This window comes from Metopolophium dirhodum, chromosome 6, assembly GCF_019925205.1.
Source record: "Metopolophium dirhodum isolate CAU chromosome 6, ASM1992520v1, whole genome shotgun sequence".
Lineage (NCBI taxonomy): Eukaryota > Metazoa > Arthropoda > Insecta > Hemiptera > Aphididae > Metopolophium > Metopolophium dirhodum.
This window is the reverse complement of record NC_083565.1, coordinates 31,584,749-31,656,837: the sequence shown is the minus strand read 5'-3', so window position 1 is coordinate 31,656,837 and position 72,089 is coordinate 31,584,749. Positions and strand designations below refer to the sequence as shown.

The 72,089-nt window shown below is 29.7% G+C and overlaps 1 protein-coding gene and 4 long non-coding RNA genes across 5 annotated transcripts; 3 read left to right on the top strand and 2 right to left on the bottom strand.

Annotated features, from left to right (window-relative positions):
- Positions 1–3,048: 3,048 nt before the first annotated feature.
- Positions 3,049–6,977, bottom strand: LOC132946909 (uncharacterized). The gene is made up of 7 exons (XR_009664794.1): positions 6,683–6,977; positions 6,380–6,542; positions 6,041–6,226; positions 5,894–5,950; positions 5,710–5,778; positions 3,797–3,889; positions 3,049–3,722 (listed from the first exon to the last, which is right to left on the bottom strand). It is a non-coding gene; the product is annotated as an uncharacterized LOC132946909 (long non-coding RNA).
- A 15,854-nt stretch (positions 6,978–22,831) lies between these two features.
- LOC132946046 (uncharacterized) lies at positions 22,832–23,991 on the bottom strand. Its single transcript, XR_009664642.1, has 2 exons — positions 23,777–23,991; positions 22,832–22,972 (listed from the first exon to the last, which is right to left on the bottom strand). It is a non-coding gene; the product is annotated as an uncharacterized LOC132946046 (long non-coding RNA).
- Positions 23,992–26,792: 2,801 nt separating this feature from the next.
- LOC132947423 (uncharacterized) lies at positions 26,793–28,465 on the top strand. Its single transcript, XR_009664920.1, has 3 exons — positions 26,793–26,929; positions 27,036–27,183; positions 28,329–28,465. It is a non-coding gene; the product is annotated as an uncharacterized LOC132947423 (long non-coding RNA).
- Positions 28,466–37,414: 8,949 nt separating this feature from the next.
- Positions 37,415–39,127, top strand: LOC132947503 (uncharacterized). The gene is made up of 3 exons (XR_009664935.1): positions 37,415–37,522; positions 37,630–37,777; positions 38,990–39,127. It is a non-coding gene; the product is annotated as an uncharacterized LOC132947503 (long non-coding RNA).
- Positions 39,128–44,356: 5,229 nt separating this feature from the next.
- LOC132947178 (tigger transposable element-derived protein 4-like) lies at positions 44,357–46,861 on the top strand. The gene is made up of 2 exons (XM_061017391.1): positions 44,357–45,474; positions 46,307–46,861. Exon 1 carries the CDS (start codon positions 44,635–44,637, stop codon positions 45,277–45,279), a length of 645 nt encoding a protein of 214 aa, XP_060873374.1. The 5' UTR covers positions 44,357–44,634; the 3' UTR covers positions 45,280–45,474; positions 46,307–46,861.
- Positions 46,862–72,089: the final 25,228 nt, after the last annotated feature.

The following is a 72,089-nucleotide window of genomic DNA, read 5'->3' as shown; positions in this document are numbered from 1 at the left end:
ATACAAAGATCTCGGGTGGCAACGGCGAGATGAGAAATTGCCTAAATAATTCCCCTTAAATGTTAAAAACTGTTAGCTCCAATTAACAAGGCTGGGCATTAAGAGTTCATAAGTAATAAGTTAAGTTAATTTGAACTCATTAACTTAACTTATAAGTTTGCTGTTTTAATTACCTAACTCAACTTTATTTTAACTCATTTTTATCTATGTTAACTTAAAATCATTTAAAATTATTTTTAATACTACCAATCAAGTTAATTTTGAACTAACAGAAATTTTTCTGAAAAACATTATTTATTTAATTTATTGTTCGTAGAATATAGAAAATATTATCAGAAAAAAAAGGAATACTTGCGAAGAGTTTTGTATATTGATTTATAAATAAAAACCAATATCAGTAATATGTCGTATTAATTAGGAAATAATTAATAATAATATAGGGGTAATTATTATGTATCTAACACTATAACTGTCCGTATATAAAGACATCAATAGGTACGAGCTCTCGAAGCTATGATTTATAATACCTATTTACGAGGTACTTGTTAGTTATTACTTATTAATTTATTTTGTAATATAATTATTTTATTACAAAAATACCTTCCTACTTATACTGGTGTATTATACATTTATACATTATTATAGTTCATACCACGGTTTTCTAATCTCACGGTTATCAGATTCAAATAATGATTATAAACTATTCTTTTTGACAATACTTTGTCTAACACAAATATTAAATCTCCTTCAGAATAATTACTAAATACACTTAAAGAAATATATACTAAGTATAATACTGCCATCCCTTCATCTGCAAATTTTGAGCGGCTTTTTAGTGCTGGAGGACAGTTACTAAATAAGAGAAGAGGATCAATGGCAGATCAAAATGTTTAGATGGCATTACTATTAAAATTTAATAGATATTTTAAATAAAAATATAGCAGTTTTTTTTTATAATTTTTAAATGATTGAGTAATTTATTTTTTGAATTGTAAATGTTACAATACAGTACCTAAGCACATTCACGCTAAAATTTAAATTTAAATGAACCAAGAGTGAAATATAGATTTCTAAAATGACATGTATCTTTATTAATAGGTATATTTATATCCAAGTGATTAACATGTCGTATTGGTTATTTTAATACGTTTTCAATGCATTTTTTAACTTATTAATTGAAGTTAAGTTAAGTTAACATTATTTGTTAACTTAATTTAAATTTAATTGATGTTTTAAAAATGTCGATTAACTTAACTTTTAACTTAATTGAAAAAAAAATACTTTACTTATAACGAGTTAAAAAATATCATTAACTTGCCCAGCCTTGCCAATTAATAAGTGTAGTTATTTTAATTTAATTTAAAAATGCATTAATAAGGTATTAAAATAAGTTATAATCACTTGTTTAGTATTATACCTATCAAAGTTGAAAGTATCAACCTATGGATATAATATCTTAATTCGTGGTCCCTGCAGTTATCTTATCTACGGTGGAACCTTTTTGTGGCCGTCCTAGGACCATCGCCAACCATATCGTTTCCAGTCCATTATATCGTAAAACAACCACAGCCTTTTTTCTTCTATACTACTACGATGGTGGTGGGAAAATGTGTTGATTGGCTGATAGTGTGAGTTATCACGTTTGTCCACACGACGCCAGCATAGGTAACGCATTAAGAAGAGAAGATTTATAGAACATTATCTTTCAGAAAAGATGCTATACTTGATACTTTTGAGCAAGTTTAGAGGGAGAAAAGGGTTTACAGAATAAAAAAGAAAAAGAAATAAATATCATTGTAAAACCATTACATTCCTCGCTACGCTCAGAATCTAAAAATAATTAATATAAAATTGAATATAAAATTAAATATAAAACAAAATAAAAATTAAATTAATAAATATTAAAATACTTGTGCCATGTCCCTCAGAAACGCGTTAAATGTCAGTTTTATTCATACTTCTCCACCATGTTTCAATAAGATACCTGTAATAGTTATTATATTATTATATATACTTAGGTTTTATTACTATATTATAATATTTATTATTATATTTTGCCACTTTAGAACCCAACCCTGACCAGCCATCGGAATGTAATGTAAACCCAACAATAACCTCTCTTTGTATAATTTCATGCAATGTGTTTTTGTCCTTTTTTTGGACGACAAAATACCTTCATTTATACTACCTATATAATTATATCAATACATTTATATAATTCTTACACTACCAATATAAACATAAAAATAATAAAATATGAAGAAAGAATAGTTGTTAGGTGTTTATGTTTTGCCCCCCCCCCCCTCATGGAAAATAGTTCCTGCGCCACTGCCTATTCTGCATTCTGCCAAAAGTAGGTATTTCATTAAAATATGTTCATTCGCTGACGTCTATTGTAAACACCTACGTAGGTAGGTAACTTAAAACATATTGTTTAAAAATAAATCAACCAGTTCAAATATTAGGCTAGGTAAAACTACTTAGATAAAACATTAAACTAGTTTATAATAATATAATCTATACACACTGCACTGTATTTATATACTAGCCAACTAGCTGTGTAAGAACTAAAGTACCTAATTGCCATCATTCCCTTGGTCGAATTTACTCTTACCTATACTATAACGGGATAAAATATCTTATGGCCGCCAGCCGGACATAACTGAAAAATAAGGTTGTAAACTATTGTCACTTCACTTTTATGTTGATATAAGAATTTTTTTAACAAATTAACATTTATGATGGATATAGTATAAGTAAACAGATACTACCTAATTTCTTTTTATGTTAACCATACATATTATGTAAATTGTTTTTCAATACAATAAATCATAGTGTATTAAGTATACGATATTTTAAATTGTAAAATATACATGCAAACATTTGAAACATGCACTACAAAAGTACAAAATAGGCAAGAAAAGTTTGCCTAACACACACTGATTGGATATTATGATTTTAGACTTGTAATTTATGTTTGGCCAACACAACCCCACAGGCTGCAAATACCCGTGTTAAAAATCTGTACAGTTAACATTTAACAGAGTTTGAAAAAGGTGAAATCTGGGGGCAATGTAGGTCATTTAAATGTAATTATGCTACATATTTATTTTATTTGTATTATCAAAATAAAGTTGATCACATAAATAAAAATGTAATATTTAAAGTAAAAAAAAAAAAAAAAAATAAAATATAAATATATGTGTTTAAATTATGATAGCGGCAAGTTAAATCGTATCTTCTCATTTGATATGCCAATCTTGACTAATGTATATAAGTAATAAAGTAGTGTTAATAGTATTATAGTTATAACCAGGGCTTGGGAATTGTAGTCCTTAACATCATTAAAATAAGCCCTTAAAAACATCATTATAAAAACTCAAATAAGCATGTAAAAAACTTTAAGTAAAATTTAAGTAAAAATATTTAATCTAAAAATAAAAGCTGATTAGGTATCATTAATTGGTATTTATTTTTATTTGTATGTTTATCCAGTTTGAAGCGACAGCGGAGGGGGGTTTGTTTGCACAATACTACTCCTCAGCAGCATCCATTGGTATTGGCAAAGTAGAACGGTCTAATGCTTTTACTATTATAATTGAACCATCTACCAATACTCTTCCATAAATAATATCTTCACTTCTGAAGTGTCGTTGACACACCACACAACTGTTTACGGTCAACTGGCAACCTAATGATAAACTCCAATCATATAATTGTTCCTACAAAATAAGAAAAAAAAACGGATATCAACAATTATTTTAAAACAATAATTATGAATGTTTATAAAACCTACTATTGACGTTGGTCGGAACAAGCTGATATTCTCATTCTCCTTTACATCAGTATTAGTTAGACATCCTGGTACAGCACAATGAGGATCAAAATCCTAAATTAATAAAATAAAATAAATTTAATTTATGTATGTATCATTATATATAAATTACAAATCTTTAATGTAAAAGAACTAATACTAATTATCACGTATATTATATTTTTGAATTCCAACAAAATAACTTACATTGCTACAATGTTGTCAATATTTAAACTTCAAAAAACTATGAGTAAAATATTGTTTATTTATTGATACATTTTTGGGATTTGGCAAGAACTACTTATGAGGAACCTTGTACTTAATGTTTGAGCATTAGCTATAAAAATTTAATATTTTATAAACTGAATTAATATTACTATCTACAAAATAATTTACTAATGTTTTTAATTTAGGAAAATTGTGTCAAAATTTAAACTTAATGGACTTTAAAAAAAAATGCTATGAGAACAACTTCAGCAGGTTCTTGCAATATATTTAACTCAATTTTCTATCTTTAACAAATATGAGAAAAATCATATCATTCCAAAATCAATTTATCTATCACTCAGCTAATGATCTAACAATATCTAATGCAAAACAGGTCATAAACTGTATCGTTCTCGTTGAAGTTTTATTAATTAATTTTAAACAAAAACAAAACATTTCTGATAAGATAAACAATTTTTTGTTTCAAGGTTATAAGACAAAATACATTTAGAGGTAGACTACTTTAATGAAGTAGCTCAAGATATAGTGAAATGGAATGAAGTTTGTTTAGGGCATTTGTTGACTCCGTCTTATAAACATACAACATTGTAAATTTTACGTTCACAACAACACATTTTTCTCTATAATTTCTAAAATTAAAATGAATTTACCTCTTATTCAATTTAAAAGTAAGAATATTAACCACAGCGTTTCCGAGGATTTTATTGATATTGATATTTTTAAGTGAGTTCTAAAAAATGTCATAACTGCCTTATTAGTTCTAAGGAAAAATATCACTGAAAGCCTCGAGACACCCTTCTTACCATTAAATTTTATAAGAGGTAAATTAATTCTAAATTTAGAAACAACAGAGTAAAATATATTATTGTGAACGTCAAATTTCATATGCTGTACGTTTGCAAGACGAAGACAACAAATCCCAGTGTAGTGTCCTCTTAATGTACAAAAAAAAATGCACACATGGTTAACTTAAACGTAGCATTGTGAAACTAAACTATTGATAAAACCAATGACCAAATGCAAAACCATAATGTATGTGTTTTGAAATGGAGACATAATAGGTATAAAATAATATAATATTTATCTAATTATAAAATATCTTAAATAACATTTCTATGATGACTAAATATTACTTTATTAAAATTACTCATCATGCTACTACAATCAATGTATTCATTGTCAACAATATGAATTTAATTGTTTTATTCTGATATACAATATATAGTAAAGTTAATTGACTTTTAACTGAATTTGTGTTTCATAACTAGTCTACAAATTAACTAGGTTATATATTTTTTTGTAACAAAGCAAGTAAATAATTGAATAAAATGTGCACATACAGTTGCCCCCCAAAAATCAAACATACAAACGTTATATAATAATATATTTGTTGTTACTTTAGCTGTGTAAAAATATTTGAAAATAATTATTGATAATACCTCCGATAGTACACAGCATTTAAAACTCATTAATACACAAAATGAAAACTAAGAAATTGATTAATAATTCTTAAAGTTTCAGTGTAACCTTCTTGTTTTATTAAATTAAAGATTGGGAACAAATGATTTATTTTTATAGTTTTCAGTAGGTACACCATTATTATAGCTCAACAAATATAAGTATATAAACAACAGATGATTTATCTGCATAACTAATATTATAATTACCATTATACGTCCGTTCTGTGGTTACAAGTGCAAATTAATCATATAATCAGCAGCCTCGAATGGTAAATACTAAAATCAAATAATACAATACTATCATAGTTATAGGTACATGTAAGGATTTGAGAAGTTTCAAAATGAAATTTGAAATTATTAAAATATAATCTAACATAAAATCATATTTTACCTTTTACACCACTAAATGGTAATGTAGGTAGGTTATTCCCAAAATGAAATTCTGAATCTGAAACATTTTTTAAATATAATATTAATATCTTACACAATAAAAAATAAGTTTCAAACACTTTAATTAATTTAATAAAAAAATTTTTACATTTAACGTAATGTAGATTATCAAAAAATACTTGTTTTCTTTTGAATCGAAATCATGAACATCAGACGCACGCAGTGCTAATGCAAACAGCAAGCTGCACTCTGCTCAGAATTCTGCAACAACCACTTGTTATCACAAGTTAGTAGTTAGTATAGTATAGACGAGATATGCAAATCGTAGTTATCCCTGAAAAATATTATTGCCATGACAAAATAAAGTATAAACCTTGTTTACAAACAAAACACAAACTCATTGAATGTATCATCACAAGTCTCAATCAATTAGATAACTATAAATGATTTAAGAAATGTCGAATAATAAAATGTATTAATTAGGTACCTGCATCGAAATCATGAACATCACAACATTAGACGCTCGCAGTGGAAAAGCAATCAGCGAGTTGCACTCTGCTCGGAATTCTGCAGCAGCCACTAGTTAAGTCAGTCGGTAGTCAGTATATAGCGGAAGAAGCGACGTGCAGATATACAAATCCTAGTTATTCCTGAAAAATATTATAGTCATAAACATTGTTTATAAGCGTAACACGAAATCATTAAAATATGTATCGTCACAAGTCTAACTTCTTTGGATAACAATAAAATATGATTAAAGAAATGTGAAATAATAAAATAAATAAATTACCTTCATGTAAAAAGATGTAACCAATTAAACAGAATAAGACAATGCTAATTATTTGTTTATTATCTAAATGTGTTGGTTATTAAAGGTGATGGTCTCTATCGAATAATGACTATCGAATTATTCGATAGTATTTTAAATATTGGATAGTTCTGAAGTATTCGAATAATCGAATTATTCAATAGTTCTGAATTATTCGAATATTCGATGGTTCTGAAAAAATTCGGTGTATTCGAACAGTTTTTAAATTGAAAACTATTCGGTCATATAAAAAAACATTCGAATGATACATTCGATAGTACAGCGTTACTATTCGATAGTGCCCATCACTAGTTTGTAGTACCTATGGAGCCGTATCGTCGTTATCACGGCTTACACAATCGGCGGTGTCTATGCGAGTCGGACGACGCTTGCCCGGAAATGAAGATAATAATAAATTATAGTATTCAACAACTAGATAGCCGTCTCCTTTTAGTCATCGAAGTCGGCCGCCATTTACAAAGCGGGCAATGTTTACAAAATAATATTATTACAGTATATATTATTATGTATGGATAAATATATAATATGCATATAAATAAATGTAAAACAAATGTACCTAAACATTGCCTGCTTTATAAATGGCGACCGACTTCAAACTTGGTCACAACTGTAGAGTAAAGACGGCTATCTAGTTGTTGTATATACTTGTATATATTATCTATGGGCCTCACTACCACATCTTTTTTTGTCAAAAACTTCTGTTTCTAATTCCAACGATACGTGTCAACAATTATCAGGACTTTCATTCTGAAAAAAATATTCGGATCGTCCGTAATAATATATACAAGGGGACGATCGAGCTGCATTTTTAATTTTTGTAATTTAAATTGCAATAAAAATTGTATAATATTAAAAAAATATCAGAATTTCCAACTTAAATATTTAATTAACTAAACACAATTTTAAAAATGTGCCTCGATCGATCCTCGTACATGTTGGGGAAAAAAAGAACATTTCGTGGACTGCATATCGAGATAATTGTTGCGACGTATTGTTGGAATTAAAATCGTAAGTTTGAGGGAAAAATAAACCTTTTTTTCATGACCAAAATATTACACACTGACATGTGAGTGCGCGTGCGTCCTGTATTGTGCTTCAATGCAACACGTACGAAAAGCGTAAATCTATGGCCAAAACGGGAGTAAGAAAAACATATATGTTATGTAAAATATAATATTATATACAAAATTACATAAACAAAAATGTATTAAATTTGCATAAATGTTTGTACAAATTATCATGATTTCTACAATCAAATTGCTTAAAATTAAACTAATTGACTACATAATTGCATTCTTCGTATTCAAATAAATTCACAAAAATTGTATATTTAAAACACTAAATCTATATACCTACATTTTACAATTTAACTATATCAAATTACATTATTTTGATGTGGACATAAACTCATACATATTGCACATTCACTAGTTTTCGATCACGAAACACAAGCTATTGCACACAATCCAGCACACATTGCTTCACGAGTGCCTGGCTTTCCATCACGGTTAGTCGACACAAGTTTTCTTTTTCTATTATAAGGACAGAAAACTTTTATTGGATTTTCTGATGCAGATGGATCACTGTTTACATTTCCGTCTCCATATCCATTCTGACTTTTTATACAAGAAGAGCAATTATTATTTTCTATATTAGTGTATTGACATTTATTACTATTACAATATAATTTATGTATCAATAATAATAAGTGCAATTATTGGGAGCTTGGATGAGCTAAAGGAAAGAAACAATCATTGCCCCTTTTTATCTAATCCTTCAGGGACATAAAAACGCAATATGTAAACTATGATATCTCCCCTCCCCCAAATTTAAAACTCAAATTACACCTATGGTCTCAATGATAAGACATAAGTCATAATATATTTCATATTCAATTGTTAAATAGTTCTTTTATTGTTTAAATATGACATGGGAAATTTTTATTAGCATAATTTAAGTGCACGAATTAAAAACCAATAAAAAGGTTACGTTACATTGACCCTTTTAACACAAGTAACAATATAAGACAATTTTAATGACATTGGACAAATTATCTCAATTTTGTCAAAATGTGACATTTGCCCTTCTTGCACCAAGCCACAAAGTTATTCACAAATCAGTTGGTGTGTACCGAAGTATTTCTATAACTCGACAGGCTTTAATTATATTGTTAATTCCTGGCTCAATAACCAAGAAACTACAAATTTAAAAAAATATGATGCAAATAAAGATGTAAAAACGATTTGTACGCAATTTGTGGACAATAATTTGATTTCAATTAATAAGTGCATTATATTCATTGAGGTTATTCATAGGTATAATATGACAAAGAACTATAAAACACAGAAAAAAAATAGTTATAAAATAAATAGTAATAAGTAATAAGTAAAACTTCAGTGTATAAATAGGAAAATAAAATTATATAAATGTACGGAAATAAAGCAAATATTTTATAAAAATGTCCTGTATTTTGAAGGAGTAGGTTATACTACTTACTCCTCAAGTTCTTGGTCGCTACTGTGCTTTAAGTCATGATTCATGTCTGCATTGTGCGATTCAATATTTTCCGGTGCACCCAGTGAGTAACTGACAAATTCAATAACCAAAACGATTGACTAGAAAAGAAAAAAATGAATTTAAATCACAAATGTATTAGTCCTTCAATTTAGTCAATATAGTAGTATTTATAAGTTATGAAATTTTAAAACAAATGAACGTATGTACATGAAATTTTCACTGGTCGTTTATATTTGCATTTTCTATACACGATAAAATTTTCAAAATATTTTGACTTGTTTGAACTGTTTAGGAACATTTTCCGTTTTAAATTTTATTAGCCTTTTTTTTCTATGAATGTCAATAAAACATTTTTTTATTTGGTAAAAGGTTGAAAATGTATTATACAAGGCTTCTACTATACTGTTACAATGACATTTCAAAAATATTAAAAATCCTTAGTTACAGTTTTTATTTATAAGTATTTAAAGTTCAATGGACGGAAAAATCAAGAAAATTAGAAAATTATTTTGAGTTGAGAATTCATAAAAATTATTTCTTTTTGAAATCCAAGATTTGAAAATGTAATACAATTCGTCATAAGTTTGTCTACCTTTATTAAAATAAAGTCTAAATGAAAATCAAATTAAATTTTTATGATCATTTGAAATTCATATTTTTACATCAAGTGCCACTAGTGGGTGGCTTCTTATTACGTACTCATGTATTATTGTAACCCTTATCAAATATGCTTATTGTGCATCAATGTACAGATTCTATATATTATTGTGTAAAATAAAAAATTAATATTTTAACAAAATTGGATTTGGATATTCATTTGATTTCCCATGTAGTAGTTTTGTTATTTTATTGTTATGTAAAAATGAATAACTGTTGATACATGAAAATTTTAATGAATGTTTATATTTTCATTTTCTATACACCATAAGACTTTGAAAATATTTTGACTCTTTATGAGCTGTTTACAGACATTGTCAGTTTTCAATTTTTTTTACTTTTTTTTTCTATAAATATCAATAAAATATTATTTGTTGAGTAAAAAAGCATGGAAATGTAATGCAAGGCTCCTGATATATTTGTTACAATAGCAGTTGAAAATTATTAAAAATACATACGCACAATTTTATTTTATAAGCATTTAAAGTACGCATTTTGACAAAATTTATCAATTTTAAAATTTAATAATTATTTTTTAGTTATAAACAGTGGTGTAGTGGGGCGTATACGCGGGTATACGGCGTATAACGACTTCTCCAGTTTTTGGTTGATGCGTATACTTATAATATAATTTGTGATACGCAGGTATACGGGTATACTGTATAGCTATAAATCAATAATATAAATAGTATTAACGAATAATCAATAATACCAAACATATTTCCTTGTTATCATATTCATTAGGAACTGTTATTATTTTTACATTTTACACATCTATTTTTAACTTCATTGCATTGATTTCTATTTATTATATATATATATTATACGTCTAAAATTATAAGCTTATCGATAACGATAGCCGACGCTGAGATTCACGGTCACATGCATTACTGAAAATAATTTTGTCAAAAAATATTATTTTATGTACCTACACTGTGTCACACAATAATTACATAAATATAACAATTGATCTACAAAAAATGATATTTTCATTTATTTTTAGTCATTCAAAGTTGTGATACCTAATTTATATACTACCGAGTATACATTTAAGGCTATAAATATTAATAAATATTTAGGTTTTTTGACTTAAAAAGAAGTGGGGATAGGGTTAAGAAATTAACATAGGTAATCATAAGCAATTTAAATGTATAATCATATATTTTAGGAGTATGATTGTAAACTATAGAGACTCAATTGCGGTAAGGTAGTAGTAAAGTGTATGTAATTATAAATATATCATTAGTAATAGCGTAGTATATATAGTGGTTGGGGGGGGGGGGGGGAGAAGCCCCCACGTTTACATATCAAGCACATTAAAACGTAAACTCAGTAAAAAAATTACGACTACATCACTGGTTATAAATGTATCAAATTTCAACTTTTATAGCTAAGGATTGAAAATTTAAAACGAGGTTCCACGTAAATAGGTAAATATATAAATTACTTTATTTACAGTAATATCATCAAATATACTTAATATATCTTAGGCTAACTGACCGTTTTTCCTCAGAATCGTTTTTCTTATACAATGATATTATATCATTGAATTCAAATTTAAAACCATCCATTACAGTGACCCACTTGTAACCTACTGTACAGCAGAGCGACATCCACTTATACACCTTTTTTTAGTTTATTAAATACCCACGAGCCGCCACTGTAACACAGTTAACACAGCCTCCAGTATAGTATTATTGTAATACGTAATTATTATTGTTTTTATGAAATATTATACCTTTTTACTGTCGTTATTGGGCCAAATGTAAGCTCCTAACCTTTTTACCTGAAAATCAAAGATAATGTAATCTCTTACATAGACATTTTCACCTGAAAAAAAATAGGGTAATATCCTACACTCCAACATTTTGTTTGAAATTTTGAACACACGATTTTTGGTTAATGATTTATTTTAATTTGATTATTGTTTAAGTTTTTATTGATATAGGTAGCTAAATTGATTTTCGTATAATATTAATAAATGTATTGCAAGACAGACATTTTATTTTCAATGTCGAAAATACAGAGACATTCTACTGATTTCAATAAATGTATTGCAAGACAGACATTTTATTTTCAATGTCAAAAATACAGAGACATTCTACTGATTTCTTTTTTAACATAATTTTGATGTTTTTTCTTGTATACATAAGTAATTTGGTTCTTATTATTTAATAATATATGGTAATTAATTAATTAAATGGTTAAATTTGAAGGAAATCATTAAATTTGATGATTTATATAAGTATGCTAGGAGGAGACAACAGCGGTAAAAGCGGTAGTCACTTGTCCGCCTTTAAAAAAATTAATTTGACTTTTTTTAAAAACTTACCACCTATTATTTTTGCCATCGTTTGTAGGAGTCAACACTACGCCCATGTAGGAGATTACCTACATTTGTAGGAGTCAACACTACGCCCATGTAGGAGATTACCTACATTTGTAGGAGTTTACTATTTCCCCTTTATCGACACACCTGAAAGATTTTTAGTTAAATTATTAATTATTTGTTTTTAGTGTCACCCTAACCAGCCACCAGTGGACAACGCGAGTACCGAAGTCTGTAAATTGAGTCCCAGACACAGGTAAACGATTTTTTTCCTACCTTTTCTGTGTTCCGATTGCGTCCTATTGTATAGTAGGTAAGCGTTAATTATACACCTAATATATTTGTCTTATATGGTGTTTATTAAATAAACACGAATTGGTTTTTACTTGATGAGTTAACGAACATTTTATCTTAAGGATAGGTCTTATCGATTTACGATCACGTAGCGATTTAGTACGTCAAGTGACTTAAGAGTCGAGAGATACTTTGAAGTTTATAGTTTATATTGAAAATTCAAAATGATTACCATTTTTAGTGAAAAAATAAAGAAATCCGTATTATTGATAAGTTTAAATATCGTTTCGACAAAATGTTGGACAATGATTTCGAGCATTGGAGTTTTTTTTTCAAAAATTCAAAATTTCCCCTAAAATGTGGGCAGATTGGCTAAAACGAGCAGTAGTATGCAGCGTACTACAAACACTTTTGAAAGCTTTCATTCAAAATTTAACTCTTTTTTTTCTACACATTGCATCCCAATATTCATTGATTTCTAAATATTTTAAAACAATGCCAAACTGATACTTACATAAAGATAACGTCATAATTTAACAACTGTAAAACGCAGAGCAAATAATTCGAAAAAAACAGACATTTATTGATAAAAAAATAAACAAATTAATAATGAAATGATAACAACTTTACAATACCTTAAAACTATTTCAGTTAAAACTTAAAAGCCTTTTTTAAAATGACATATTCACGGACTAAAAATGTATTATTTAAATTATTTAATAATAACAAAATAATTGCTAATTATGACTATTAATTTTCCAATATATCAATCCTAGAACTGGGGGGCAGAGTGGCCGAGCGGACGCACACCGACGCTGGTTCAAAACCTCGACCGCGGGTGGCATTTTTCTTCGGGCAAGTCACGGTGTCCGGAGAGAAGTGCCGCCATCCCTTACCTGGGCATGGCAGATGCCTACGGCCGGTGCCCACTAACCAATCTGCCAAACTGTGTAAACGTGTTTAAAATGTACAGTACCCAAGTAAAAACTACTCAATAGGCTAAGTTGCCGCGGGTTAATTAATAAAAAGTAAAAAAAAATTAAAATTCTAGAACTACGAATATATTAAATAGTCATTACTAAGATCATATTAAAATAGTGTAATTAAATACAATAGGACGGAAGCGAAAGATAAAAACGTAAGAAACAATAATTTACCTATCCAACATGTGGACGCAATCGACATGCTGAAAAGGTATAAAATGTTGAAACGGGACGCAATCGAATGTCGCCCGCGAGTACGAGTCTAGTGCCGGTGATTTTAAGGTATTGCGGGCCCGTGGACATTGGTACCCATTCTAGCTTTATTTTAAATCAGGATTTTTTATAAAATAGTTAAATTAGGTTATTCTTATCCTTTTTTTTATTATAATGTGTTAACACAAAATTATTTACAAATAATAAAATAATACGTGTGTGTTGAATAGATGGGTTAACAAATTCGTGGGGGACTAATTTTTTTTTTATTTTATATTTATTTTAATAATTACAACTAAAATAAACCATCAATTAAAAAAAAAAAATAAATTCATCGAAATGTTTGAATGAAATAATAAATTGTTTAATATCCAAGTACGTGGCGGCGGTAGACAATAAAATACAATAAATTAAAACTTATCCTGATACACTAGATACGCACACAGTAGATACATGTTATTATTTAATACGGCTATACTATAAACTATATAAATTGTAATAATAATTTCATAAAATTGAATGAAAACTTACTTTTATGATAATATTATGCAGAAACTGTTGAAAAAATACTGTAAGGTACAAAGCGGATTGCAGTCAAATACTCAAATGTTATTAATTATCGTAGGCCCTATAGGCACAGTACATTTAGTGCATAAACGCTGCATAGTCACTGCAGTGTCCAGTGTTTAAATAGTTAAGAAACCATCTGTTTGGGAGGGGGAATGTCAAATCTTAGAGTTAATCTTTTAAAAATAAAATATTTACAGCATAAAAATCAAGTCTAAAATTGTATTACTTTTTATATTATGATAACAATTTTAACATACCTTCAAAACAATCCATTTTACTCCTAATATGGACAGTTAAATTGTCAAAACCATAAAAAACAGCTTATTTTATACCATTTTGCATATTTCTTTATTGAGTATAATACAAAAGATAATTGTAACAAAAAAAAAAAAAAAATAGGTGAGCAAGTGGGCAGTGTCGTATAAAGATAATTTTTTAAATATCTAGATAAAGATAAAAAAAAAGACAACATATTTTTTAATATGTACCTACTTACCTATGTATTACAAACCTAAGGTGAATAAAGTATATTAGATAATGTATAATATTATGAAACACATCTTAATTTCATAACAGTTGTGAATTATGTAACTTTATAAGTCAATTAAATGTTATTCCAAAAAATATGTTTTTTAAATTAAGTAAAGGGCAATTTTCAAAACACCATAAAATTTGACGTCAATAAAACAAAACTTTAAAATTATTTCGACTTGAAATTTTCTTTATACCTACATATATTATGTTTTTTTAATAATTCATTATTGTTTTACCTAATGAACACAATTAAAATAAATTAAAAATACAAATCAAATGTATCGTTTCTTTTTTAATAGAAATAAATAATAGTTACGATATTTACATAAATATTTAAATAATTTATAGGAAAGTAGGAACGTAGTGATGTCAGGTGAAATGAGCATACATTCAACACGATGTAATAAGATGATACGTAGTGCACAATAAATACGCGGGGTTGATGACCTGCTTCGACGGGCAAAGGGGCGCGTCTGGTGAGACCTGTTGCCTGCGTCCTTCGGAGAAATGACGGTTCAATAACCCCCGCTACGACGTTGGTGGTTGACAATGTGTTGTAGTAGGTTTATTTTTATTAGTAAGAGGGATTGTGGGCATGTGTAAATGTGTTTGGGTGTGTGTGTACGTATTTGGAAATCGTGTAAAATTATTACGTTATTATATCGCTACGTTATTATAATATATTATGTCAAACCACTTACCTCGTGCGTGGGTTGTGATGATTGCCTTCTGCGATTGGACTGTAAATTATATTAGTTTTTATTTGTAAATCGTAGTGCAGTGTGATTATTATTTAATTATCTTAATATTATGGAAGTTAAGTCTATAGTTTTCTTTTAAATCCGTTACGTCCGACGTCACCGTAATATAGGACCTTTTGCGGACATTGATAACTACTCGAACGTAAATTATCCTATTAACTGCTAACATACTATGATTTTATACCTTAGAAATTTGTTGTATTCGCCGTCACCATATAGGACCTCTTACAGACATTGATAACGACCCGAATACAACCTAACCTATGAACTGTTATAGCACCAATATAATATAGTGTAATTATAATTTTAATATTCTAATCACACTACACCAGCAATCGATCATTTAAATTGGAGATATGATGAAATAATCAACAATATATTTGATCTGGCCATATGAGACAAATAACTCAACGACCATACCTGAATATTCGAATGATACAATATGCATATAAGTTTATAACGCAAAAAGTAATGTATGAGCATATACGGATAATGTGCAGGTGTGTCGCGATGTCGACTGGCGTGGACAATGTGTATTGAGACTTCACTGGAATAACACTGACGACGAGTTGATTCCGTATGGTCCTTATATAATATTATGATTTTGGTGTGATCCCTGTCTCGCTGGAGACTCCTTTCTGTGCGTAAGAAATCACCGTTCAAAAACAGCACACAAATGACGATAGTGAGACTATTATACATTAAGTTTCGTAATTGCGCTCGGACCTCTCACTCGCACGCGTTGGTTGTATGCGGAGTGCGAGAGACAGAGATAAGAACTGCAGTTTTATGATTCTCATTTTTAGTTCCGTGGATCCTGGTACCGTCTTATCTGCGGTTAACGGTCGACGGTCGTCGGCTATTGTTTGCAGGTATATTTGAAAGGTAACAGGTACATACGTGCGGTGTGATCGCATCATTTATTCGAATTATTATTATGATTATTATTAATATTAATATTATTACTATTCTATTATTGTTATCAATATTAATATTATTATTATTATCAAAGAGTCTCGCTAGTATTATTATACGTATACGCGTGGTACTTTCCTATATATTTATTTTAATTTTTAAAATATTGTGAGCTATTTAGAAGTGTTCGCGCCATGCTAAGTATTTTTTATAGTAATATTGTTGCAATATTTTAATGTAATTTAGTAATCAATTAAATATATATGTATGTTATTTACTATGGGGCCGTTGGCCAAATGCGTTGCATACTTGCATGATGGCACGAGATTCGGAATAGATGCAGTCGGTCGGCACTATACCTGGTCAATCGTCGTGAATAAACGCTACAAGCGGGCACCCTTGACGTCGGGAAGCGTACATACGAGCTACTATAACCTCCTGCCGACTGTACCGGCCGGATCTACATATTATTTTGTAGAACACGGGTCAGCATACGCGCAATTTGGGGGTTCATGAAGGTGTTCAGCAACTCCAAAATTCATATTAGCAACCCCAAATTGTTGACATCATCATCGAATTATTGACTATTATATTATGCCTTAGATATTTGGATACATTTATTTCTAAGATCTAATAATTTTCAAAATAATAATAATACATGGTTACTTATCAGAATAATAATTATAGATAAAAGTGTATTATGTTATAGGTAATTGTTTATATTAAGATTAATGCGAAGGTGTATACAATTAAGTTGTTTGAATGGAGGGGGTATGGGTTGACATAAATCTAGCACCCCCATAAATTTAACCCAAATTGCGCCCATGCTGGTCAGACTGGTCATAACACGCACCGGTTGCAGTAAGGTACACGATAGTTACAAATTTGCTCAATCGAACCATTCGAAAAAAAATCCCCAGACTGCAATACTATACTATACGTATACTATGTTTTTAACTATATTATTTGACATATCCATCATTCGAAATATTTTTATATACTCTATTTGTGAAGTTATTAAGTTAATTAAGTCGAATTACACATAATATAGTATCGTAATTCAAAACATAATATTATTTATAATATATAACTTTTTTAATAATATAATATAATATACGTATTTGTAATTAAATATTAATATCGTGGTAAATGGTAATTATAGATACTAATAATTAACGTTTAAAAAAATATTTGTTCGACCATTTGCACGTGGTACTTAATATTGTAGTCTGGGGATTTTTTTTTTTTCCAGGATTCATAATCCGCTTTAAGGAATACGTATTATGTCATAATGTCCGTTACACCGGTAATGACGATGAAGCAATGAGCAATGGCGACGCGTTCCGGCGCTCCATGCCGGGGCCCGGGTCTTCACGCAGGCCGCAGGCGACACTCGACGGCGGTGCCGTGTTCTGTTCCTGACTCAGCTGGCGTTTTCCGTTCTTCCGTCACAGAACACGGGACCGACCGCATCGCCTTCGCAAGTGGCCCCAGAATTCCCAAAACGCTCGGATTTTCATAATATTTGAAGCAAAATACATTGTTCCGAGATGTCACTGTAAAACGTGCTTCGGAAAAATAATTGAAATCCACAAAAAAGTACTTCGGAGAAGTAAAAAAGGCTTTCTGTGCGTAAGTTGAATCGATTGGGAGAAAAAATAGAATTTCGATGTTGAGAAAGAAGTGAAATCATTTTCAAAATTATGTGCCAAAAAGGTCCATGGTTGAAAAAGTAGAATTTGGAGCTTAATAAAGAAATGAAATCAAACCCAAAATTCTGTGCCTTAACTTGAAAAAATATCAATTCACAAAAATGTCAAGATGTTCAACTGCACAAACGTTGAAAAAAAATTAGCTCAGAACAGCGCGAATTATAGATTGTCAACAAAAATTTGAGACAGACAGATTAACTCGTAAACAAGTCGACAACTCCGATTTATGGCTAATTTCATCATTAATATACGCCGTTCTGTGCTAATTTTTTTTCTTCTAGTCGTAAGCTTTTGTAAATCGTTCGTAAATAGTAGTCTGATATCTTACTGATTACTGATAAGTCATAATCGTGGACACTAGACCTAAGACCGTAGAATAATATTCTACTAAATTCTACTAATTCTATTTAACTACCTATACAGGCTACAAGTTACAATTAATTGAAGTTACTAAACCTTAGTTACTGTTTGGGTCGACCTTAAAAGCAAACAGCTATTGTTGGCAAATATTTTACCAAGTATTATGTTGGAAATATTGAAAAACGTAAATGCTCGTTTGGCAAATAATTTATTAATATGTCTAAAAACTGATTAAAAAAAGTAAACACTTACTAATTAAATAATTACATAGGTACTAATTAAAATTACTGCAAATATTAAAACCTAATACTCAAAACTTAGAACCAATACATTTTCATATAATATTTTCTATTAGGTAGTTATTAATTTATTACCAGACTGCCATTACATAATTTAATAATCAAAATGATTTATTATTCATCAATAAACTGAAATATTATTGATATTACATTATTATTACACTCTGGTAGCTATATATTTAACAATTATCTAAACTTCATACGATTAACTTATAATAATAATGAAAATAAAAATAAAAACATAAAATATTACAAAAAAATCGTAGTCACACATTTTACTTTCGTAGGCCCATATAGTGCATATGCGCTATTACGGTTCACGGTATTACGATGATAATTAAAAATTTAAAAATCTCGAGGCCCTTAACAAGCGTGGGGCCTTGGACATATGTCCCATTTGTCCCCTCCTAGTGCCTGAGGTACTATGTACGACGCATACACTATTATAAAAATAATTCGACGCGTGTGCCCATATGTTACACAAACTCAGTAATTTTATCGTAGTAACAAACGCGTGCCTCGAAGTGGATCGAATGATTTTTATCGTTTTTAAGTCTGTGGCTGAGTCAGTAAATTGTATTAATAAAAATTGTATAATATAATAGTTTATTAATTGTTAAACTCATAGACAAACAAAAAAAATAATCATCGGACAAGACTTCGTGTCAATAATACAACGAACACGGCGGCACAGTTGGCCCAGAAATATATTATTTTCACCGGGCAAACGAATGTAGCGATGAAGAGCTGCCTCGATGACGCGGCCACAGGAGTGACGCGATGTTCGGCGAGCGGCTAGTGCACGTGTTATGTGACGACAGCAGTGCAATTGACGTAAAACAAAAAATAACGACATGGGATTGAAAAAGTGATGTTGCGTGGAATCGACGGTGACCGGATGGTTACCTGCGCGCCATCGATAAACTCTCATCTATATTATATGGTCATCGCTCCTGCATACCGTCCGGTGGGCCGGCCGTGGAGAAAGCGAGTGGGCCACTTACCACTTACCTGCAGTTACCACCGTACGTAATCTATCGCGTATAATATATTACTCTACGTTGCGTAATTTTGTCTGGATGCCTAACGCTATGTCCTAGCTGGTTTGCAAGCATGTGGGGTAAAATAAATGGCTTGTATTTCGCCGCATGTGCAGGGCAACGCATTGCGTGCAGAACAGTGTGGTCAGTATATAAGACTCACTAGCTAGGACGCATTACGTTAGACTGCAGGAGCATAATATTATGGTCAACAAAGAACAGCGCGTCCCTCGCCCGTCCGGCGGCTTGCGCGTTTCGCGCAGTTGGTGTGTTGCTATTCCGGATCGGCCGTCCGATCAGGTTCTCGACGCATTGCTATCGCTTCCGCGGTATTGCGCCTTCTGATATACAACTATTATCGCACATTTCGGTCCGTCCGCGATCGTCATCGACTGCCGTTGCACAGTTGTAGTCTGCACCTCAAGACGACGTCGGCCCTTACATATTTTGTGTCACCACGAACCTAACTTTTTGGGTTATCTACTTCACTTAGATTGTTATTTTTAAATGTTAACACATTAGTTACATAATATTATATTTAATTTGTACCAAGGACTTATAAGTTATAAGCCATAGCTAGGTTGCGCCAGGAGATCAATAAATCCGAGATTGGCTATAATAATAATGACTAATGATAGTAGCTTTATTTTTTTATACGTGTAAATGTGTAATCAATTACTAGCAGAAAGAAACTATTATGTGGTTATGATTTAACACTATCACAAGATCACTCACACTTACACGAAACGTATGCTTATATGGAATTATTATTATATACCTGTTCATAATTAAAACATAATTTAGCCGCCAATAAATTGAAAGTGCGTTCATTATTACGTGTGCTTCTATATATCTAGAGTGAATCCTTTTTTAAAAAGTATACGTATGTGAGGCGGGCTGTCGCTGCCATGCTCCGCGACAGTCCGGTCGTGGTTTGGGTTGGGTGTTTATGGACAATAACTATAAAGAACAACACGTCTTGGTGACTGTAACCGAAGTCCACGTGGGACGTTTATTTGAAACATTTCTGTGGTTGAACAATATGTAAAACAAAACTGTGTGACGGCGTGGCAAAGGCCGTGGTTACAACAATCGAGGTAAGTAGTTCGTTTTCACAGTGGTCGAACTAGGAAAGACAAAGACTGTCGGCGTCAGTTTGTTGTCCGTCGGACGGTTGGAGAACGAGAGCGCGAGCGCGGGTGGCCTGTACTCGCCCGACGCGACTTATCTTCCCGTCCCGACTTAGTGGTGGGAGAGTCGACTGTGTCGCGTCATCGTAACCAGTGTTCGGACTTATCTAGATAGTTATTTGTTCATCTTTTATCTTTTCTAGACATATAGTTACAAGTTAACTAAACGTTCGTCTTAGATAATTTTTTTACTAATCTAAATAAATTCATCTAGAATATATTATTGATAAAAATCGAGAAATTGTACAAACGCGTTTTTAAATATTTATATAGATTCTCAAACAAAGATTATAAGTAATGTAATTATTTTTATTTACATCATTATTATTATTATTATTATGTTCCTAGTGCCCAACTAAAATATACCTAAATTTAAAACCATTTAAAAAATAATTGTATCTCTTTTTTTATCTAGATAAAAAAAATACGTATATAATCCGAACACTGGTCGTAACCCATTTGGTATTATGGTTGCAGAGAATATGTAGCTTCGGTGCCTGTACTATTGTAGTGGACGCCGTCGCGTACTGTATACAATTTTTATTTTTTTATTATTAACGTGTTTGTTTAGTTTTTTATAATATTATTATTATTTTTTTTTTTTTTTTATTGAGTAACCTGCGGCAACATAGGCCATTGGGTGTGGGGGAGGGCACTGTAGGTTTTTAAATTGGGTAAGTTGGTACACGTGTGTGTTGTGTTTTGGCAGAATTTCTAATGGGGCACTCGTAGGTTTCTGCCATGCCCCGGGGGGGGGGGGGGGGATGGCGGCACTTGTTCTCCGGACACCGTGACTTGCCCGAAGAAAAATGCCGCCCATGGCCGAGGTATCGAACGTGGGTCGGCTGCATCGCAGCCGACGCCTTAGTCCGCTCGGCCACTCCGTCCCCCCATAATATTATTTGCACTAGCGAAAAACGTTATAATTGTTATTATACAAGTGTACGAATAGCATTCTCTTATCGTAGTATTTATATTGCTCGTGTATTATGATTATCACTTATTCACTTATCAGTATTAAAAATAAATTATTATTTTAATAGTTGTAATATTGCATCGCAAAACACGTAAAATTGAAAAATCATGTTGTTTGTGGATAACAATAATGACTAACAATATCTAACTTTATGTTGCTCACAATATTTAAAATATTTTAATTAATTGCAAAATAAAGCTTAATACTCATCAATCATTTGTATTTGGATATAATTATTATTACGTTCACGGACAAAATAAACAAATAAAATAAATCTCGATTATTAATCCGATATAATTATATTATTATTGTTATAAATAAAAGTACTCATCAAGTGTTCAGCAAGGTCAATAACCGATTATTATAAAAAAAAATAGTAGTTCATGTTGATTACTCTGATATCGAACAACCGATAGTTTATACCTACCTAGTTGCACTATTAAATGTTAATGTTTTGGTTGATCTCACCTTAGTCACATTTAAAATATTTTCATTAATCTATTAAACTTTTTAGAAAGACTATTTGTATCTTTATAATAATCTACTTCTGATAATATTATTAAGTATGTTATGACTGATGTCTGATACTCGTTACACAATACGTATTCATGATATTAATAACATGATATATAACGATAAAATCAATTTAAAATAAATTATATTATTATTCATTACATTGCCACGTGATTAAAAAATCGTGAATCTGTACTATGGACAGAAAATTAGGTAAAGATAAAAAATTACACCAAACACTAAACAGTTACGTTTATCGGAAAAGGCTGATTTATTTTGCGGTTTCAATACTGAAATTAATTACATATATTTACATATTATTTTTGGTACTGTTTGGGTTATGGCATTTTTGAGTTTTGCAATAGATGGACTGAATGCATTAACAGTTCTGAAACAAAACAAAAATAAAATGTAAATCAAAACGACGTATAGTTTAACGATAAAAGTAATTTTCAATATAAATTACATCAATTATAAAGTAAACAATACTATGAGAACATAATACTATAATATTGCTACCTGCCTATCTATGAAGAAGAATTCGTAATCATAAATTTCAAACAACTATTAGTATATTTCAAAGTACAAAAAAAAATGCTAAACAATTCACTAATCTATATGTTTTTTTATGAGAAACTGCATTAAGCATTAACCACGTTAACTTATATTAATTAATAGAATATAAATTATAATAATATTATAGCAAAGTATATACGTTTATAATCGTATAATTATACTAAATACAATAATTTATATCAAATTTACCATTATAAATATTTATTATGCCAAGTTAACATGAAAAAAATTTAAAATTAATATCGTTTATTATTGTTGGTTTAATATTTTGTGAACGTTGCACGTTCAAAATCTTATTAACAATGCCTGATCACGTAATTCATACTAAATGTATTAGTGTAACCATTAAATATCAATACTTAATATTATAGTCTTACGTTATCTTAAGTTAAATTGTTAGATATTGCAAAAATATTTCTATGAGAAAAATGTTTTTAAAAAGTTGATTTTAATGTTGTATTTGTAAATTGAATCAATAAAAATAATATTAATCGTAAAAGCAACTAAAAATTTTTTTTCTATTTTTATAGTTGGTATAGGTAGTTGTGATTTTGTTTTCAAACAAATTTTGATTTTAAAATTGAAAAAAAAATCTTAATTCTCGTTTCTAACTCACCATCAGTTGGCTGGTCGCTGGTGTGGCTTTGGCGACGGTCTTGACGACCTTGGCAGATTGCACTTGTCCGACGACGACAATGTTCATGGATACTTTTTCTGCGCCCATTTTTGGTTTTTTTGGTTGGTCTTTGAGGATGAAAGTAAAAAACTGTAAATGGAAAAAAAATTATTATTAATTTGAAATAAAAAAAAAACAATTAATGTCGTTTCATACTTACCAAAGAATAGATCTCCACAAAGAATGCGTTATGCCGGAATCGATATCTCGGGAGCCTTTATATACAAACCCACCGACCGATTTAAGGCGGGGCGGCGTCGTGGCGTGATTATTGTATTATTACGATAATTGTTTTTTTAAAAAACATTGATGAACACGGGCTGTGGCACGTTATATATAGCTTACGAAAATCACATACGGTTAAATTTAAATTTTTTAATTTAGTCCCCTTCAGACACATCGAATTATTGAATATTAACGGGAGTACCTAGTATAGGTACTACGACCTACCACATACAATAATTAATCATAATATGTAAACAATACACGTCGAACAAAATATAATTAATATAAGACTTGTAAAAATAAAAGATTTTTCATTATTGTATAATGTTCGTTACATCGTTAGACATTCATTTTGTGCTAATATTCATATTATTATAAATATTTGTATCGTTTGTAGACAATTATAGCTACGAGTTTTTATTGTTCATTAAGAGGACGTCGCACCAGCACATGTTGTCTCCGTCTTACACGTGTACGACATACCAAATTTTACGCTCAGCAGATCACATTTAGCCCCGTTAATTTTAAAATTAGAGTGAATTGACCTCTTATAAAATTTAAAGTTAACAATGTTATCTAGGGCATCTCATCGGCTTTTTGTTAAATTTTAATTTGAAATCGAGTTGTGAGCATTAAAAGATGTATAAACAATTTACAATTTTAAAATACTCATAATTCACTTTAAAACTGAAATATAACAAAAAGCCGATGAGATGCTCTAGATAACATTTTTAACTTTACATTTTATAAGAGGTCAATTCACTCTAATTTTAAAATTAACGGGGCTAAACGTGATCTTCTGAGCGTAAAAATTGGTATGTCGTACACGTGTAAGACGGAGACAACATATTATGCGGGTACGACGTCCTTTTAATCTTTATATCTTCAAAAAGTTGTTTATAAAAATACATCATATACATCGATATCACCGGCTAGTGGTAGAAAAATTCCCATCAAAATCATTAGACATAATAATATTATTATAATGTTTGTTATCTGAAAATAATCGTATTATATCGTTAGTAACCAGACAAACATTTATTTGAACTTACGATCTTTTGTATACAGCCCATATTGCTGGACGACAATATTATGTTTGATAATGATAATTAATAAGTACCTATAGGTAAAACCTGATACCTACATATAGTTATGTGATCTTCAAGTGGAAATACGTCGTCGTGAAAACAATTGATTATATTTTGTACATTTATTCATATGACATAATTGATAATTAATATAAACGCGATAATTCATTAATTAATTTATTAATTTTACATGTTTATCTTATTAATTCATTTTTTATAAATCATTGTTCATTTTACATTTTGAAAATACAAATTCCTGGTTCTTAAAGGACTCACAACACAATTTTTTTTTAAATTTTATTTTATGGGTGAATTAAGTCCAAATAATGAAAAACGTTTGGTAAAAAACCGAAATTAAAAAAATTATTATTCAACGAGATAATGAAAGTCGATTAAAAGCCATGTGACATCATATAAAGCATCATAAATCATCTAAGCAAACTCGTATTTCGTGTTGTGATGTCCTTTAAGTAAAGGGGGTTTATTTCAGAACAGTTTACGACTGACATCGGATAAATATCAAACTTTTGAAAATATAGGGAGGTACCTACTTAAAATTTAAAAATCATAGAACGCGGTTGTTTATTAACCCTGTATAAAAATCACAAAAAGACAATTTTATAATAATATGAATTAAATAATAATAAACTCATGGTGGTTATATGACATGGAAAATATAATGATGTTAAAAATAGTAATTTGTTCACTTAACAAAGTGGTATAATAATTGATTGAGTTTATTATATTGTGGTTTATTCAGGGATGGAAATCAAAATAAAAATGTTCAATTTTAATTTCAATTCACTTATATATACATATTTGCCTTTTTTTTGATTTCAATTAAAAAAAAAAAACATATTAATATTATAATTTAATAATTTATTTACTATTTCACATTGTCGATTTGATTTATTGTATAAAGATCTTTTTATTAGATTTTAAACATACTTTTTTCGATTTAAAATATAAATTTAACATTTTAACGATTTAAATAACTACGAGGAACCTGTCGTCCATATTTGTCGATACACACGGCTATCAAACGGGAATAAAAAAAAATGAAATATTAGTTAGGTGTATCGTATTACCTACATTGCTACATATTATAAACATTATTATAGTTTATAGACCTATGGACTATTGTTGAATTAAAAATTTAAATCATACATTTTTCAATTTTTTTAATTGATTTGATTATACAAACTATTGAAAAAAGATTATTTTTTGGTAAAAATTATCAATTGCAATTTGACATTTGAATACCATTAAAAAAAATTTATATCACTTGATTTTTAATCGATATTCAAGTCGGATTTTGAAATAATTATATTTCAAGCCAAGGATCTGATTAATTAATATTTTTGGGTGGACTATTTTATAAAGGAATCTATATTTCAATAACCATTTTTATGATTTAAGTCAACTTGACGTGCATAATATTTTGTAGACGTTCACCAAAATTGGAATATATGGAAATCACAATGACCAATATTTTCCCACTATTATTTAGTGACATATTTTAGAAGCCGGTTTAATTATATTAATTGATCCGTTCACACAATACTCGATGGATATGTATTCAAAGTTAAATAGCAAAATATGTAAATAACTAGTAATATTTGACGTCGTCCGACGTACAAAAACAGTTACACGAATCATATTTCAGAGCTTGTCACGCCACCACGCCAGTGTGCTCTGCACACTAGGCCACTCATGTATAAAAGGACGTTCTGATGCTCCGTTCCGGCATAACGCAATTTTCGTGCAAATATAATCTTATGTAAGTATATAGCTGACGAGATACAAAATTTTTTTTGATCTTTATATTAATTTAAATTGTTCGTGTTTTCTATTTTTAATTTAATTTTTTTTTTGTCTACTTGCAGTTTTCACTTTACATCTCAAAAAACCAACCAAAAACCAAAAATGGGCGCTGAAAAAGTAACCATGAACATCGTCGTCGTCGGACAAATCCAATCTGCCAAGGCCATCAAATCGGTCGCCAAAGCCACTCCAGCCACCAGCCAATTGATGGTGAGTTAACAATTCTGTGATTTATATTAATATTAAATTACGAATAATAGTGGGATTGTATTTTTTTCCCAATCGTATTGTTACTGTGTTTTTATTTTCTTTTATTGTTGTGCACATACATAGATTGGTATGTTTATTTAATTGTTCACATGGTATATAAATTAAATCAGTAGTACAATATTCTTTTTTATATCACGTATATGTCATTAAAATATATACAATTTTTTTTTATTATTATATCAAACTTACTACTTAGAGCTTAAATAATTCTGTTCAATATTTTATTGTTACATCAAGTTGAATTGTTATTGTTTTTATATAAATAACCTATTTTTGATCATTTTTAATCATAACTTACTAAATATTAAATCTTTCGATAATCTATTTTCTCTACCTCTTATAGAACTAAAATGTATTAACAAGATGTCATATATTTTCGCACACAATATAGTCATAATAGACTGTCAGTGTTGTATTCTATTCTAGTAAATGTATTCAAAAATATTTTTAGTATTACTTAAAACATTTTACAATTAAGTATTAGGAAGTATCTTAATACAGTATTGGTATAACTGAATTTAAAAACTAAAAAATTGTTTGTAAACTATACTTTTAAAAATTCAAAATAATTATTTGTCGCAGTTCAGGTTGTTATTTGATAATTATTATATTATTTTAATTATAATAAATTAAAATCCAATTATTAAGCTGTAGGATTATAGTTTAATTATATAAAATAAATTATACATTTATTTATTTATTTTCTTTTTTCGGTATAAAATGAAGTAGCTATAGGTAATATAAAGTTTTAATGATACTTGAATGTTGACATCACAACATTATATAAGTATAATTACTAAATAGGTACATAAATAATTTTACCTACTTGTACAATTAAATGACTAAAATTAAAAGTATATGTCTAGGATTAGTACAAATAGTTCTTAAAACTTAAAAATCTATGAACTGTATTTTAAATACTTTCTGAATCGATGTATATTCTTATATTAATTTAAATGTGATTTAAAAAATATTTTTACAACTCTGTAAACTATAAAGTATAACAAATTTTGTAATCCTGTTAGTATTTATAATTGTATACTTAAGTATATTATATATATTGAATATTTTTTGTTTTGTTCCAGAACTGTTAATTCAAGTCCACATCAATCTCAAACTCAAAAATGCCATAGCCCAAACAGTACATAATTTTATAATTTGTTTTTAATTATAATAATGTGTATTGACATTGCAAAATAAATCAGTCTCTTCCGTCAATGAATTCGTTTATTATTTATTTGTGCCATTCTGAGTCCTTATTATATGTCTGTTTATATGTCTTTGTTAATATTTAATGGTATTTCAAAGGTAAAAATAGTGTGCAGTAATTGTTATACTTATTGACTATTGTAATAGTTTTGGTATATTTTCAACACTACTTACTATGGTTTTTATATGGTATTTTTCAATCGTTTTTAGGGCAATGAATAAAATATTTAGGGTTTTGTCACTTCATAGAATTTTTATGAAATATTTAATTTCTATATAATATAAAAAAAAATTCCATTCCCCGCTAAATGTACAGGACGCGCGCGACCGTACTTTGTTCCCGGCGGTCCCGCCGCGGCGGAGATAACGTACAAACTGAGTGCCACCGTCGCGCGTGTTCATCGATAATTTTTTAAAAAAGTCGAGTTTTACCACTTTACGTCACGTAGGTATTACTAAATACAGGCATAAATACATGCGTCGGGAGGTTCGATTTCGTTCGCGAATCTCGCGTTTTCGACGTCTTAGGGCGGCGGAGCCGGTCGTCTGCCGTCCGAACTGGTAGCAACGCCCTTTACAACGCCATTTGAAGGACGTCTAAACCGCGTTCGTAATTCGCCGGGACGCCGAAACGGTTAGGTTAGGTTTTCGAAAAGCCTCTGTCAAAGACTTTGTCCGCTACGCCGCGACCCGGCCGTCAGGATGGCCTGCCCAAGCTACCGCGTCGAACCGCAGTGATCCTGACCTTATCACAGTTCCTTATGTGTTTAAAATTATTCACTCTATGTATACCTTTCAAATAAATATCTACCAGTCCACTAAATCCAAAATAAATTGTCAGCTGCACGCGCCTATGCGTATAATGGTTCAAAACTAAACCTGAAAGTTTAACAACAATATTATTTTTCGACATGCAGCTCTATTATATTATATAAGAATTATACTATTATTTTACCTATGTAAAATTCAATTTTGAATTTTTTTAAATATTATTTTGTATTAACTATTCGACTATATTGACGTTTGCACGTTCTACATAATACATATTATATTATTATTATTTACAATTCTTGTATTGGTTTTGGTCGTTTATGTCGTATCCGCCGGTGTAATGCGTTAGGTATTATATGATTTATTCAGCAGTTTTCGTCGCCTTTAGTGTAGCGTTTATACTGCAGGTCCACGGTCATTACTTTGCATAATCGACTAACGAGTTTTTTTATTTAAAATATATATTTTAACGATTTTTTTAGTCGTTAAATCTGTAACAATTGATTATACACTCGAGAAAACGAAAAAAAAAAGAAATTTTTTTTGTTCACATCAAAATATGTTTATTACATATAAACCAAAAAAAGTAAGAAAATGTATGAACAATTTTGAAAAAAAATAGCACATTGGCTAAAAAAAAATATAAATATAATATTTTACACAATATTATGCGTTTATGATAGTAAAAAAAAAAAATAAAATAATATCTGAACAATTAAATAATTTGAAATAATTTAGTAAGGCGAGGCCAGACCGAGACGACCATGGGAGCGACTACGGTTGACGGCGGCTAAAGCGCGATGTCGTGCGCGTCGACGGTCGACGGCGCGACGACTCGGCCGACGGACGGCGAAGACCAAGACGCGGAGCGAGCGAAGTGAGATTTTGTGCTGCGGAACCGGTGGGGACGAGCGAAACGGCCGATGTGGGATGACCGCTGGGCGAAAATGCGAGAGTCAGTGGACCACAGCGCGATCCTTGACTCTCGGTAATTTTCGCCCTGGCGTTGTCCCTTCGGCCGCGTCTTCGTTCCGCCTCCGCGGTGAAGTCGCGCACCGCCAGACCCTGTGAAACAGTTAAGTTTCCGCGAGTCCGACGCCGCTGACGTCCCCGTGTTCCTAGCACGTAAATCTCCATACCACTCACCCCGCGCCGAAGTCTCCGCCACTGCCGCAATACCGGGTCGCCATCGCCGTCGCACCGAGTCGGTGTACCGTCTGGGCAGAATCGTTGCCCGCGCCGGTACCTCTACTATATAGCCACCGTGTCGTCGCCGTCTTCCGTCGCCGCCGCTCCGCGTGACCGTAACTGCAGCCGGGCGCTCGCCGAGCCGCCAGAGGGTCTCGCGCGTCAACGACGACCGAGCGCGCTACGCCAGCGGAACCTGTCGCGCCGCGGGTGGTCGGAGAACGTGCGCGGGTGACTTACCGCCGCGCACCGTCCGTGCTCTTTCTCGCATCCTCCCCTCCATTCCGTTGCCGTCATCCTGTCCGTCGTCTTCAGCTCAGGGGCGGCGAGCTGCGGACGGCTTCTCATCGGTGGCACAGCACAGACCGCGGAAAAAGCGTCCGACGCCTTTCCACCTCGTACGACGAAGTGGATCGCAGTTTCCGGGTATCCAGCCGTCCGGACAGCTCACCAAAACTGTTCCTCACAGCTATACCCCTGGCCGGCTCGACGTTCTCATCATCCAACGCGTCTCGTCTGGTCGCAAAACGTCGCCGAGCGGACCGCCCTCGTGAGTCGGAGTGGCATCGACAGACCCCGACTCCGAGGACGGCGCGTCCCCACACGACGACGACGCACAAATGTTCGCCAGCGAAACGGAATGATGGTCCTCTTCTGCTTCCGAAATTTTCGAAACACCTCGACGTTTTCGCCACCACTCCTTCCCATCTGCGCCTCCAAGAATCGGATTTTGTCCATCCGACTCCGGGGTCTGATCGTCGCCACTTGCAGTAGATGCGACCGAATCAATGGCAGACAGAAGAAGCGTAACTAGACGTACGGGGCATTCGTCGATTTCGTCAGCGTAAGTGCCTTCCATTTTGTCGACCGCGACGTCTTCCGAGGTTTCGAGTAATATGACGTTTGCCGCGTAGCGTGCGATATTGTAATAGTTGGTCGCCATATTTTATTTTTCGGGTGAAGATAATTTGTACGTGCGCGTTCCGATGGTTGAGAATTGGTATTGAGCTAAATACAATTAATATTTCAACGGATGAGAGACCGATCTCCGAGAAAATCTCCCAGACGACGTGTATTACCTACTAGCCAGCTATAATTTGTTTATCTTTCTCGTCGGCCCGCAGCATTAGAAGAATTTCGAGCGCGTTAATTTTTTTAAACACCATTATTGTTAGATAATAAGCTGTCGGTGTTGTAATGTATTTTAATAAATGTATTTAAATACTTTTGTAGTATTTCATAAAACTTTATTAAAGGAACTATTAGGATGTATTTTAATACAGTATTGGAATAACTGTACTTGACAATCAAATAATTTTTTGTATATACTTTTAAAAATTTAATTAAGTAGGTATAGGAAGTATAAAGTTTTAATGATACTTAAATGTTGACTTCACAACTTTATATTAGTATAACTACTAAATATATAAATGATTTTTCCTACTTTGTAAAATTAAATGAATAAAATTAAAAGTATATGCCAAGTACTAGTACAAATAGTTCTTAAAAACTTTTTCTTAAAACTTTAAAGTCTTTGAGTTGTATTTTGAATACTTTCTGTATTGATGTATTCTTATATTAATTTAATTATGATTTTAAATATATATATATTTTACAACTGTGTAAGCTGTAAAATATAACGAATTTTGTAACCTTTTTACAATTTATTTAATTCTACCAAGATTCTATACTTTTATACTTTAGAATATTGTAATATATGAATATTTTTTGTTTTGTTACAGAACTGTTAATTCAAGTCCACATCAGCCTCAAACTCAAAAATGCCATAGCCCAAATAGTATACATAACTTTATAATTTGTTTTTAATTATAATAATGTGTACTGACATTGCAAAATAAATCACTCTCTTCCGTCAATGAAATCGTTTATTATTTATTTGTGCCATTCTGAGTTCTCATTATAGTGTATAGGTATGTCTTTGTTGATATTTCATGGAATTTCAAAGATAATAGTGTGCAGTCATTTTTATACTTATTGTAATAATTTTGGTACATTTTCAACACTTCTTAGTACTTACTATGGTTTTATATGATATTTTTCAATCGTTTTTAGGACATTGAATAAAATATTTAGGGTTTTATAACTTGATAGAATTTTCACGAAATATTTAAATTCTATAAAAAAAAAAAAATAAAATAAAATGTTTATTATATCTAAAAGTGTATTATCATCGATTTGCAAATAAACATTTTTAAAAGTTATTTTATTTTATTAAAAGAGGAAAATATGTAAAATTAATTATTAAAATACAATGTAGAAGTATTTTAATAAATCTATAATACAACACATTTAAGCATAGCCTTTTAATTCTTAAGTTACGAACACATAAGCACATCATAACATAATATTGTAAAGCTCATATAAAAAAAATGTTTGATGTTTTATTTATTACTTGTTAATTAATTAACTAAATATTGTAAATTTTTTCGTAATTCTTAAAAACTATATTAGGTATATTTATATACAACTATAAATTATAGTAGTACAAAATGTTATAACTTTATTAGCTTATAATTTTATAAATAAGTTATAAGTAAATAACAATATGAGTTATTTATTTCTGGATTACTTTATTGAATAAGATTATTGATTTTTAACCACCTAAGGATTCTAGATTTTATTATAATATGATTTATGAATTATAAGACAATTATTACCAATTCACCATATTACGGAGGTCGGTTCTGTCGCACCAATTCACGTTATTGTCACTCGTCAGTCTACGGTTTGTAGTCCCACGAACATTATGTCCGACAATGCTGTCCAGATAAATTGTATAAATATTAATGTACAGTTATTAAATTTAATTATTTAAATATAAAATATCAATGTGCAATTATTAAATTAAATTGTATAAATTAAACTATAAAATAAATATTATAGTTGAATGTATGTTTGTATAGCTTATATACGTACACAAAAACTAGTTAACCAATTTTTGAAAATGTCAAATTATTCTAAGGAGATGTCGGGGACATTTAAAGAGTGGTTTGGACCACGTCTGATTTTCGCAAAAGGCTATATCCAATCCACCTAAGGACCGTTCTCTAGAGTTATCTGAAAATAATCGTATTGTATCGTTAGCATGTTCACTATCCAGGTATACATTTATTCGAATTTACAACCTTTTGCATTCAGACCATATTGATGGACAATATTATGTTCGATAATGACAATAAGTACCTACCTATATGTACAATTTGTTACCAACATAGATATGTTATCTCCCAGTGGAAATACTTCGTCATGAAAATAATTGATCATCTTATACATTTATTCGCGTATTACATAATCGATAATTAAAATAAACGCTATATAACGTTCATTATTTTATTTTAATTGACACATTTTTGTTTTTACAGTTTGGCCATTAGTTCTTATAGGCAGTTTATATTTTATATTGTTCTTAACCTTGAAAATACAATTTTGGTTCTTATATACATTATAAAGGGAGTTTATATGAGCACAGTTTACGACTGCAATAATTATTGTATAAATATTTAAGTTTTTGAAAATATGATATTTAAATATATAGGTATGTAGCTACTTAAAATTCAAAAATCATAGAATATGCGGGTTAGTAAATAACCCTGTTTAGAAATAAAAAAATAAAATTTTATAATTATAATGATTAGAGAATAATACACTCAGAGATCATATTATGACATTATTATAGTAAAAATAGTAATAATTTAGTCTCTTACCAAAGTGGTATGACATATTATGTATTCATATTTATTGTATTGTGGCTTATTCAGAGATTGAAATCAAAATCAAAATATAAATACACTTATGATTCACCTATAAATATTTGTTTTTAGATTCTGGACGTAGCGATGAATGTATTGGTTTTACAATGATTTGTACTCGTTGTAGACGAAATAATGATTTGATTTTTGACTTCAGTGTTTTGTTCGATGGAAAAGTGAAACTAGAGGGGAAAACAAAAAAAAAAAATAAGGTATACCAGACATTTTTACGGTAAATCGGTTTTCGACGAAATAAATTTTGGTTTTTGGTGTAACTCTAAAACAAATAACCGTAGAAATATGTCATTTTCACTGGTTATTTATACAAGCATTTCTGTACACGATAAATTCTCAAAATATTTCGATTTGTTTTGAACTGTTTACGAACATTTTCAGTTTCCAATTTTTTTGGTTTTTTTTTCTACGAATGTCGAAATGAAAAATTGAATATTTTTTTGTTGGTTAAAAAAACTTGAACATTTAATACAAGGCTCTTATTTTTTTGTTACAAATTAAAAATCCATAGTATCAATATAGGTATTCATATTTATTGTATTGTGGCATATTCAGGGATTGAAATCAAAATGCAAATGTTCATTTTCACAAAATATTCATAATATTTGTTTTTTTTTATTTATATTTAAAAAAAAAATTAATTTTATAATTGTATTATTTCTTTACTGTTGCACAATGTCAGTTTAATTGTATTATGTTTTTTTGAATTAGATTTTAAACGTATTATTTTTATTTAAAATATCATATTTACATTTCAACGATTTAAATATTTTGATTTTTTAACACTGCGAGAAACCAATCATCATTCGAGCATTCCATAATATTGTCGATACATACAGCTATGACATGGGAATAAGAAAATTAAATTAAAGTTATTTCGTATTATCTACATTGTTACATAATATGTACAATATTGTAGAGCAGTTATTATCAAATTTTTATTGAAAGAAGCAAACCGTGCTCCTCAAAAAATTTACAAAAATTGGAATATGTATATGAAAAACACAATGCTCAATTTTTGTCAACAATTCAGTGACATATATTTTAAAAGAAGATTTAACTATATTTATTGATCCGTTCACACAATACTCGATAGATATGTTTTCAAAGTAAATAAATAGTAAAACACAAGATTTGACGTCGTCCGACGTACGATATCAGTTACACGAATCACATTTAAGAGATATGGTAGAGTATAGATATATCGAGTATCGACTATTGTTGAATAATAAATTTAAATTATTTTTTTTTTTAATTCTAAATTAATTTGTATAATATAAAAATTATAAAACAATTATTATTTTGGTATAAATTATCGATATAAATTGTTTTCGATTTCAATATGAAATTTGATTACGATTCAAAAAAATGTTAAAATTGTTTGATTTCTTAGATGATTTTTAACGATGTTTATCGATATTTAAAACTAGATTTTGAAATTGATTTCAAGCCCTGAAACATTATATAGCTAGTTAATTTAAGCCAAGTTAAAAGTTACTCATATTTTTTTCTCTAACTCGTCAAGTTCAAAGTCAACTTTGAAAAAACCATAACTATTATAACTTATTTTAAATTTTAAAGTTAAAATTTACTAATTTGCAAATAAAACAAATAATAACTCGTATTATGGTTTATTAGATAGTTTTTCTTTACGCTCAAGAAAATTGCTGGAGAAATTAAAAATGATACATCTAAGTAAAAACCTCATTCAAAAATTATTTTTCGTACGAAAATTAACTTTATTTAGATACTTTTGAATAAAAGTAACTTGAAGTTAACACGTTAATCTTAAAAATGTAACTTATTAAGTTAAAAGTTAATTTGAAAAAAAAATAATGAGTTAATTAACTTAACGTTTTAACTTAATTTTAACATTTAACTCGTTAATGCCCAGCCTTGCTGATACGAAGTAATTATTTTTGATTGGGCCATTTTGTAAATGAATCTATACTTTTAGAGTTCAATAAATATTTCTATGATTTATGTTAACTTCACGTGTATGTTATAGACGTTAACAAACAGGAATATATGAAAAACACAATGTTCAATAATTGTCAACAATTCAGTGTAGTGCTCGAAATGGACCGGAACGCACCGGAACGGCGTTCCAGTTCGTAATATAAACTTTGCGTCCGTTCTGGTTTGTGAAAATTAAAATTTAAGAGTTTCGGTTTGTATATATTATGAACAGTATCACAATCTAGAGGAATATAATTATAAAATTTCCTTTCGACAAAATATAATATTAATATATAATATACTTAATATAGAGAGAAGTTCAATTTTTTGGTTTTTGGTTTTTGGTTCAACTCTAAAACAAATGACCGTATAGGTACATGCAATTTTGACTGAATGTTTATATTAGAATTTTCTATACACCATAACATTTTCCAAATATTTTGACTTATTTTGAGCTGTTTACGGACATTTTCAGTTTCCATTTTTCTATAAATATCAATAACATTATATTTCTGGGTAAAAAAGTGTGAAAATTAAATGCAAGGCTCCTGATATATCGTTACAATAGCAGTTGAAAAATATTAAAAATACATTGGCGCAGTTTTTTTTATAAGCTTTTAAAGTTCGAATTTTGACAAAATATATCAAATTTAAAATGTAATAATTATTTTGTAGTTTAAAAAGTATAAAATGTTTAATTTTTATAGCTAAGGATTGAAAATTTAAGACAAGATTCCACGTAAATAGGTTATATATAAATTACTTTATTCACAATAATATCATCAAATATTTTTGGTAATGTCATAGGCTGACTGAACGTTTTCGTTTAGAATCATTTTTCTTATACTAATTATTATATCATTGAATTCAAATTTAACACCATCCATTACAGTGACCCACTTGTAACCTACTGTACAGCAGAGCAACATCCACTTACCCACCTTTTTTGAGCTTATAATTACCCATATTATTTGTATCAACTAATTATATTGTATTGTAAAGTAAACACGAATTAAAACAATTAAAATAATATTATAATCCGCATATTAATTTTACTAGCGTTCCGGGTCGTAAAATTTTCCATTTCGAGCACTGATTCGGTGACATATTTTAAAAGAAGATTTAATTATATTAATTGATCCGTTCACACAATATTCGATGTATATGTTTTCAAAGTAAATAAATACTAAAACACAAGATTTGACGTCGTCCGACGTAGGTACGATATCAGTTACACGAATCACCTTTAAGAGATATAGTCACGCCACCACGCCAGTGTGCTCTGCACACTCTGCCACTGATGTATAAAAGGACGTTCTAATGCTTCGTTCCGGCATAACGCAATTTTTGTGCAAATATAATTTTCTGTGAGTATATTGTAGCTGACGAGAAATGAAATTTCTCTGATCATTATATTATTTTAAATCATTCGTGTTTTATATTTTTGTTTTTATTTTTTTTTGTCTACTTTCAGTTTTCACTTAACTCCACGAAAAACCAACCAAAAACCAAAAATGGGCGCTGAAAAAGTAACCATGAACATCGTCGTCGTCGGACAAGTCCAATCTGCCAAGGCCATCAAATCGGTCGCCAAAGCCACTCCAGCCACCAGCCAATTGATGGTGAGTTAACAATTCTGTGATTTTTTTAATTATTTGATAAATAGTGGAATTTTGTTTTTTTTCAATTCGTATTGTGTTTCAATTTCATTTTATTTTTGTGTATATGCGTATACACTGGTATGTTTAATTGAGTTTTGACGAGGTATAATATAAATTAAATCAGTATAACAATTGATTTTTTTATCGCGTAAATCATTAAAATATATATAATTTTTTGATAAGCGCACCTATATAAGTTTGTTGAATATTTTATTGTTTAACTATTCATAAAATTTAATTGCGATTGTTTTGATATAAATAAACTATTTATATAATTTTTAATCATAACTTACTAAACACATATTTTAATTCTTTGATAAAAGTCTTAAAAATCTATTTTCTTTACCTGTTAATATAGTACTAATATTGACTAAAAAAATGTCAAATATTTTTTAACACAATATTCTAATAAGCTGTAATCGTAGTAAAGTATTTTGGTAGGTACCTAAATATATTTCATTACTTTTATAGTATTACTTAATATTTTTTTAAATTAAGAATTTGGAAGTATTTAAAAATTAAATACAGTATTAGTTATAATTCTATATCAAAATCAAATAATTTTATGTAAATACTTTTAAAAATTCAAAAGAACTATTTGTCATAGATTGTTTTTTAAAAATTAGTTATTATATTATTTTATTTATAATAAATTAAAATAAAATTATTAAATATTTTATTATTTCATATTTTATTAACAACTGTTTATTGTTTAATTTATATTAAATTATTATAGGGTTAAATTATAACAAATTTTTATTTATTTTCAATTTTTGGTATAAAATGAAGTAGCTATAGGTAGTATTAAGTGTAAATGATACTTGAATGTGACATCACAACTTTATATTAGTAATTACTAGGCAAATAATTACTTAATTAATTTTCCTACTTGTACAATTAAATAAATAAAATTAAAATTGTATGCCAAGTATATATAAGTATATATTAGCACGAATAATTCTTAAAAACTTTTTCTCAAAAGTTAAAAGTATTTGGAAAATATTTGTAATACTTTCTGCATCAATGTATTCTTATCTGTATTTAAATATATTTTTCACAAACTGTATAAAGTATAACGCATTTTGTAACCGTTTTAGAATTTATTATTTAATTCTACCAAGATTTTATACTTTAGTGTATTGTATTAATCGACCATTTTTTGTTTTGTTCTAGAACTGTTAATTCATGTCTACATCAATCTCAAACTAAAAAATGCCATAGCCCAAACAGTACATAAATTTATAATTTGTTTTTAATTATAATAATGTGTATTGACATTGCAAAATAAATCAGCCTCTCCCGTCAATGAAATCGTTTATTATTTATTTGTTCCATTCTGAGTTCTTATTATCGTTTAAACATTATTTATTATTATTTATAATCTATACTATAGTATTGTAAAGCTGGAGAGTTTGTTTTTTTGAACGCGCTAATATCAGGAACTATAATGGGTCGCAGGGGCCTAATACTCTTCTTGACGACCATAGACGGTTATAAACACTATATGATATTATAATTGTCGTCGGTGTCCGATATAATATTATTTATTCAAATAGCTCCGAGACAACCACGGGTAACGCGATATGCGTTGTTCAATATTATATCAGTCAGCTAGTGCATATGGAACTCATAGAACGAATTACTTTTTTTCAAAGAATTATGATTACTATACACGGATTATTTTAGTTAAATATTATGTAGTTTTTTAAGCTGTTTGTCGCGATTCATGGACACGTAAAACGAGCTCGGCCGGCCGCCAGTCGTGGCGCCAAGCGGCAGATTTTTGGTAGGTTAGGTTATCAATGGAATTCCAATCATAAAACGAAGAACATCTGATATCTTGAGGAATGCAATGGTCACGAAGGACTGTTGTTAAAGTAATTTATATCGAACACCGGTCAGAGCTCGTTTCATGAGTAGGTATAATGTATATAGAGCTCAGTGAATACGACACGTAACTGCAGCAGTGCGACAGTACCACACTGAGTATATATATTTATATATATATATATATTGTATATACCACGGTTACAGCAGCAGGTATAAGAATATTCGATGTGGCCAGGTAACATATTTATCGTCCTAGAGATGGGGGGGGGGGGGGTGCATATAATATTCTGCACATCGTTTACAGTATCGTTTTGTGCGCCACATCATCACTTTCCACCGCGTTTTTTCTGCATAGGCTTATAATATGCCCTTACCCGTCGGCGTATTAACCTAACCCGCGATTCCACCGCCTAAATTTTATACAATTATCAATACGGTGTAAAATATAAATGTGCCATAAAAACTGCGGTACCTCTAGCCCGTCTCAATTTAAAAACATGTCATACCAATGTCCGTGTGCACAGTCAATGTATGTGTCGGACTACGCATGTCAAACCATGTCTTGTATGTGACACACAAATTGACTATATATGCATACGGCCATAAGAGTTACTGCAGTTTGTTGCCGCCGTACAAAATATATAGTCGTACCTGTGTGCAACGAGCTTCCAGCCTTATCAAACAGATGTGTATCACGCGATATGAATGCTCGGAAGCGCCGTTACGTAACTTTTATCGGCCCACTTTTAGCGTTTACATAACAGCCGAATAGTGGCGAGACTTCGCCCTCGTGTCAGTATTGACGGTGTGATCGTGCGATTGGACAATTTTTTTATGAACCCAATATTGTGCAGTAGGTAGCGATTATAGTGTTGTCCTATATTATACGTTCGGCGTCTGTACACCGGCCCGGCATCGTTTGTTTGTTTGACGTACCTAACAATTATATCAGGTATAGGCGTGTGTGTAGCTGATGTTGCGCTGATATATCGCTCGTAACTCCTGGTGCGGGCGTCGTACGCATGCGCCGCTGTCCAATGTCGCCATCGTCGTGCATTTCCGTAAGCTCAGCGTCTTGCTATCCATGTCACAGTATGTCACTGTCATCGTTGGATACTCGGATACCCACTACCCAGTGATCAGTTTTTATACCACTCGGATATAAATTTAGTTTTTAAGTATTGTAATTTTGCAGTCTTGTAAAAGATACTTTTAAAATTGTATTTACATACAAATACAAATACATCCATTCAGAAAGTATTTAAAATACATTTCAAATACTTTTAAGAAAAAAAGTATTTAAGAACAAAATATAAATACTTGTCATGTATTTAAATACTTTTCAAATACTTTTTTTTATTTTACTTTTCCACTAGTTAGTTTGCTAAATTAATTTTTTAATTACTTGTTTAAAATTGTCATGATACATTCACCTAGGTATTACTAGAAGTTTTTGTACCACTTTCAATTGTATACTGAAAAATTAAAATAAATAAAACTTGTTGGATTATAGAAATTCTTTAATAATATGTACCTAATTAAACAGTTCTTAATGAAATATAAATGATGTGGATATACAGAGCTAGGGGGCAGGAATTCTCAACAATTATGAAAAAAAAATATTTTTATAATTTATAAATAAAATAGTATAATAATTTTCAAAAAAAAAAAAATGACGACCGAATAATTTAATAATCTAACCTAACCGACGAATAATTTGTTTGAATTTTCAAACGTATTTGATTTTCAAATACAAATACGTCCAAGACAGTATTTAAACACATTTACTCAAATGCTTTTACTCAAATACTTTACAAGACTGTAATTTTGTCAGAAGACTCCGGTAATATTATATATTATTTTTTTTTAATTAGTAAAGGCTTCAACACACAACAATTGTATAGGTTTTTAGCCTGCATTATCTACAATATTTAAAATTTAAATATAAAGATATGGATGTACATTAGAACTTAATACTATTATAACTTATATATTAATATATTATGCTGCATCCGTAGCGGTTCGAATTCCTTCCTCGTCTCCACTGTTTTGTTTCTGGATAGCCGTGATTGGAAACATAAGGTAAAATGTAAAACATATTATTGTTTTAAACATTTTATTGTTACTTGAAAAACAAAACCAACTGATGTTTGCCTACAGTTAATGATATTATATCCAAATACTGTAAACTGTCTTACATACTCAACATTTGTTTTATGCCCGCTCCGGGCCTACATACTCTAGACTAGAGAAACTCTTAAATTATATTATTGTGTAGTGAGTAGCGACTAGGCCACTAGGGAGTTTTTTCTGTTCTATATACAATATATACGTTTTTTCCATCTGACATTATTTCATCTGTCTTCACTTTAAAACGGTTGGTAAGATTACCAAAACATTGTTTATTAAACATTCATTTCATTTCTATGTTTTATTATTGTTGATTCAACAATATTTTCGTAAAGTTTATTTTTGTGAATAATTTATTAGATAGGTAGGTATATAGTCATAATATAGTAGGTATATTATATGTACTATCGTATATTTCATATGACTATTATAAACATACTCTACAACTTTGTACTTAACAAAGTCGTGTAAAAATTTAAATAATTACTTAATAAATAAAGCAGGATAGCTATGGTGGGCATGATTACCAAAACAATAATTAATTGTTTTTTAAACATTCATTTAATTTCTATGTCTTATTATTGTTGATTCAACAATATTTTTTGTGAATAGTCTATTAAATAGGTACCTATTATGTATTATCGTACACTTTATATGACTATTATTATCATATTATACAACTTTGAACTTAGACAAAGTCGTGTAAAAATTTAAATAATTACTTAATAAATAATGCAGGATTACAACTGTACATACAACATACCTACCTATATAAGTATATTATAACATACATTGAAACATAGATAATATGTATATCTACCAGTAAAAGGTAATTTCAAACGTTAAAAACATTGATCGGACCCTGTTCGGCCGCCGATAACGTAAAATCATTGATTATAAATACTAGTGTTTATAATCAATGATATAATGTTATGACTGTCGAAAAATGTACCTTGTACCCTCTGACAGAATGGGGACCAAATTCAGGCCGGGAGATTGAAATTTATCCAGGCAACCCATCACTTACCATTTAAATCACTTTTAGAACCAACAAAACTTACACTGCTAAACTAATTTATTTTATTCATAATAATATTACTATTTTCAGTAATATCAAAGTAGGTATTTCAATCACTTTTTTGCTATTTCACTTAACTTATAGTTTAATAGTTGAAATCAACGCAATAATAATAGTTGTATATTGTGTCTTAATGGTTTAGGTATAGTAGGTAATAAGTTACGAATACATTAATTATAAGAAATAAATATATCAATTATAAACAATATATAATAGAAAAAAAAAATTGTATAGGTCATAGAAAACAGATTGCCTGTTAAAAACATTTATAGATATATTTAATATTTATAGGTAATACTAATTTAGATAATAGTTTAGAGTTCTAACCTACTGCATTTATTATAATATAGTTATTTCATTCCATGATAATTTTATTTTCTATGGTTATAACTCATAAGCATAAAAATATATTTTAAGATGTTAATAAGATATGTTAATCTTACGATATTAAGATGTTCATTGGGCATTGCATTTATTAGACTGTTTTTCAGATATTTTGATGTTGAAAATGACCTTTCACATGCAACTTGCATAACAGGGAGGGCAATACAATGTATATAAAAAGTAAACAAAATAATTTAGAAAATAATTACAGCGCATTCGAGTGTAGAGTCCTCTTAACGCTCTTAACCAGTGGGTAACCAGCAAAACCACATCACATTTGCATCCAGAGATTTGTTTGGATTTACTACAGATATTATTTATGTAAATAATAACTACCGATTGGACCAATAACACAATGTTTTGTATTATTATAGTTATTGTTCAATTAGCCAATTAGGTAATGCTATGTCCGTCACCGCTTTACAGATATATAACTTTCAACAAGCACGGCTTCAAAGCGTCATATCTGTAGGTAATATATTATTATTTATTTCTTTGAAAAATTAGTTTTGCTGGATTTTAGTTGAAAACACACGGTACCTGGGTGTTGTATTATAATAATACACAGCCGATGTCGAGATATTGTTTTTATTTTATTTGATGTCTACAATATTGTGTATGTGATATATTGTAATTTTATATCCGATTCATCATTCTCTTATACCCATAGGATACTATTATAAAATGTACCATAATTAATAATAATAATTATAATGATAATACCTACAATAGTTTCATAGGTTTAAAGTCTTAATACAAACAAATTGTTGACGTATTTACTAATTTCGTAAATAAAATCTAATATAAAATGACCGGGAAACCAGGCCATTATTATGGTCCAGGTCATCAGGAAAATCCGTCTTTCCAGACCGACAACTCCGCCCCTGTAAGATATCTGAACTTCTCGGTCATGACTCATGGCGACGAACTAAATGCATGTTTTATTAACCGCATGAAATGTTGTCGTCGAATACTAATCAGAAATCAGTAATGAGAACGCGGCCAGCAGTAGTGACGATATAGGATAATACTACAGTAAAACCTCGTTAAGACGCTCCCGTTTAATACGCCATCCCGCTTAACACGCGGATTTTTCCCGGTCCCAGGTAATTGTACACTTTTAACATTGAAAAAAACACGCTTAATACGCCACCGCATATTACGTAATCCCGCATAATACGCTCTAATTGCTGGCTTCTCAAACATTTTAAAATAGAAAAAAACCCAATTAATACAATCAGCGATAAGAATTTCGTTGAAACGTTTATCTATTATCGACCGAGTAATTGATATTTATTATTAACATCTTGATGTGGTTTATACTCTTACTATATTTCGTTAGTACGTACGTACGTTAGTTATATGATCGGACGTTGAAGTGTACACGTGAAATCACATGCAGATTTATAATTTGTATGTTTTGTTTATTGTTATTCGTGTGTGGTTTAAAATGACGAGTGCGTCTACGTCATCTAGTAGTGCCGGAGTGAAAAGGAAAGCTTTGTCTATTGACGATAAATTGAGAATTATTAAACTGTATGATGAAAAAATTGGTGTATTCAATAAACAACAAATTGCCGACCAATTAAGATTGCCCTCCTCTTCGTTGCGGACCATATTGAAGAACCGGAAAGAAATTGAAAAAAACGCTTTTTCAGGCAGTACGAAACGTCAAAAGGTTAGAAATGGTAAAAATGAGCAGTTGGAAAATATTTTGTTGGAGTGGTTTCGACAAGCTCGCACATTAAATTTGGCTGTAAATGGTCCCGTTTTGACAGAAAAAGCAAATGAGATCGCAAAAAGGTTGAACATAACGGACTTTGGTGGATCTAATGGTTGGCTTGATCGTTTTAGAAAAAGGCACGGTATTGTCTATCGTAAAATTTGTGGGGAAGCCGATGCTGTAGATGACAACAGTATTAAATCGTGGAAAGAGACAATTCTACCAAATTTAGAAATCCCCAAAATCAATGTTTTAGATGCTATTCATTATGTTTCAATTGCGTGGGATGAGATAAAACCAGAAATGACGACCAATTAATAACGAACGAGGCACTAGAACTTGAAGAAATTATCAATCAGGCTACAGTAAACGATGAACCAGATGAGCCCAGTGATGATGAGGAAGAATACATTCCACCACTTCCGTCAATCGCTAGTACTGTACAATCAATATCTACATTGAGACAGGCACTTACTGCAACTGATGGCTCCGAAAACATGCTTCTATATCTAGGTAGGGTGGAAAATTTCTTATTGAATAAATATAAAAATAATGTATTGAAACAACCAACCATTACCACTTTTTTTAATCCAAGAAAATAATACATAATTATAAAATATGTTCCTAATAATTTTATTGTATGTATATTTGATGTTTTTTTATTATTAATTTTAAATACAACTTATGTTACTGTGTAATACATAACAAGTCACACTATGAACATTTTTCTAATTTATTCTATCTATGTACATACATATTATCACATTTAAAACGCTTTTAATATGCGGGTATCGCCTATAGCGCTTTAAGAGCGTAATAGGCGGGATAGCCGCATATTGCGCGGTTTTACGATTTCCCCTTCGAGAGCGTCTTAACGAGGTTTTACTGTATATACAAATAGGCAGTGGCGGATTCAGGGGAGGGGTACAAGTGCATGTGCCTCGCTGTCAATTTTTTTATGCAATTACGAATATCATATAAATGAAACATTCAGTTTTTAAGAATAATACTACCAACTGTTAATTATTATTTATTATAATCATTATTGTTAAAAAAAAATGATTGTATGTATGTATTATTAATTAAAATTGTGCCCCCCCTCCCCCTATCAAAATATCGAAGATCCACCCCTGCGTATAGATGAAAAGATTGAGTGCGTTGTCCACGAAGTCGTTACATTATTATGATGACGAAATGTGTTGAACTGTTCAAACATTATGATCGATTGTCGATTATAAATAATATTATATATCGACTACGTATATGTACTTATTTTTACTACTATTTTCACTAATCACCTATACCTACTGATAATAAGTGTTTTGAACAATTAATTATTTTTAAGGTGCATAAGGTAGAATGGCGACGTTTGAAATCAATCGTCCATTCATTCCGGGGGGGGTTTGAACCCCCAAAACCCCCTCCTGCGTCCGCCACTGGTTGAACATCAACCACAATCGAACACTGTCCATCCATCCGAGGAAACGATGCGCGATTTACCGGATACGCTATAGTGGCTACAGTCGGATGTATTGTCGGAGCCTCTGCCCGGCGGAGTCGCTCCGTCATTGTCGAGTACGGTGCACGCAGAGAACAGGACGAACTGAGAACTACGTATCCGACGCACGGGTCATCGAGGACAGCGATGCCACGCGTCACTGTGCGCGTGTAAAAGAAAATTCGGTTCTGGCTGACGGTTAGGACGTACCTATCATGATCGATCGAGCCAGATCCGGTCAACAACTGTAATATCATAGTCGATATATTGTAGCCGCCGAACAGTTGTAGATATAGGTGTTAAATGTGAGTTAAAACACGAAGATTTGGTAACGTAATATAATAATACGTGTGATTGTGCATGACGTAATAGTGTGTTATTGATAATAAAGCATTATAATTATAATAATATACGCATAATGACAAACAGATTTTCTGGCCCCCAACTCAAATTTAATAAAACTAATTAGTTATGAAGGAAATCTACCTTCTTGCCCAATAAGTAATTTGAAAAAACCTGGTGTCATATTATGGGACGCCTGGTAGACGAGAAACAAATTAACAATATACACAATGGAAACGTACGACGCACACCCACCGACGATACGACTGTATAATATTATAGGTATATTCACTCTGTAGGTTATAGCTCAGGCGATCTTTGGCTAATATTTACTTATTGCTGGTTCGTATAATTGCTGGGGCATATATTTGAATTTTGGAAACGCTGCCCCTGTTCGGTGTAGAGATGGCCTGTCTATTATACATTATTGTCTATAGGTTATTATAGTATAATAGTTTCAACAAAAAAAACAATAATAAATAATAACTCGTGAATCTTACGGTGCGTGGACTGGCCAGCTAATATATACTATTATAACTATAATAATACACTAGTATATAATAGATCAAACTTAGCTATTATATCTGATACGAATACAATTAATTAAGCCTTTGGCCGATAATATAAGTACCTGATAAAATGGTTGTTGTACAATAAATATAATACACACTATTAGCAACGGCCTACGCTAAATTTAATAATAAATCTTTCGTGCGGAGCTTCGCGCTTACTTAAGTATACGGATGTACAAAAAATTGCGTACAATTATACTTCTTAGTTTATTACAACGAAAAAATAATTTAATACAATCGTCGTAAACCTAATACGCCTGACTTCACACATCGCACTAATAACAGCTAGGAAAAAAATAGGGCGAGGCACTTTTGTTTTCTAGATCTACGAGAAAAACAGCATCATATAAAATAATAGTGATTAGCTAACAGCTGATAATAATAATATTTAAACGAGAATGAGTGTGTTTGCGCGTGTGCTAGGAATAATCACTTATATGTTTAATGTTATAGATATCGGCAGCGGCATAGGGCGATAACAGTAATTTATTGGCCGTGGGCGTCTTATTATCGAATCGAACGGATATGGAATCATTGTATACAAAAAACAATTCTGAGCATAATATTATATTATAAATTTATAACAATATTTTTAAATTACAAAAAAAATACTTAACACCGTTGTTCTATATTGAAATATATATATTATATACTTTATTTATAATACTTTTGTATTACTCATAAACAACGTTGTACATGACGTCTTGGAAATATTAAAATTTGACAAAATCCGAATTTTGTTAGTTTGAAATCCGGAATTCAAATGTTGTACTCTACTACAAGTCACAAGAGCAAACACGACGTGCTACGACCAAATCGAAATCACTTGTTACTAGTTAGTCGTTTAATACATTTTTATCATATGCGTAACTACGGGTCATGGCCTGACCTAATACTGACTGGATAACACGCTGACTTGATAAAATTTAAATAAAAAACTTATTTTATAATTTTAATTTTTTTTCTATATTTACCATTTGACCTATCCTAGTGACATTTTCTAGTTTTGCCTACGCCGAAGTGCGTATAATTTACCACCGCTTATCGGTCTAAAACGTATGAAAAATATGACGTGTGCTGCGATCCCCTTAAATAATAGCCACTTAGACCGGCCTATGTCCGCATATGTCCCTGAATTTTAGTACTAGATAAGTTTCAATTAGCGAGATGTAGACGGATGAAGATAGCTGTTTCTTCGACGACAGCGTGTGCTGCAGTACAGCTAGGTTTTACTGGAAGAGTCGATGTTTATGCGTAAGTTTGTTTTCATATTATTTTGGGGCTTACATTTACTTTTTAGACTTGAATTAAATATTTATTGTCACGGAAAATCTGTTAACTCAGTAACGTAGAAGCATATACGTTTACTACTACCTACCAAAGGCGCTATGTATAATAATAATACATTATACGCCAGTCCGAACAATCTAAACGCTGTCTTATTCGTAGTCGAGTTCTAGTTGATAACTGACTTGTGAATAAATGGAATTTTTGTTGTGTATAAAAATAAAACTAATAAATCCTTGAGTACAACATTTAAAAATACAAACTCTGTGTAATAAAAATTAATATTAGGTATTTGTTGGTAGGTTCATATAATATCTGAAGACTGTAATGCACAGGTTATTAGAATATTGCAGAACATTTTACTGCATAAGATGCATGTTATTTTAGAAATGGTTTTCGTCAGTAAAAATGTTCAAACTGGGAATAATATATCATAAGCAGATTGAAATGTGTGAACGTTTCAGTGTTTCGAAGACTAAGTTTTGTAGCAGATTTTGATGCCGTCACGGGGTATGTATTTTTTTATTTCTCAGTAGGTTTTTTTTTATTATTGTTAATTGATCAGGGGATGTATTGCCCGAAAATGTTCAATATTTGTATTGTAATTATACTGGTATAACACTATTCCGGCTATCAATAAAGTCGTGTTCAAAATCAGAAAATTGGTGAGGTATGATATTTTTATTAAGTAATTCTTTCGAGTAGGGAATTCGCTCAATGATATTTAAATATTTTCACCGATAATCAAGTACGATGACTTGTAGGTAACTAGAGACTGAGTGAATAGGAATTAGGTAGTGTGTGATATGGCGAAGATAAGGAAATGGGTCAACAGGATTTCAGAATGTTTGGTGTATGAAAGGGAAAGATGAAAAAGAAATGTAAGGTTAGGGTAGGTAAGTGGAGTAGATATGAGAAAAATTAGTTAGGTGTTAAGATACAAAAGAGGATAGAATAAGAAATTAATTAATTAAGGGTAGTGTAGGTTAGTGTACATATTTTAGTGAAAACAAGAGAGAATAGGCTTAGACGGTTCGGTCACTGTATGATAAGAGATAGTGAGAGTGGCTATAGAAGTTAATTTAGGTGGGAAATGAGGGGCGAGAAGACTGAAGAAGAGATGGATAGACAGAATACCGATCATATGGAGGTGTGGAATGAGAGTGGCTGAACCTGTATATAGCTGTGAGAGACGGGGGAAGAAAAAGTGTAAAGGTAGAATAGTTATGTTAACAATGCCGAATACGTAGGAAAAGATATTGAATTGCAAAGGCCACTAGCTTCAACTAACCATAGGTTTACCTAACTAACCTTCTTATGACTCAATAGGACACTTTGAATAAAAAGATCCTGAGTTGCAGGTTGCCGAACTTAAGTGTTTGATTATCAAGTTGGTCCTTTGATTGTTGACACCTTAATCTATGCTATGGATGAAGCCCATAGATAATAAATATATGGATAGTCCACGCCTATGTTAAATACATTTGAGGCCGCGTTCCCGGAGGGGAAGCCAAATGAGGCTCCTTTATATTGATAGTCGATACTCGATATCAGCGCACTATTTGTTTTCCATCTTTGACCCACGCGTAGCATACCAAATATACGATTAAGAAAACCCTAAAATGATTGTGCGTGGGTCAGAGAGAGAATAAATAGTGCGCTAAAAATCTGACATCCTCTTAATTGTTATCAAGTTGAAGAAGCAGTTGATTGTTGAGAATTTGACATTTAACATTAACTGTGGTAGGTATTATGATTGGAAGTAAAAGTAATTAGCAGGGCTGTGAATTTAATGCAATGAAAAAGTGTTAAATATTTGCCTGCATGAATGCACTAAAAACAGGCAAATATATGCACTGAAATATTCAAAAATATGCAATTAAAATTCAAAAAAATACTAAATGAAAACGTTTTTATTAAAATTTTTTTAAATTGATAAATAATAATTCAAATTGGTTTACAAAAAAAATTCTTTATTTACACACTAGGACACTAGGTAGGTAGGTATGTGGGTAGGTAACGGATGAACCGAAAATATAAAAACATTTTAAGAAAATAAGCATAAATACGAAGAAATCACAAAAACATGCATATATATTAACTAACCAAAAAAAAAAACGCATATTGGTAACGGTGTTGTAATAATAGGGATCTCCCAAAAAAAATACGTAATTATAGTTCAAACAAATCATAAAAGCCAACTGTAATAAATATTAATTTATGAAAAAGTATATTAACCCTTTCAGGCCCAATGACTGAAATTCATTAAAATTAAATTTTTTTTTTTAATATTACTAAAATGGACTTAAATAAGAGATAAAAAAATTTTAATTTCGATTTTCATGAAAAACATAGTTTTTCCAGACCTGATGCCTTATGGCATTATTGGTACTATTAGGGTGTATATTTTACACTTTAAAATTTAACAAACTATTTATTTGAAATGAAACATAACATAATTATCAACTTTTGAAAATTATTAAATTAATATCAAAAACATAACAATAAATATAAAAATAATTGACAAGCCTTTGTACCTTATTGATTATTATAGGAACATAAGTTCAAACAATTCATACTTATATTATATAAAATAGATAAAAAATAAAAATTTTAGTCTTACATTTTCCTTAGGTACTTTTAACTTTTTAGATTAAAACAAAATAACATTAACATAAAATAATTAACAAGCCTTTGTATCACATTGAATATTATAGGAACATAAGTTCAAAAAATGCATAGTTGTAGTATATAAAATAGATAGAAATATTAATTAATATTTAAATTTTCCATAACTTAGAGATAAAATCATTTTTGATGATAATCTTTAAAACAATTACGAGGTCCTGTGTAGCATAATGCTGATTTGCATTTACTGCACAAAGTCCTGGAATAAGCCTTGATACAATGTTTACACCTCTGTTTATTATTGATATTCTCAGGCCAATGTTCATAGCAATCAAAACGTATATCATTAACAGGTCTTGTACTGGTTTTGTAGTTTTTTTGTGGTGTTGTAGTATTGTAGAATTTGAAGAACTTGGCTTACCTCTTTTCTTCACTTTGTTTTTTCCTGACAAGATTAATGCATGTGCAATATCTGATTTAAAATTTACCAAGGGATCAAATTTTTTTATACCTAGTTGCTTACAATGACGACGGTATAAAATCCAACTATTAACTATAGCCATGTCAATTAAGTGAAAAATTATTCTTAAATAAAAACGTTTACTTCTAATATCAATGCGATATATTTCTACTAACATGTCATGCATGTCTCTGAAACCATCCAGGAAATCAATATTTTCTTCATCATTATCTGACTCTTCAAATTCATCAATATCTGATAAATCTCAACACAATAAATTTGCAATCAGATATGTGACATTGTAACGTCTAAACTAAATTAAATATTATAAAATGAAATAGATATTTGCATAGATGAATGTATCTTGTTTCGTAAATAATTTACCAAATAGCAATAATTATAAATTTACTTACCTAAATTAAATAAAACTGAACACGAATGATGTCAATAGTGGAGAGTCGTAATTTGCGTAAACATAATCAATGACAACTCGATAAATAATGGATTTGGTGCGAAAATGCATAAATATGATAAGAATAAACACATGTTTTAACAAGGGTTAAAAAGCATTATTATTAGAAATGAAACAAAACTATCAGCTATTGACCGTGACATAATATAGGTATTTCTATATTTTTAGCTCCATAATTTCTGTTAAAATATTAGGAAAATGTATTAAGTACCGTAAAAGTGCTAAATTTGAGCTATTACTTAAAATATTATATTCATAACAAATTATCATAGAAGGTTAGCTACTGTTATTCCACATACCTATTATAGTTCAATTTAACTACAACATTCTAGTAGAGTCTGATAAAATTTGGTTCCACGACTTTGATCATACAAACTTTAAATACTAAACTACGGGTCTGAATTTTAGTTTATATAGATCTGAATAATCCAAAACATATTATATTGCTTCAAAATATAAAAATAAAGTGTATTGTATTGTAGTAGGTAGGTAACTATCAAAAAATAATCTAAAAAAAAATCATACTTGAAATCTATGTATAATATACGTATATTGTAATAAATATTCAAATGTTTATTATAGTACATTATAAAACATTAACTTAAGTTCAATATAATACATTATAACAGGTGTTCAAATAAACATTTCACACCACATATTTTGTTAATTCACACAGTCTCTCTTCAATTTCAAATTTTTTTCCAAATTATCTACAAAATATAAATGTTTGGAAGACTTGATTAAGTATATCATCATTTATCTAAAAGAGACGTGCCGGGTCGCCACATTACTATATCGAGGGGCCACGGTGCAAGTGTCGTCCATAAATATCATAACATATATTATATTAGAAATACAAACTTAATATTTCACTAACAGTAAATATTATAAAAAAATATTACGAAATGTACTATACTCATATTATAATATTATGATTGTATTAGTTACAAACTCTTTAATTAAGAGTTATGTTTGAGGATTTAATTAATTTCCTAAAAGTAAATGCCTCAAAGTTGCCTCAGTAGGTTGAGGGACCGTAGTTTAAGTGCCGTCCACCAATAAAGTACCCGAAAAAAAAAAAAACGATTAATTCAAATATAGAAGGTACTTATATCATGTACTTTTATCAAAGTATGATTGTGTTAGTCACAGTCTTGTGTAAATGATATTGTCTTATGTTTTCCCAATCTAATTATACAAAATACTGAAAATTAATGAAATCACAAATATTAGTACAATAGAGAGACTGTGCATTGATTTACAAATTTGTCTTAAATTTACTTTTTGCATAGAGAATATGAAGGTGGGCTGGGCTCTTAATATCAGAGTATTGGGGATAGGGCTGGGATTTCATATTATGAATTGAAATATTTGTGGACACTGGACGACCTAAAGGACCATCCTCCTTAGCATGTTTCATTAAGTACACTAAATAAAATTAATTGAATACGTTATAAAGTTGCTCCCATGCTCGATGTTATCCTGGTATTTTTAAATAAAATTATTAAAAATGTTGTTTTAAAAAAAAACCTTTCATGTGCATGTGTTGTCTCCAAGTGTGTGTTGTGAGAGGATAGATGCTGAAAAATCATTAATAGAGACTCGTTGATCGCTTTTATGTGCTTCAAATTGTTTACACGAGTGAGCTGGCTCCATCATAGATAATAAATATATAACATAATGGATAGGACATAATGGTCTTATCAGCGGTCTTCGAGGGGAACAATTGAGGCCAAATAAAGTATACCTAAATCGAGTATCGACTATCAATGTAAAGGATATTGCCTCAAATGTATTTAACATAGGCGTGGACTACCCAAAAATATATCTTTATTATCTATGGGCTTCATCCATAGCATGGATTAAGGTGCCAACAATCAAAGGATCAATTTGATAATCAAACACTTAAGTTCGGCAACCTGCAACTCGGGATCTTTTTATTCAAAGTGTCCTAATAAGTCATAAGAAGGTTAGTTAGGTAAACATATGGTTAGTTGAGAAGCTATGGTGATGATAGACGACTTCCATCACTGGTCGTCGTGAACTTTGTGATGATCTTTTCCTACTAACTATCAAGGTATTCGATATTGTAAACATAACAGTGAAAGAAAATATTTAAATATTATTAATTTGGTTAGGTTAGGTTAGATTAGGATAGGACAGGAACTTTACGTTAACTAATTATCATAGTTATTAACACGGTCTTAAAGACGGTCAGCTAGAGTTGTACCAGTATAGTTATTAAATACAGCCAACATTAAATAATGATTTTTTTACCACAACAAATTATAAAATGTATTTTAAAATATAAGAAAATATTATTTTATTTAATATTGACTATAGACCCAGCCAAACACAATATCATTTTAAATTAAACATTATTTTATGTCCTTCATAAATTACAATCACATAGTAGATTCCGTGCAGGACCTTTTTCTCATTTAATTTTTTTGCATCCTTTATAAATTACATTCGTTTATATACATTTTCTAATACATATATTACGGTGATACACCTCTGATCATAATAACTGTTCGTAGTATTATAATGTAAACAATACCTAGGTTTTGGATTGTAGTTAATATGTATTGCAGTATTTAGCTTCCAGCATATTATTTGTTTAGTGTTATTTCACCCAGATTTATCAAACAATTTTTTTTTCAATTCATTGAACTCTAGTAGATTTTTTTGTATAAATATTTTTCAAGATTAACCGGCTATACCTGGGAGTACGCTGGTACCTATGTATATACTATATAATTTGAAAAGAGACTGGCTAGGTTCTCTCACGTTCCCCATTCAATTTATTTTTTTATATATTTAACTTTTTTTGATTTTTTTATATATAATCTTTTTTTAAAACATTTACAACCTGGTGCCATATAATTTTTTTAAAAATTTTAATCTGCTTCTTAAAATGCGTTTGCTTTCAATTGATTTTTAATACGAATATTTTCAAATTTGTAAGTCTTCAGAGAATTTTTTTTCTGTTATTTAATTTCTATTGATCTTTCTATATAAATTTTTAAACAAGCCGGTGCCTGACAAGCCGGTGCCATCTACATGATGGTTAGCCCTATGAATAATTCTTTAATTTATAAATTCTTTAATGAACTAAATATTTCTATTTTTAAATAACATTCGTTTTATACATTTTCTAATACATATAGAACGGTGATACACATCCGAACATATTAACTATTCGTTTATAATAATGTAAACAATACACAGTTTTAGTTTGAACTCATTAATCTGTGTTCCTACTATATAATTTTTTCAACATTTTTTCGTTTTTTAAAAATCATTTGCCTGCGGGCGCCGACACGATTTTAGTTTGAAGTTTGAATGTGTATTCCCACAATAAAATTTATTTAAATTTTTTTGGTTTTAAGAAATGCATTTGCCTGCGGGCGCCAACACCGTCCTTCAATTTTTTTTTTATGATTTTAACTCTAGTCAAATTTTTTAAACACGGTCAATCTGGTTCCCTTTGAATAATCCTTCATTAATGAACTACCTATAATTAGTTTGAATAGTTTTTTCTGTTTAAGATTTTGGAGATTTTAGTTTGAAGTTTGAATGTGCATTCCCACACTATAATTTATTTTAATTTTTTTTTTTGATTTCTAAAATGCATTTGCCTGCGGACGCCAACACCATCTTTCAATTTTTTTTTTTATGATTTTAACTCAAGTCATATTTTTGAAACATGGTCAATCTGGTTCCCTTTGAATAATCCTTCTTTAATGAACTAAATATTTATATAGTTTTATCTGTTTAAGATTTTGGAGATTTTAGTTTGAAGTTTGATTGGCATTCCCACACTATAATTTATTTTAATTTTTTTTTTATTTCTAAAATGGATTTGCCTGCAGGCGCCAACACCGTCTCTAAATTTTTTTTTTATGATTATAACTCTAGTCATTTTTTTTAAACATGGTCAATCTGGTTCCCTTTGAATAATCCTTCTTTAATGAACTAAATATTTTAAATAGTTTTTTCTGTTTAATATTTTGGAGATTTTAGTTTGAAGTTTGAATGTGTATTCCCACACTATAATTTATTTAATTTTTTTTTTGTTTTCTAAAATGCATTTGCCTGCGGGCGCCAACACCTCCCTTCATCTTTTTTTTTATAATTTTGACGTTATAATTTTAATGTGTTACAAATTTTTACCAAATTACCAAATTACTAAATTTTGTTTTTTTACCTAGTCATTATTAAATGTTTTTAATAATAATTTTTTACCTAATTACTACTAAATGCTTTTAATAATAATAAATATAATATAATTCAATAAATAATTAATAAATAAAAATTGAATGATTTTCAAAATATGAAAAAACTACAGAAAACAACATTTTTGAGAAACTTGTCAGCCAACCTCCTTGTGATGTTTCTTAGGTTATGCTAATAGGCTGAATATTTTACTAAATATTGAATAAAATATATAATGACCTGGGAATCAACTCGTACGTAACTCTTAATGACTCGAGTATCAACTAATACACGAGAAAGGTTTCGGGAATCAACTCACTTAATGCGGGTTACGACGGAATTGCTGACATTGAACTTTTTGTTGTTTATGTTTCTTGTTCGTGAACAAAATATGGCGTAAAATCACGGTTTCGTACTTCGAGTAAGTAACACAGCTTATTCGTGCGGCTTACAGTAAAAATACGTTTTATACAAATTGTAGAGCAGAACTTCGTCTATACGTCCGATTTTCGATATTTTTATTAATCAGCTAAATTATCAAATAATAATAATTAATCGATAAAATTTAGAAAAAATCTTGTAATATTATTAATGCCTACTAAGTAGTTTAAAAGTGTAATCTATCATTTAATTTTTGGATATTATAAATATTGTATAAAATTAAGAAAAAAATACAGTGTGTTGAACATCCATCCTATAGAGTCATAGAGTATGGATAATAAAGCAGTAATAGGCATATTAGGTACCTACCAAGGCTGTGCAAGGTAATGATATTTTTTTAACTCAGTTAAGTTAAGTTAATATGCACCAATAACAAAAAGCTAAAAGTTAAGAGTTAATTTAACTCTAGGTTAGGTTAAGTTAGGTCAGTTAAGTTAAAAGTTAATTTGTATATACAACGCAATTTTTTTTCCAACCCAAAAATAAATTATAGGATATACACTGAAAAAAAAACGATTGATAATATTAAGAAGATTGTCTTGTTAGCTGTTAACAATATCTAAATTAGTCAAAAGAACAATGATATTAATTTGATAAATAGTAGCATTATTTATAATGATAACAGTCTAATAAAACTGATCAATATACTATTTGTTAAATTAACAATCAATTGTTGAAACGATTATACTGATCTTGTTATTGTAAGTAACGTGTATGCCAGCTTCGATTCAGTATGAAGTCAATTTTTATCTTGGTTTTGCCAAAAAACAACAAATGTCTTGTTATTATGATAATTGATTGTTAAAACATGCTGTTACTATTGTTAAATTCCACTGCACATACGTTGTCTGTCGTTTATATTCATTTGCCATTTGTTCGTTTTAATTATTTTGTCATTCAGTGCCTACCTATTTACTATTTCGTCGTGTCCGCTGTGTTACCATAAAACAAAATTTTGATGAAGACTGTGCTTTGTGTTGATTAAGTTAACTACACATATTATCTTTTAAACGGTAAGTCAAAATATGATTTTATTATACCAACAGACCTAAATTAATAAAACGCATTTCTCAGGATAAGAATTTCTTATAATATTAGGTATCCCAACTCATGAAAACGTTAACTTAAATACTATTTCAATATTATAATTTATATTTATTTTATTTAAAAATCAATTTATATTGTATATTAATACAACATCACCAAACCAAAATTGTATTATGTATTTACGTGAGTTATGTAGTTTCATTATTTATTTGAATAAACTAATAATTATTTTTTTATATTAAAATTTGTAATGTCTTAATAGATACAAAAAATGCGGCAATCATGCATTGTTTACATGCCTTGTTTGCACCTACATCAACTAAAGTTACAATGGATGAAAATGGCAAAAAAAACCATAGAAAGTATTCGATCAAAGATTCACGGGATCATTTCATGGTCGTTGGTGAATCAGTGAAGTGTTTATGGATCAATTAAAAAACCAAGGTCGTCCTATTCAACTTTTTATTTTTATTGTTGGTAGTATTTTTCGTCAAAAAGAAATATTAGTATATTTTGATTCAATTTTATATAAGGTACATTCTGTTCTAAGAGCCGTAGAGGTATGTTATAAAATCTTTCATCAATTTCAGTTCGAATATCCATTTCAATCACAGATTGTATGGTTGTTCATACAAAAGTTTTTTTCTTGTTTTTCGTCCAAGCACGACAAGCCGTATCACAAACCATCTCAAATATTGTCAGAGTTAAGCAATTAATATTATTCAGTAATATAATATAATTAAAAAACTTGCTTAATATATAAAATGATCTAAATATATCTATAAATTATTTAATTATTATAATTTATAAATATATAAATTAGTGCCTGATTATGAATACATTCCATTTAAATTTACATTTACTTTTGTCGGATTATATGTCTGTGGAATATCTATTTCAATGATCACCTTATTTAAATAAGTAACTTGAATTTTTATTACTCCATTTTATTTGTAATGAATTAATATACCTTTATACCTGTATTATTTTATTATTTTATAGTATATTGTTTTTATATAAATAAAAGGTACCTTTTTGCAAAAGGAATCCCAATTACCCGTTTAACTGTAATAATTGCATACAACCATTCGGACATAATAATAATATTATCAATATATAACTAGTTTTAGATTAAAAATGAAATAGGTACACCATCTTTTATATATAAATTATATATTATATATTTTATATATAATTTATTCCGATGATTTTTACTTATATATTTCGCTTTCATATACACCCAACTATTATTATATTATCATTATTATCAGGGCTAGGATTTATATACAACAGCATGTTTTTTTTGTGACTTCTGATTATTGATTTTGTCAGTAATGTCCAAAATCACCTCATGATGAGATAAATGGTGGTATTTTTATTTTTCATGTTTTTGTATATTTTGGATGATATATATATATATTATTGCATATATTGAATAAAATGAATATTATTGCATATTTTGATTATAAGAAAGCGAAAAATGCATGTTTAATAGAATATTTGATACAACTTGGTTTTTTTGTCAATCATAAATTCTATTTTTATAAATACAATCCTATGGTATAATAGGTATGCGATAAAAGATTGAAAAGTTTGACATTCATTTTCGAAAATTTAAAAAAATATGTCGTCGTAGCATGTAACACACGTAGTGAATGTGAACTATAAATTGTATTTCGACATTTATTTTTTTTTTCTCAATTATATTATATTAAGACAAACAGCCAATCATGATGTATTTCAACAAATAAATATTTTTTTTGTAACTATATTTTTGTGTTTATCTTATAAAAATTTAAATGCATATTTTTTGCATATTTTGGTAAATAAAATGCAAATTTTACCAATTTTTATTGCATACAAATCGTAGCCCTTGATCATGACTATATGCGTTGTTTACAAAAAATAATACACATTAATGTTATTTAAATGATTATATGTTTGTCAAGCACTACGTATGCCTACAGCCTACGGACGTACAGTGACACGTAAGACTCGAGACTTTTCGCAAACATTTACAAAACATAATATTATATAAGATACTATAAGGCAATTTGTACAAACAGCTGGTTTCGTTTGTTACGTCACCAGATATGTTGTCGAGTCGTTGGTTTGAAATGAGAATCTTAATATCTTTTCGGCGGACCTAAGACGAAGTGGACTATAATTAGTATAACAGCCACGGGCTGGCGACTTTGACCACCGCGCCGGAAACTGTTACTCTTGACATACAAGCGCATCAACGCGTGTCAGTAGTCTATTGGCTCACATATCAGACGGACTATATCAGACGGACTATATCAGACAGACTATACACACCGAATTATCACCAGACGGCGACGGTACCGAGCGAATCGCACCAGGGCGGTATAATCGTGCTACCAAGGTATATACGTACCACAACGGTGCACCGTAGTATTACCCTGGTGAACCTCTGTTTAACGTGGTGTACCTATTGGGGCGTTCACAATGTCAACGTGGTAGTGCACCACGCAACGCATAACCTGGTTCGCCATAGTCATGCACCCCGGTATATACAAATGGTGTACACGGTTGCCTCGCACTTATAGTGGATAGCGATCAGATACCGGTCGGTAACCGAATTATCACCTAGCGGTGGCGGTACTGATCGACTCACACATTGTGCTGGCAAAACCGTACTACCGAGGTATACACCAAGCCTGTGCACCGCGAAGTGTATCCCGGTTACCTCTGTTTGACACGGTGTACCTATTGGCGCCCGCATGGTTAACCTGGTGGTGCACCACGTAACGTATGACCTGGTTCGCCATATAGTCTTGTACCCGGCTTACAATGGTGTACACGATTGCCTCGCACCCAGTGGACAGCGGTCGGATACCGCTCGGCGGAAAGCCTGTCAGATCCTTTGTCGGACGGGTCATAGACTCTGAACTACGGAGGTTGATGGTCGAAGCGGTCAGAATCCCAGTTTCCGTTTTGCCCGCGATGGTGGCCAAAGTGGCCAAACTGATCTCTGGTTGTAATGATATTCAGCTTCGTCTTACCTGTTATACGTAGAGCGATCTCCGCACTCGGAAGTTCCAGTTTATTTATTTTATTATTATTTTTTTTTCGATGGTAAAGTGAAGTGATTTTTTTTATATTTGTATTTTATAATTATTTCTGCTGAAAATAAATATGTTTTTTTTAATCAGTAGTTTTTTGTAATTGTACCATCGATCTTTATGAACGAATATGCTTCGTAGGCCCATTATACACAACACCATTTTACTGTATATATTATATAATATACATTTAAAATGATAAGTCAAAAATTACCACTGTTTTAATATTATTCCAATTGGTACAATTACAAACAACTACCGATTAAAAAAAACATGTATAATGGGCCTACGAAGCATATTCGTTCATAAATATCGATTACACAACGAGTACCATTTAAATATATATATTAATATATATATATCCACACAATATATAGTTAAATGTCTGACTAGGTTTGACTGGTGGACATAGAAGACGACTTAGCTTTGGACATCTGTTCGCCTCCGATATCTTTGAATATCTGTTTGATAGTAGATATGCACGTGACCTACCTAATATTCCATAAAATTAATAACAAAATGTAAATATTTTCAAATTTACATTAGGCGGGGATGATGAGGCTGTCGAAATATAAGTATAGGAATGTATGTTATTTGTATTATCATATTATAATAAAGTAATATGGATATTTTCTTTTTTTGAAAATTATCATTTATTATTCTAAAACACGAAAAATACGAAAAGTAGATACCTATGATCTATTATGGACGGCACTGTGCTGGTTTGAAATTTTTTATTTTATCATAAACATTTTTGGTCAATATTTAGTTGTTTATGACCATTATAACAATCTACAATGGAGCCAACGTATTATTTTTACACACACGAACGAGACAAATAATAATTAAACGATTTTTATTTATGTTGATTAGAAAAATATATTTGAAATTATCAATAACTTTGTTAAAACCTATTTAATGCTTTTTCGAATAAAATTAAAACGTAAAGACGTTTGGTCACGATTACAAGCCGGTAAGTAAATCTTAATATTTGTTAAACCACTTCAAATGTGCTTAATGTAAATAATATAGTTTATCCGTTATTTGTAGATATAACATTTAACCTTAAACAATAACGATATTTAGGTACACTAAAAATCATATTTTATTAATATTTATAGCGTACCCACTCCGTAGATATGGATACTTGAGTAATATTCGATTTCGCACTTATTTTTTTAATTTCATTATGTTTCAAACCCAATAAAAAGTGTCTAGTACCTATGTATAAATTGTATTTACTTATTTTTAGACGGTATTATTTATGTACTGTGTGTTCATTTATGCGCACAGTTTTGTTTGCTAAAATTATTTTTTTTAACGTTTTGAAATGTATTTAAAATACTTTTTTTACTCATTAGGTATTATTTAGTCATCTCATGAAAAATTAACCATGAAAAATATGTAATAATAATAATTATAATAATTATTATGACCTATTATTTAACTATTGAATAATTCAAAATTAATCTTGCAATGCTAAATATATAATACAATATTTAATAAACACATGGGAAATATCCATATAAAATCATTAAATTGTTGATAAATTTAACAATATAATAAAAAAAATATATAATTGTAATATTTTTAAACACTATTGTTACATGAACAAACTATTTTTTATCTATTTTTATTCATTTTCAATAGATAAAAAATACTCTTTATAACAATGATGTGCTTAATATAAATAGGTAGTAATATAGGTAGTCATTACTGTAAAATAGATAGAAAGAAAAAAAAACTAAATTTAACACCTACTCATATTGTAAATAATACAATCAAAAGATCAAAAAAAAAAAATAATTTGTCTGACTGAAATTTTGACTGTAAATGTATTATTTCGAGTAAAACATAGGTTAATAACTAGCGGGACCTACTAAAAGATACAGTGATTATAGAAAAATTACAAGATTAAAAATAAAACATATACCTGGGACGTTACCATAATATAAGTCTGTGACTTACCGAATTCGTTACATAATTATTAATTTATTTTTTTACATTGTTATGTTGTGTTTATTAAGTACGTTATGAATTTTTTCCTTTTCTTTTATTATATTTGTGCTTTTATATAGGTATTATGTGTAAGCACTATAAATTATTATTGGCATTTTAAAACCGAACTCCACAAGAAGAAGAATATCAAAATTCACCGTTTCTCAAGTGTAAGTAACGCTCTTGAGTTCTAATATTTATTACAGTAACCATAGGTGGTCTTAGGATTTGGGTTTTGAAAGAAATTTAATCTCGTACAAATTTTAAACATAATATAACGAGCAGCCGGGGCTTCCACTGGTAAATTATTTCACTAAAAGCCGGTTTTTAATAAATCTGAATTATCGAATCAATCCTAAGTGCACCTATCGTACTATAACTAATTTTAACTACGTAAAGTAATATTAACTCAAGTAAAATAGAATTTAACTACAACCATACCTTTAGCATAACTCCGACCAGCTGCAGCTACATCTTAATATTGGTTGACTTCACGCGTGAAACTTGGCGCGCTAAGTTCTATGTCGGCAGCTATTTTAAGTCGTGGAAAAAATCAAATTTATTGAAAACGTTACTTTACTTTACTTCAATTTAATTTAAACACTATAATAATATATTAATATAAAAACCAAAGTTAAAAACTTAAAAACTTATTCGATACAATTATTAAAACAATTCAATGTCGAAATATATTACAATATAAATAAACTAATTTTATTCGATTAAACTTTTACAAAGTGTTTATCGTCATCCAAAAAAAACAATATATTCACCAGCTTCCTATTATAATAATAATAATAATATTTATAGCCAACACAGTATAATATCAATTTTTATTTACGACATAGAGCTTATACATAATAATAATAATAATAATTGTTAAAAACTATAGTTTATACTGATTAACAATTTAAAAAACAAAATAGAATACTAATACATTTTATATGAACATAACATTGTAAAAAAGTGAATGTTATTTAAAAACCAAAATTGTTTAGATTTAAAGTAAGTATATAAGTAATCAATCAACGAGGATTTTGTTTTAAATTTAGTGATATCAATATTTAGTTTCCTTTACACAAGTCTATTCCTAAATGAGAACAGTATTCAATTTTCCAAAATGTTTGTTTACGTTTATACAGCTTAAACGACTTAAAGTTTTTAATCAAGTATTGTAAGAATTAAAAAATGTAATCAAAATGTAAACATCATTTCATCAGTTGTAAACAATTGTAGTAGGTACGCCAATTCATCTTCTTTTCTATGTACTGGTCCAATTATTTATAATAACCTACGTATTATGAAATCCATGATTATACAAATAATTATTATATGTTTTATATTTTGAACTAAATTTAACAAATTGCTGATTAGTATAGGTAATAATATATTTAAAACTACATCTGTGATTAACGTTAATACTTGTCTGAAAACAGTGAAAACAGTGACGGCATTAAGTATTTTTGGGCCCTGGGCAATATTTTTTTATTTTTTTTTTTTTTTTGGGGGGGGGCTTTAGATGACCTAATAAGGTTTTTTTTTAATTTTTTTTCTATCTTTAAAATCTGGATTTATTCAACTATTATTTTTAGAACATTATCTTAAATGTAAAAATAAATACTCAAGTTGTATTTTTTGCAAAATTATCATACGAATCGAGGTGTTACATCATTTTTGAGCTAGTCGCTCGTTTTTCATGATCGAATTGCAGACTAAGAAAAAATGGTGTGCCACATTGATTTGCAAGGCTCGTAAATTCATGCATTTACATATTCTTGCTAAGTTGTATTTAATGCTAGATGACATAGAAATCTATTTCGAGGTATACCACGGTTAAATATGTGAAGTCTTATTTTGCATGTTTTTGCATATTTAGAGGTTTTTTTTGCCTATTTGGCATAGTTATACATATTTCCATTTTATCGGGCATATTATACATGATTTTGATATTGATTATAATATATCAATATGCATTTTTTTTATTGAAATACTACTTATGAATGAATTAACATTTGACAAAAAAATACGTGATCGTTTATAATCTATTTAAAATCTATTTTTTTAATTGTGACATAAAAAAATAAAATATAACTAAAAAAATGAATGGATAATTCATGGTATTTAAAAAATTGGTTATGATTCTTTTAGCCAAGCATTTTATAAGTGCATAATTTCAGATATTTACTGCATATAAATGCATTTTTTTTTAGATTCTGAGTGAAACGATGAATGTATTGATTTTACAATGATGTGTGTTTTTTTTTTTATTTTTTATTTTTGTGTCTGTGTACACGATAAGTAGTCGAAATAATGCTTCGATTTTCGACTTCAGTATCTTGTTCGATGGGAAAGTGAATATCGTTGGTGCATTGGGGAGGTCAAAATTTTAATTCCCCAGTAGTTTTCAAAAGCGATGTGAAAAACAAAAGAAAAATTAAGGAAAAAACGGGAATTTTTACGCAAAATCGATTTTTAACAAAATCGATTTTGGTTATTGGTGTAACTCTAAAACAAATGACCGTAGATGCATGAAATTTTCACTGGTTGTTTATATTTGCATTTTCTATACACAATACAATTTTGAAAATAATTTGACTTTTTTTGAACTGTTTACGGACATTGTCAGTTTTCAGTTTTTTTAAATTTTTTTTCTATAAATATCAATAAAATTTTATTTGTTGGGTAAAAAAGCTTGAAAATTTAATAGAAGGCTCCTAGGTTATTGTTTCAAAGGCAGATGAAAAAAATTAAAAATCCTTAGTCACAGTTTTTTTTTATACACGTTTAAAGTTCAAATCTTGAAAAAATACGGAAAAATCACGAAAATTTGCAAATTATTTTGAGTTAGAAATTCATAAAAAATTTTCTTTTTAAATCTAAGATTTTAAAATGTAATATAAGATTACTCATAAGTTTGTCTACCTTTATCAAAAAAAAAATGTCTAGAAGAAACTTAAATTCAATTTTTATGAGCGTCTGAAATTTATATTTATACAACATTTGATATTTACTCGATTTCTCATGTAACAATTTTCTTATTTTATTGTAATTAAAAAACGAATGACTGTAGATATTTGAAAATTTCACTGAATGTTTATATTAGCATTTTCTATACACCATAAAATGTTGAAAATATTTTGACTCTTTTTGAGCTGTTTACGGACATTGTCAGTTTTCAATTTTTTTAGTTTTTTTTTCTATAAATATCAATAAATTTTTATTTGTTGGGTAAAAAAGCGTGAAAATTTGATATAAGGCTCCTGATATATCGTTCTAATAGCAGTTGAAAAATATTAAAAATACATAGGCACAATTTTTTTTTATAAGCATTTAAAGTTCAAATTTTGACAACATTTATCAAATTTATAATTTATTAATTATTTTGTGGTTGAAAATGTATAAAATGTTTAACTTTTATGGCTAAAGATTGAAAATTTAAAACAAGGCTCCGAGTAAATAGGTTATATATAAATTACTTTATTCACAATAATATCATCAAATATACTTGGTAAAATCATAGGCTGACTGACCGTTTTCGCTCAGAATCGTTTTTCTTATACAATGATATTATATCATTGAATTCAAATTTAACACCATCCATTACAGTGACCCACTTGTAACCTACTGTACAGCAGAGCGACATCCACTTATCCACCTTTTTAACTTTTTAAGGCATATTTCGGTATATTTTAGTGTATTAATACATGTTTATTTAGGCATTTTTTAGGGCATGAATTTACGAACCCTGTCGATTTGTATGATGTGTAATTTACATTTAATTAGTATAAAAAATAACAATAGAAATAAATATTGCTAAAGTTATTGATGAACTGGCCACCCAAAGAAAGGAGACTTGATTTTTTATTATAATTTTTTACTAGACCTAACAAAAATAAAAAATTCTATGTACTAAAAATAATGATTAAAGTTACGTCTAAACTCTAAACTTTTAATGTCTAAATTAATAAAATAATTATAAGATTATAAATAATATACAATATTATAATGCAACTAAAATTATTATTCCTAATAATTTGGTACAATAATGTTACTTGTTTAAAAACATAATGCCTACAGATTTAACAACTATTTTTATAAATTTAAATCTGACCTCGTACATTTTGGTCTTTGACGTTGACACGACTCAACACCATGTAGTAGGTGTATAATGCTTTTACAAACAGAAAATTATTACATAAATTGTAGGCATTCACGTACCATCATATTTCTCTAGAAGGAAAGAATTATTTATTATTCTCTACTATCTAAAAAAATCTGGTGCTTATTCATTTTCCCGCGCGCGTTAAATATAGCTTATAACATCTCCTCCTCATTAGATTCATTAGACTTTTTTTCAACTACTCATGATCATTTCAAATACAATGCTATGTTATTTTTAAGAAATAGTTAATTATAAGCTAAATTTATTTTTAGCATATTGTAATTGTATAATCTTATGCAAACTTCATATACTTCAATCCTATGTATTTTTTTCAATTAATTAATCTGTCATCATTTTTATCTATTTTTGTTTCTTTTTTTTTTTATGTTCATTTAATGTATTATTATAAAGGACTTAGATTCGATAAATTAATTATAAATAAATAAATATAGTTATAAGAAGCTGGTGAAAACTTGGTAGATACCTACAAAAGGTGCAACAGAAAGACTTGACGAAAAAAAAAAACTTATGCTACTTAAACGTAGGATAAAAATTGTTAAAACTATATGATAAGTAAATAATTTATGAAATATGGCAGCAAATTCACAAAAAAACATATTTTTAAAAAAGTTGTTACGTTCTAAATTCATTTAATCAAAAAAATATTGATATTTAAAAAATTCTAAAAAATAAACTACTTAACTTGGATAAATGTTTTTAATTTCAAAATTGTTCTTGTAATCAGATTCACAAATTGTTTACTTGGGATATATCCAAAAATATTTATATTAAATTAATACATTAATATTACATTGATAATTTTTCAAATAAAAGAATCACCCTGTATGCTGTAGGAATATATAAAAATCGCAATGTTTAATATTTGTTCACTATTTAGTGATATTTATATTTTAGAAGAAGATTAATTATATTCAATCCGTTTAGACAATGATCGATGGATAGGTATGTTTTCAAAGTAAAATAAATTTATTAAAGAAATTTAATTAAATTTTACTATTTTACTTATTTGACGTCGTCCGACGTACGATATCAGTATCAGTTACACGAATCACCTTTAAAAGATATGGTCAAGCCACCCGCCAGCGTACCCTGCACGCTAATGTATAAAAGGACGAATCGATGCTTAATTCCGGTATAACGCAATTTCTGTTCAAATATAATATTCAGTGAGTATATATAGCTGACGAGAAACAAAATTTCTTTGATCTTTATATTATTTTAAATTGTTCGTGTTATCTATTTTTAATTTAATTTTTTTTTGTCTACTTGCAGTATTCACTAAACCAACAAAAAACCAAAAATGGGCGCTGAAAAAGTAACAATGAACATCGTCGTCGTCGGACAAGTCCAATCTGCCAAGGCCATCAAATTGGTCGCCAAAGCAACTCCAGCCACCAGCCAATTGATGGCGAGTTAACAATTCTGTGGTTTTATATTTTTGAATAATAGTGGGATCGTATTTTTTTCCGGTGTTGCAATATTTGCAATATTGTTATGCACATGCGTAGACTGGTGTATTTATTTAATTTTTGACAGGGTATATATAAACTAAAATCAGTAGTACAATATTCATTTTTATATCTCATTCGTCATTAAAATATATACAATTTTTTATTATTATATTTAAAATGTATATAATTAGAGCTTTAATAATTTTGTTCTATAATTTTATTGTTACATCCAGTTCAATTATATTTGATTTATATATGAATAACCTATTTTTATAATTTGTAATCATAACTTACTAAAAATTTCATCTTGAGATAAAAATCTTGAAAATCTATTTTCTCTACCCCTTATTAAAGTATTAAAATTGACGAACAAAATGTCATATATTTTTGCACACAATATCCAGTCATAATAGGCTTTCAGTGTTTTAATGTTTTTTAGTAATATTTAAATACTTTTATAGTATTACTTACAACTTTTTTAAATTAAGTATTAGAAAGTATTTTAATACAGTATTGGTATAACTATATTTGAAAAAACAAATAATTATTCATAAATACTTTTAAAAATTCAAAAGAATTATTCGTCGCAGTTCATGTTGTTATTTAATAATAATTATATTATTTTAATTGCAATAAATTAAAATCAAATTATTAAACTATTGGATTATAGTTTAATAATTATATTTATAAGTATATTATATTAATTGACTATTAGTCCGAAATTGAGTTATTTTATCATCTTAAGGCTGTATGGCTGCTAGTTCCATTGAAAACATATCTCCGACTTCCGCTGGGTTCAAAAATGATAGGCCAAATATGCACGTTAAAATATATTCTCTAATCGAATCGTCATTACAGTATTGCGAAGGAAATCCAAGTAATTATCATGGTTCAACTTACTTTCGTTAAATATTACTTCGTCATTTTCTACTTTTAAAAATGCTCTACATCTTTTTGTTGTACAGTTCCACCGTTGTTTGTCGAAGGCTAACTTCTTTTGAAAACTAAATTTAAAACCTTTAATTATTTTAACACGTTTTCCCTTTTCACTAATCATGTTTCGCACTTCACATTGATCCATTCTAAAAATTACGTACAACTCGTACAACGAGAACGAGTGTTGGAAATCTACTAAACGTTACTTGATCAAGTATATTATATACTATAGTCTGACTCAGGTCTAGTTTGCAATATATCTTATCATTACACAAAAGAGTATATTATCTTAATGTTTAGTCGTTAGATATAATCGTATCAAATATCAAACATAACAAAAGTTATAAATTACGACTTTGAAATTACAAACTTATTTTGATACAATATCATACATGATATTATTATGTTTGAAAATGTTTAGCACCACTTGTATGTTTATTACCTGACTATTAGAACGTTACTAGTACTAGACCCTTTTCGTTTACGATAAAATTTAAGGTACGTCGGGAGGCAACTAGTGTATAGTCGGGAGGAAATTCGTATAAAAATCATTGACCTTTTTGATTTCGGGAGGCAACTAGGGTGCGCCCAGAAAATGATTCACATATTTATGATCTAAAAATATGGACTCTAAATAGGCTAATTTAATTTCTATTATTGAAGCCCAAGTATTACAATGTCGTAAACAATAATTCTGTTTATTTAGAACTAATAATATAATGTACCACGCATTCATATAGATTATATTTTAGAAATATTCTATTAATTTTATACAGGTTTAAGTGTAATTTAGCCAAGGTGAATCACTCCTAGCGAATACCCGTTAGGACAATCGTTAGGATAATTTTATTATATTGTTAGTCACCGGAACACATTTAACCGAAAACCTAAAATCTAATAAATTCATCTGGTCATAGGTTTATAAAATATAATATTTTAATATAAAGAATAAATATCTCATGGAATTATAGAACTATTCCAAATTCTAACTGCAGATAATAGATGCACGATGACAGGTAGGTAAAAATAAATTTCAATATAGATCTCTCAATGGGCTCCGACTAAATACAATTTCGTATCAGAAATCACTCTTGTCTCTTAGAATTGAAGATTGAATCATTTTTTTACTATAAAACTTGTAAGCATACACAAAAAAAACACACACCATTGTAAAATCAATACATCCATTGTTTCACTCGGAATCTAAAATACTTAACGTGAAAGTATAAAATGAGCACGCAGTTCTGCAGTGTATAATACGAATCGAAACACAAATCCCCTTGTTCAAATATTATAGTTTAATATATTATAACTACGCATATATATTATGATTAATAATGGTCTTTTAAAAATAAAAGGGCCCGAAATCCTAACGATTGTTGATTAGAACAAACGACTTCGCAACGACCGTAGTCGCGTCGCTGTGTACCCGTCGTCTGGGAAATGCTTGAATTTTTCGAGTAAACTGATTTTGTTTCGAACTTCGAATTCACTTGCAATTAAACGTCTGAGTGTCTGACCTGAATATACCAAAAATCAAAATGGCCACATTTATCGACTTCGTTGAAGAGATTGTAATGATACATGTTGTAGAACTCGTCGAAACATGGGTCATGGCAATAGAGGACGAAGGGTTCACACCGGAAGTAAAAGATTTAGAGCGAACACTCGAGGACGAAGAGCAGGCTATTCTACAGGATATTAAATGGTTGTTTAGTGAAAATGATACTGTCGCCGAATGCATCGCGATCGAGGAAGGCAGCGGTGACGCTGCAGCGGCAGTACCGGCTCCTCCAGCGGTAGTACCGGCGCCTTCAGCGGTATTACCGGCCATTGGATCAGCCGACGTACTGCGGCAGGCCGGCGATATCGTGCAGGTTGAACATCAAAAGGCAGACACGATCCCGTCTGTGGAAGAAGAGGACACGACTACACTGAAATGGGAGACAGAACCGAGGACAACCACTGCAGCAGTTCCGATCAAGACACGTGGTAGGACAAGGCGGTTTATCACCGCCACGAGGAAGAGCGCAAAGCGCCTGCTGCTGTGTGGTTGTTGCCGGAAAGCTTGAAGCCGGCAGTGTAGTCCTCCCCTCCTACCAGACGAAGACACCAAGACAAGATGGCGGCGACGGGGGAGCGGTACGTGAAAGAGCACTTTATGGTGTCCGGCGGTAAGTCACCCTATACGTTTTCCGACCACCCGCAGAAAGACAAGATCGCAGTTTGCTTTTTAACTACTCGGTTAGGCCAAAATACTTGTCGGATAAAATACGGTTCGGCCAAAATATTTGTTGGATGAAATACTGTCGGCTATATTATTTTCGACTAAATTATAGTAATTTATAGTAATTATAAAGTAATTATTTTTGGGGCGGCTATTTTGTAAATGAATCTATGTTTTTAGAGTTCAATAAATATTTTTACGATATAGGTTAACTTCACGATTATGTTGTTGACGTTAGCCAAAATAGGAATATATAATATATAAAAAACACAATGTTCAATA

Bases quoted from the DNA above. Each gene is read 5' to 3' on its own strand.
- LOC132947178 (XM_061017391.1), top strand. From the start codon at position 44,635: ATGCAGATTTATAATTTGTATGTTTTGTTTATTGTTATTCGTGTGTGG.